The following is a 72,089-nucleotide window of genomic DNA, read 5'->3' on the forward strand; positions in this document are numbered from 1 at the left end:
TCAGTGAATAGACAAATAAATAGAGAATAGACAGATATACAATGATATAAGTGAGAACAGAACGGAATAGACAGATCCATAAAGACTAGACAGACATGAGACAGAACCAACTGATGCATAGAGAATGGACAGATCCATAAAGACTAGACAGACATGAGACAGAACCAACTGATGCATAGAGAATGGACAGATCCATAAAGACTAGACAGACATGAGACAGAACCGACTGATGCATAGAAAATAGACAGATACATACAGAATTTAGTCAAAATGAATTAAATTGCCCTGACAAGGACATATAACTTACCATCGGTCTCCACCTCTGATCCAATAGAGTTGTCACATTTGTTTGATAGGAAACCCCAATTCTGAAGGCCCATTGGTCAGGTGGTGAACCTGAAGACCAAAGAGCATTCTACAGATGTTAGAGCTACATTAGCTACGATGTGAAATATGTTTTTGGGGAAAATGTTTGAGACTAAGATATGTTCAGTTGTTTTTCCAAAATGTTTCAAAAACCTTACATGACAAAGTAAATAAAAAATAAACTTAACCATGCTGAGAGGACGAATCTCATCTGCAGGTACTGGGAATATTATTTAAATTAAAGGATAATTAGATGGAGCATAATATATGGAATTACAGGGAACAACTTGCTTCAGTCCCCTAAAATAAATAATGCTTTGAAGGAAATTCAGCTTTGAAGGCAATTCAGCTTTGAAAGCAAAGGCAACAATTCATGAGTGGCTCAAGAACAAAAAGGTGAATTTCCTACTGTGGCAAAGTCGAAGATCTGATCTCAGTCTCAATGAGATCAATCAATCAATCTGTGGAATTGTTTATTAATGGTGATCCAACAGCGTTGTCCAGACAACCTGAACAACCTGGAGCAAATCTGCACAGAACAATGGGCCAAAATCTCTCTGACACTGTCTGCAAAGGTGATACATGCTTTGGGTGTTAATGTGTAGGTATCAAATACATATGCATGCAGCATATTTAAAACATTTTCAGTGTTTAAGATAAAAATATGAAATAGAATAAAAATTCTATGTACCATGTGCAATGCTGTAAAATGAAATAATTGGTCAGGGACCTGCACACTTTTGCAAGGCACTTCATAGAGAATAGACAGAGAAGAGACTTATATATATGGAAATGACAGATCAGTAGAGAATATACCTCTTCATAGAGAATTGTGAGATCAAAAGCGAATATATCTAATAGGTAAAGTGCACACAATGCATGACAAAGTAAATAAAAAATTAACTTAACTATGCTAATAAGCTTTGGTCTAGATCAACTTGCAATTACATACATTGTCTTATGGGTCCCTTGAGGGAATAACCAAAAACGTTAGCAAACATTGTGTTCTACCAACTGAGCTGAGCACAGGACAATTCTGTAGACTGCCTTGGTTACTTCCTACAAACTTTTATTGAATATCTTAATATTTTCGTGTGTCTTGCTGAGGCAGTCAATTTTCTTTATTATTGTCGCGAGGAACATCTGTCTCCCCTAAGCACTCTATAAAAATAATCGAGAACAAAGCGTGTCACTTTTATTTCTCACAATTCAGTTGAATTGATAACCAATGAATCCAATGAATACTACAAAAGTCAATATTTTCACTATCAAGGTTACACATATAGAGTCAAGTATTCCCACCCTTCATGAATTTGAGCAAAAGTAATTACAAAAATCAAACAACCAAAAACAAACGAGTCATATTTTGGGCTCAAAGATAACAGGGAGCCATCTACTTCTATTTTAAACACAATCATTTTTCAAACACAAAACATTTAAAATTATATATTTTTCAGAACATTTTTTATAAATAACCTACAATCAGTATTTTGTGAATCCTCCCCTCGAGGGAATAACTGCAGATAGATTAAATGTTGTATTATAGTTTGATTTCGGTCACAATACCTAATCATTCAGGAAACTTTTTAACTCAACATTAGCTAAATATGATTAAATAATTCTACATGAAATGTCATAGGAGGTGATTTCAAATCTGCATGAGACATACAATATAGAATTTACCTACTTGGTGAATTCAAACATTATTTGAACAATAATCTCAATACAATAGTATTACTAGCGCCCTCGTACGGATAATAAAATCAGATAAAATCAGGATTCTTTGACCAGATTATTTTCCCCCCCACTGCTGCAGCAAAGATGTGTTAGGTCAAAGTGTAAATTAATACAAAACATACAGGTATACAGAAAATCATAATCATTAAATAATACCCTTAGTGATGTGACATGCAGATTAGCATAGACTAAAACTTAAGTTAGAGAAATCTAAAGTTAGTGAAAAAATACACAAGTCATAGGTTAAATAAATATATTTTTAATCAAATAAATAAATACAAACAAAACAATTAAATCGCAACAATATTCTCAAAAATATAACAAAATAAAATCCAAAGCCACTTCTGGGTCCCAATGTTCACATTGACAGTGGAACCCCTTTCCACAGATATCAACGGTGTCTTGTCTTCTTTCTCCTCTGCTTCAGCCCTCTCCTTCTCACACTCTCCTGCCCCTGGCATGTGTAATCCTCCCCAGTGAGGCATGTGGCAACCACAGGGAGTCCCCAGTATCTTCTCCAGATTGTCTCCCCTGGGTGCCAAAATCTACAATAGAATATAAATCAACTATCCAAGATAGAGCTTCCTGCATTAAAACACAGATCCCCATCTACCGGTGTATTATAGCATCACAGGACATCAGCCTTCATCTGGTGAAAGGGAACCTATTGCTGGCACAGTAGCGACAGCACTGCACCAGAGAATGTTCATCCACTGGTCTAAGTACTGTCAGGGGTCCACTGCGACCAGCATGGGTCACCCGGCCACTCAGCCTGTCCGCCAAGCTCTGCCTAGGTAGATAAGAAAAACAAATATTAGCAGAGGAAATTTGCATGGACAGGTTAATCTCCTCAAAACAAAAGATAACTAACCTTAGCAGCTCGGCGGACAGCCATCCCTGCCACACAGTCCTCCATGGCCTGAAACATGTCCTCCTCATTCCACTTTCTTCTGACTTGTTCCATTCGGTGGTGTAAAATATATTTTTAATAACTTGGCATAAAAACAAAATGGTTTGTAACGGTGAAGATGAAAGATGACCAATGAAAGATGACTGAATTCTTCTTCTTTTTTAATGACAAGTGTAGTCAGGTTCTTGTTTTATGCTATCTGCAATGAAACATTGTAACAATCGGTCTGGTATTGTGGCACATAATGTAACATTTAGATACTAACTGCCACTATGTTGCTAGATGCTGTAACATCAGGTTTAACTAAATGTATGCATGGGTATCAAAAAATTAGCGAACATTACTGGTTAAAGTGAATGCTTGCAGGTTTCTCAAAACGCTTGCCTCACATGATTCTAATTCATGACTAAAGCCCGACAACATTCGGGTGTTTTAGTGTTATGTATAATTTAACTACTGTAATTCATATATTTATTGACTACTACAGTTAGATGAACATGAAGACAACTAAGCTAGCAACATTAGTGAAACCGTTAGCTTTGTTTCGAAGGATGTAATTTGGATAAACATTTCTATTCCATCACGCAAGGCTAATTTTACATTGCAACTTTTCAGACACAACCGCCAATTTTTTATGAAACTCTCAAAAGTAAACTTAACTTAAATTTGTTAAAATGAAAAATGATGGTACAGTTGTGCTCAACAGTTTGCATACCCTTGGAGAATTGGTAATACACACTCACCTAAAGGATTATTAGGAACACCATACTAATACTGTGTTTGACCCCCTTTCGCCTTCAGAACTGCCTTAATTCTACGTGGCATTGATTCAACAAGGTGCTGAAAGCATTCTTTAGAAATGTTGGCCCATATTGATAGGATAGCATCTTGCTGTTGATGGAGATTTGTGGGATGCACATCCAGGGCACGAAGCTCCCATTCCACCACATCCCAAAGATGCTCTATTGGATTGAGATCTGGTGACTGTGGGGGCCATTTCAGTACAGTGAACTCATTGTCATGTTCAAGAAACCAATTTGAAATGATTCGAGCTTTGTGACATGGTGCATTATCCTGCTGGAAGTAGCCATCAGAGGATGGGTACATGGTGGTCATAAAGGGATGGACATGGTCAGAAACAATGCTCAGGTAGGCCGTGGCATTTAAACGATGCCCAATTGGCACTAAGGGGCCTAAAGTGTGCCAAGAAAACATCCCCCACACCATTACACTACCACCACCAGCCTGCACAGTGGTAACAAGGCATGATGGATCCATGTTCTCATTCTGTTTACGCCAAATTCTGACTCTACCATCTGAATGTCTCAACAGAAATCGAGACTCATCAGACCAGGCAACATTCTTCCAGTCTTCAACTGTCCAATTTTGGTGAGCTTGTGCAAATTGTAGCCTCTTTTTCCTATTTGTAGTGAAGATGAGTGGTACCCGGTGGGGTCTTCTGCTGTTTTAGCCCATCCGCCTCAAGGTTGTGCGTGTTGTGGCTTCACAACTGCTTTGCTGCGTACCTCGGTTGTAACGAGTGGTTATTTCAGTCAAAGTTGCTCTTCTATCAGCTTGAATCAGTCGGCCCATTCTCCTCTGACCTCTAGCATCAACAAGGCATTTTCACCCACAGGACTGCTGCATACTGGATGTTTTTCCCTTTTCACACCATTCTTTGTAAACCCTAGAAATGGTTGTGCGTGAAAATCCCAGTAACTGAGCAGATTGTGAAATACTCAGACCGGCCCATCTGGCACCAACAACCATGCCACGCTCAAAATTGCTTAAATCACCTTTCTTTCCCATTCTGACATTCAGTTTGGAGTTCAGGAGATTGTCTTGACCAAGACCACACCCCTAAATGCATTGAAGCAACTGCCATGTGATTGGTTGATTAGATAATTGCATTCATGAGAAATTGAACAGGTGTTCCTAATAATCCTTTAGATGAGTGTACATGCACCATTTGTAAAGAAAACATGAGTGTGCAGACAAAACACATCTCATATTTCTTATGGGATTCACATTAAACTGTAGGTCATAACAGAATGACCCAATCATAAAACAAAACATGGCAACAAAGAAAAAAAAATGAACTGACCCCTATTCAGAAGCATGCAAACCCTTAGTTCTTAATACTGTGTATTGCCCCCTTTAGCATCAATGACAGCGTGAAGTCTTTTCCAATTGTTGTCTATGAGGCCCCGAATTCTTGCAGGTGGTAAAGCTGCCCATTTGTCTTGGCAAAATGCTTCCAGGTCATACAAAGTCTTTGGTCGTCTTGCATGAACCACTTGTTTGAGATATCCCCAGAGTGGCTTGATGATATTAAGTTCAGGAAACTGTGATGGCCACTCCAGAACCTTCACCTTTTTTTGCTGTAACCACTGGAAGGTCAACTTATCCTCGTGCTTAGGGTCATTTTCATGCTGGAAAGTCCAAGAGCGTTGGAGCTTTCGAGCAGAATAATGAAAATTGTCTTTCAGTATTTTCTGACAACATGCAGCATTAATCCTGCCATCAAAGATTTCCCATGCCATTAGAGCTCACACACCCCCAAAACATCAGTGAGCCACTGCCATGCTTCACAGTGGGGATGGTAGGCTATTCTGTTCACTATAGGCTTTGTTGACCCCTCTACAAACATAGCGCTTATGGCTGTGACCATAAAGCTCTATTTTGGTCTCATAATTTCAAATAACAGAAGCTGTGAGGCGTGTTGTTATATTGTAACCAGGCTTTTTTGTGGCATTGGCGCAGTTAAGGTTTCTTTCTGGCAACTCAACCATGCAGCTAATTTTTGTTCAATTATCATCATATTGTGCTCCTTGAAACAACCACACCATCTTTTTCCAGAGCAGCCTGTTATTTCTCCTGAGGTTATCTGTAGGTTTTTCTTTGTATCCCAAACAATTATTCTGGCAGTTTTGGCTGAAATCTTTCTTGTTCTACCTGAGCTTGGCTTGGCGTCAAGAGATCCCCTGAATTTTCCACTTCTTAATAAGCGATTGAACAGTACTGACTGGCATTTGCAAGGCTTTGGAGATCTTTTTATATACTTTTCCATCTTTATAAAAATGTATTATCTTGTTACCAAGGTCTTTTGACAGTTCTTTTCTGTACCCCATGGCTCAGTATCTAGTGTGCTCAGTGAATCCATGTGAGGGCTAACAAATTAATTGACTATTTATACAGACACTAACTGCAATTTTGAAAAGCCACAGGTGTGGGAACTTCGCCTTTAATTGCCATTTTCAACTGTGTGTGTCACCTTGCGTGTCTGTAACAAGGGCAAACATTCAAGGTATGTAAACTTTTGATCAGGGCCATGCATTTGGGTGATCTCTGTTATCATAATGATTTTAAAAGGAGCCAAACAACTGTAATAATAAATGACTATCCTAAAATAAAAGACAGTTTCCATATTTTCTAAATAAATGCCAAAATATAACAATTTCTGCCAAGGTATGCAAACTTACGAGCACAACTGTATGATAGGAACCACTGTACATTCAGTTGTAAAAATTACCCGCTCTGCTCCTAATGGTTTATCCTTGCTGCACTAGTGGCAGCCGCCCTGAGAATTTGAATGTATGCACACGGCGTCAGCCAGTGAGAGAGCAGCAGCGTAAATATTAGGCTAGCAACCCCACAGGTCATCCTCCCTTTGACTTCAGATGACTCGGTTTTTGAAGACTCGAGACAAGGCTCTCATTGCCGATGCGACCACCTGGCGTTAGATGGCAAGCCTCATGACCGCTGTGTTGCGTGTCAGGGTTCCCGCCACGCTAGCGAAGCAAAGTGTGTGTTGTCACGTCCAGTGTACTCAATCTCGTCTGAGCCTGGCGTGTGTTCGGCCTCTGCGTTTACTTGGCTGTGGCGGGAGGTTTGCTCATCACGTGAGTTTTGGGTCTGGTACCGCGACCATGTCATCGCCACAGCCTTGCTCCCGGTGCCTGAGGTTTCCAGTGCTAGAGTGGCTGATATAATAACTATTGTAATAATACTGTAATGTTTCCAAATACGAGACGGAGCCAAACAAACAACGTGCATGAACGTGTGGTGCACTTAAGAGTCCCTGTTTGGGGGTTTGGCATTGGAGTCACCCTATGTTAGCTATTCAAATGATTATTTTAAGGTCAACGTTGGGGTGACGTGGCAGAGGTGGCATATTCAAGGGTGGCAGATGCCACCCCATTTCAGCACACTCCTGGACTGGACAAATAGAAAAGGAATGTAGCATTTTCTATAGCATTTCAACCATGGTTTACAGTGAGACTTCATACAGTATGTCAACCATGGTTTACAGTGAGACTTCATACAGTATGTCAACTATGGTTCATAGTGAGACTTCATACAGTATGTCAACCATGGTTCATAGTGAGACTTCATACAGTATGTCAACCATGGTTTACAGTGAGACTTCATACAGCTATAATTTAGCAAACATAAAACATTTTATGAATAAGGCAACAAAGTTACATGAATGACAAAAAAGCAGACAAAGACCACGTAACAGTTTTGTTCAGAGTTTAATCACTTAAACAGACAATGACAGCCGCCTCCTCCTTCAGCTGTCCTTAAATGTCCTCTGGGTGGTGCCATTTCTCGCCAACCACCTGATACAGAAGCCTTGGTGGTGTGACCATTCAAACATGTGCAATTTCTGTTCTTCTACCCCCATCTGCTCTGGCTCAGGGTTAAAAAATAGACTATCTGCAGCAGACCAGAGGATATTGACTTTTTGTGTTTGTTTACCAAGCAGCTAAATCAGCCCCAAGGTGATGCACTATCAATGTGCCATTACTATGCAATAGATCAGCCGTGAGCTGTCGTCTGATTTCATGAGTGAAGACATTTCTACCACACATTTCCTTTTTTTTTCTCTTTACATACAGACAATTAGGAATATTCAAACATAAAATACCCCACAACACGGTGGTGTTCTCTTTTTTAACGTTTTTTTTTTTAAACATTTTTTCCAACTTCAGAATTCAGACAGCATATTGATTGAGATAGAGCACTGTGTTCCTGCACTGCAGACAACATACCACAAGCCACACCGAGACATGTTCATCAGGGCTCGCGACAGACCAGTTTTTTTTAGCCACCGACGATGCATAGGCGTTTCTCATGGGACAAGCCTGAATAGTCCCTCCCTGTAAGAGTCGGCTTTGCTTCCGTTTGGCGCCTGATGAACACAACCCCAGTCTGACTGAACAAGCAGTGTTGCTGTTGCCATGGATATTAAGTTAACACTGATTCAAAAGCAGCGAGGGCGCCGTGTGTACGTGCAACCTTCTGCATCGCCACCTTTTCCTCCCACCCCCCACCCCCAACACCAGTACAGTACAAACACCAATGGAGCGTCTCGGAATAGAGAGGAGCTGTACGAGATGAGGTATTATTGCCCAAAGGGACTTAAAGAATGAGCGCCGTGTGTCCAAAATGGCAGAATAAACCCCGGCCAGCGTGGAGAACATCCGGGCAGAACCTAAAGCAGTGCACGGTCTGGGGGAAACAGCGAGCCGCTGCGGTTCTGCCCAAGACCCGTGTTGCAGTGGGCTTTGGTTAGCACGCAGCTTTTCATGTCAACCGACTCCCTGTCCGTGCAGGAGACGGCACATCACGCAGAGCACCGCACGTGTCTCAGCAATACACGGGGAACAGCTTGTCGGGTCCACACCCTACTGGGTGGCAAAGGGTTTCGTGCACAGATTTAGAGTTGTTGCGTTCAGTACTCCGCCTCCACTTCATAATGCCACAGGAAAAGTACAGCTCATCCCCAACAGACATGCTGCAACAGCAGAAGTGAGCCAATTTCAAATCACCCCCATCATTATTGTTATACCCAACACTTTTCACATAATAAAGGATACCAGGCCCAAAGCATGTACCGTAACAGCAGAGAAGGGACATGACCGCACCTCAACAGAACAGAAACCATGAGACAAACGCAGACACTGGAAGAAAATGAACAGTAAACAAAGGATTTAAATGAATGAATTAAAAAATATATGATATTCCCTGCCCTAAACCGAAACATTTCAAAATAAAAGCTTTATCCAGTTTATTCCAAGTCAGTTTTTCCCATTGGTTTCCAAGGCTGCGCTTCTAAAGAAAACTAGCATGGATGGCGTCTCGTGCCAGAGATGTTAGGTCCCTCACTTCCACACTTGTAAAAAAATGTATGTACTAGGCATCATACCATATTCCTGAAATTATTTAACAAATAATAACAATCATAAATTTTTTTTGAGAAAACATTTCTGCAAGCTTTTTTAATAATACCATACTTTTGTTTGAGGATGCAGTATATATATACACTACATCCACAAACAAAATATATATATATATGTTTTTTTGCATTCAGTTCTGTATGCATATGAAGACATCGACAGTCTCTTCCCTAGTGATTCTGTCTGGTAAATGCTTGGTCAGTTGAAACGAGAGCACCATGGGGAAAATAAACAGGCAATAGAATACTGTAGTTTGTAGGCCAGAGGTGCCGTTTGTTCCTCCTCATAACTGTCTATCATTCTCACTCAGGTTCCACCTGTTTAACAGAGAAGGGAAAGGGGTGAATAGAGGAGGGTTCTTTCTCCCCAGGAACCACCCCTTTGTCAGAAAAGGGGTGGGGCGAGCAAGGGGAGGGCTCTGCCCTCCATCTCCAGGCCTGCTTTGGCCAAGATTCCAGTCTTTCTGCTCCCTTCAGTTGTGTCAAGTAGTAGCTCAGTGATGTTGTTTTTGAAGAAAAGTTTTGCATGATTTCACGATTCACTATAGTCATTGTCCAAGGGGCTGGGTGAGTGGTTGGTAGTGACGGGTGTATTCAGAGTTTCAGGTAGGTTTGTGTGTTTGTGGTTGTCCTCTATTCCCCAGTCATTGGTTGGTTCCTCATCTCTTTGAGCATTGGGTTGGTTGGTTCTCCGCAGGTCAGCGGTTACCTAGGTAAGGCTACTCGTATTCAAGGAACTGCTTGTGATAGAATAACAGATACCTAAGGGGTGAAAGGAACACTTTTAGACTTATGGTTTCATTTGTGGGGGTTGATTGTTGTTAATCTGATTTGAAAGGTGTGATTTGAAAGGTGTCAGTTACAGTTCTGTCAATTCGGTCTAAACGTCTTGGAAGAAACAACACTTGTAACGTGAAAATATTTGTAAACTGACTGAAACAGAAGTACAACCTGAACTTCAGTAATACCAACCATTTTGTTTTCCCATTTAAAATCGTTTCTCCTAAAAGTGCTTCATGAACACAACCCACAGTCGTATTCAAAAGGCCAAAAGTAGCAAAACCTAGTAGCGAAACATTTTCCTAATGAACATCAACCTGGTATCTTATGACCAACTACCCACCCTTCACTGTCCAGCACGTCCTTGATGCTGGCCTTGGTGATGATGGCGTCGTCACATTTGAACCACTGGTCCTTGTGCTGGCGTATGAAGCTGGTGTAGTGGCCACTCTCTAGGGTGCCCTGGTGGTTCACCACGGCAAACAGGGCATACCTGACGAGCACATACAGACCCGGTGGTAAATAGTTACTTTGCCTGACAGTTAACCTATTGGAACTTGTGATGAACGGCATCAACATCAATCCAATTAATCAACAGTCAGGGACCAATTGCATTAAGTGTTTGGGAAATGTATGCTATTGTAATTAGCACGGATGAGAAGATGTTTGCTACTTAGTGTTTAAATAATAAAATTATGAAATGTTAAATAATTTGTTTTGTGCATCTGTCGACAAATAAAGAGTCTACATGGGAAACCCAGCCAAAATGTACCTTGGTTCTATTCAGATCTAGGTTCAGATTATAAAACTCAACTAGTTTTAATTTGCTTTTGCCTTCCTGGAGTGCTTACTAGATGTTCCTATTACTGGTTTCATTGGGCAAACAAGCTCAGGTAATAATATTTGAATCTGAAGTATACATTGAGTTGTGAAAACATACACCCCCTGGAAAGTGGTATTTTGTCCCATATATTTGGACATATGGATATGTAAAGCACAGCACTGGTCTAGAATTGAGATAAGACTTTGACCATTCCATAACCCCCCATGTATTCTTGTTAATCAATGCTGTTGTAGATTTAATTGGATGTCTAGGCACATTGTGCAGTTGCAAGATCCATTTGCACTTCAGCTTCAACGTTTTTGACAGATGGCTTCACATTCTCCTAAAGAATTTCCTGGTACAATAGGGAATTCCTAGATTAACTCAACGATGGGCCAGTTGACCATGACTTGATGCAGAAAAGCAGACCATGCAGAAAAGCAGACCCAGACCATAATGCCAGTAGTTTGGAGTTATTTCCAACAGTGGAACGATGTAGTTTGAATTGAAAAACACAATTTTACGCTTCAGTTTCTTTGTGAGATTTGTTAAATTGGGTTAACTTTATCAATGAATGTGACTGGAATTTTGTTCAAATATCCCCGTGTCAAAACAGGTAAAACAATTTGGACAACTTTCCAGTGTGTGTACATGTTTTTTTGCATGGCTGTATTTGATCCCTGTTCTGAACCTTTCTACTTGAGTTATGTTGTTCTTGTTGTTTTTGTAACCATACGAAACACAGACATACTCACTTATTGTCGTTGTTTAATACATCTACCGTCTGTTGATACTGGCCGTTCATTCTGCTCTCTTTACTGCAGAGGGAAGACACACCCATTAGTCACATACTTTCTCCTATCAAATAGCCACAATTTACACAAGTGGATGATAACTCAACACAGAAAGACACAGACACTTGACTTGCAATTTTAGGGCTAAATAAAACATCACAACTCTGCACAAGCGTGTCTAGGCAACCGTGAAACCGGGAAGACTTCGCAAAAAGTGAGTGCCACGCACCACATGTTCACTAGAGGGCATAGCAGTGCTGTGTAACAGCCAGGCAAATAAATCACTGCCGCTTCCACTCACCCTCTGGACATTGATCTGACGCTATACACATTAATAGCTACTGCCGTTACAGGCAGAGCCAGGGGTGTGGCATTAACATTAGGAGCTGCTTCTGTTACAGGCAGAGCCAGGGGTGTGGCATTAACATTAGGAGCTGCTTCTGTTACAGGCAGAGCCAGGGTTGTGGCTTTAGCATTAGGAGCTGCTTCTGTTACAGGCAGAGCCAGGGGTGTGGCATTAACATTAGGAGCTGCTTCTGTTACAGGCAGAGCCAGGGGTGTGGCTTTAGCATTAGGAGCTGCTTCTGTTACAGGCAGAGCCAGGGGTGTGGCATTAGCATTAGGAGCTGCTTCTGTTACAGGCAGAGCCAGGGGTGTGGCTTTAGCATTAGGAGCTGCTGCTCTTACAGGCAGAGCCAGAGGTGTGGCATTAGCATTAGGAACTGCTTCTGTTACAGGCAGAGCCAGGGGTGTGGCATTAGCATTAGGAGCTGCTTCTGTTACAGGCAGAGCCAGGGTTTGGCATTAACATTAGGAGCTGCTTCTGTTACAGGCAGAGCCAGGGGTGTGGCTTTAGCATTAGGAGCTGCTTCTGTTACAGGCAGAGCCAGGGGTGTGGCTTTAGCATTAGGAGCTGCTGCTCTTACAGGCAGAGCCAGAGGTGTGGCATTAGCATTAGGAACTGCTTCTGTTACAGGCAGAGCCAGGGGTGTGGCATTAGCATTAGGAGCTGCTTCTGTTACAGGCAGAGCCAGAGGTGTGGCATTAGCATTAGGAGATGCTTCTGTTAGAGCCCACATACTGACTCACTTAGTTTAACAACAACTCGCTGCAAACTCTCCTTGATCACAGCTGCTATGAGCTTTTTCAGTAAGCCACGGTCCAGTGCCAGTGAAGTATATTAATGGACTGGTAAACAGGTCTGCCTCTCCAGTGTACCTGCTATTGTGTGTGTGTGTGTGTGTATGTATGTATGTATGTATGTATGTACTTCTATATACACTCACACAGAATGTTGTGTGTGTTTATTGACACATTCTTTTTACCACTGCAGAATAGATTGCGGAGTAGGAAGAGTGAGAGTTATTGTGCTGCCTCTCTGCGTGCTGGCCCACCTGGATGCCATGAAAGGCGTCATGTCCAGCTCCAGGGGGAAGGAGACGTACGTGGTGATCTTCCTCCTCAGCTTGGCCGAATGTTCAAACCGCTGCGTCCCAGGAGAGGACATAACCGAGGGAGGGAGGGGAAAGAGGAGAGGGGATGAAAGAAGAGAGGGAAGGAGGGGGCCAGAGAAGAGGAGAGGGGGATGGGGAGGCCGGAGGAGAGGTAAGAAAGGGAAACATATTCCTCATCCCCAAACTTCTTGTCCTTTCCAAGGAAGGGATTACTTGTGAGAAACGGGGAGCAGTATTAGAGGTGACCTCTGATGGTAATTACTGCATTACACTGCATTCAGATGAAGCAGAACAGAAACGCAGCGGCCATGATCGGCCTGATGAGGAGAGAATCCCATGTTCAGCTTCATGCTATGAATATCATAAATAGCTTATGTACAGCCCCCATGCGCCATAAATAAATCATGTAGGTTAGAGGACTGACAGAGAAAAACAAATCATGTGTGCGCCACATCATAGCAGCGACAGTAAAAGCGGGCAAATCTTTCCACGCAAACACAACCATACGTGTTCCAAACATTTTACTAACAGGGCCAATGAAAAGGCATCACACAACAAAGATGAGAAAACGCCATAACAGCTGAAAGGAGCACAGACTGGGGTCTCATACAGTGGGATAGGACTCGGCCAGGGTGTGGACTCCCAATCTTAGGGCAGGCACTTCAAACCCAAGACGACACAGTTGTGTTTGTTTCTTCCTTTACTTCTGCTGTATAATACATTGACGCGAATGGGTCACCGCTGTTGTCCTGTCATTGGCCGGGAGCAGAGAGAGAGAGAGAGAGAGACTCACTTTGAGATGGAAACACGCCACGATGGGGAGCTTCTTCATCGTCAGCTGTTTGGTGGACTCCTGGTAACTATGGCAACCGCCGCATTTGATTTTGGCACTGCTTCCTAGATGCTCGGGCCGAGTGAACCTGTGGAGGGAGTGGAATGATGAGAGGAGGAATGGAGCGAGAGGGATGGAGGGGGGAAAGGCCAGGAGGGAGGAGAGAGAGAAAAGGTTAAAGGAGGTAAGGAAAAAGGGAGGAAAGCAACGCTCGAGAATAGAAATGAGAAGGAGAGGGGGGAGGGGAGAGACAAAAAAGACAGTGATACACAGATACAGATTAAGTCCAAATGAGGAGAAATCTAAAGACGATAAGTCATTTGTTTGTGCAGGATTAATAGACGTGTTCCGTCTTCATGCATGTTCCCAGGCTTCAATATAGCGCAAAGCACCATCCAGACCAAACACTTCTATGGGGCAGTAAAGCTCACTTTATCAAACCTTTATTTAACCAGGTAGGCCATTGGAAACCAATGATCCTTTACAACATGACCCGATAGAGGCAGGCAGTCATAACCTAACAGCGCACACTACGGTCGGAGAGGCCAATCGCGGCAGGTTCAACCGTGACTAAGGACCGACACAGCGCATCAGTAGGACAGGAGAACTGAACACAGGTTCCCGAGGTTACGATCTGAAATCACCAGACCATTCCGCCAGCTCATTCCCGGCGGTCGGTTAACCTTGGAAGTTTAGAACCGTGTTTAATATGAGCATGTTTCAACTGATGCAGCCCAACCCAGTCACTTCCCCGCTGCTACTGTAGTGGCAACACAGACCACACGACACCTCCCCCATCGCCCTGCCTCCCTCTCTCCCTCCGCCGTCACCACGGCAACAGCACCAACCGGCAGCCGGATCGAGCCGGCGCGTGCCTTTAAGAATCACGCCGTGGCGACCAGGGGTGTAAAAGGGGCCGCAGTACCAGGGGGAGGGAAGTAATGAGGAGGAGGAAGTGAGGTCACAGAGCAGGTCGGGGGGAGGGGAGAAGCGAGTCGGCATAGCAGAAGTGAAAAGGATGTGAGGTCACAGCACCGGCGGCGAGATTCTGCTTCATAGCGGTTTCGCACGTGCGGTGTGAGAATGGAGGAGAAGATAGAAAAGCGACACGGCTGATATGTTCGGTGACGCGGACAGAGTGAATAACAGCGGTCCGCGACATTATCACATGTATCACGCCGCACTCTCGCACGCGGGTACCAAGGCCCCCGTCCGCAGGCGCCTTCGCTCTGAGCGCCGACGGTCCCTCCTACCTGCGTAGACAGTCTGTGAGCGTGGTGGCCCCTGAGAGGTGGCTCTCCCCGTTGACGGTGCCCCCGTCTCCCCCGGGACTGAGGGGCCAGAAGGGAGTGGACGAGCCCGGCAGATCCAAACTGATGTCCCAGAACGGGTCTATGGTGGTGGACACGCCGCTACGGGGAGGGGAGAGGGTTAATGAGACATGGTGTGAGTGGAGGTCGTTTTACATTGCAGGGGTTTGGAAGGCTTTGCTGTGTGCATTCAGTTTAGGATCAGAGGAAATGGGTGAAAGGCTCTGAACTAGATCAACTGATTCACCCATTTAAGGGCTTCACCTTTAGGTAAAGAACAGACACTCATGGAAAACAGTCACATTTCTCAGCAAAGAGGCCCGTGACACTACGCAGCCCTCAATGCACCAATACCTCCATCCATAGCAGAAGACTGAAATTCCAGTTAGCCATCCCTGTGATCAGGTACGCTAACTAGGACCAACGGGTAAGGGAAACTATCTGGTAATGTCGGAGAAATGTCTTGGTAAGGCCTTTAAAACAGAGTCAACTTTCTGATAGAGAAAGCAGAATCAGACGGGCCATCGCCGTAATAGATGATATACACGGAACAGCTGGCGGTCCCAGAGGCCACGTTTGAGAACCACTGGATTGGATGAGTCATCACGCTGCTTTGCTGTCACTCTCCAGTAGGGGGCTATGGAGGCCACAGGCTAGGGGGGAACAGTTGAAGCCATCCTAGATGTGCAGTAACTCCAGTCATTTAGCCCTAGGAAAGCAAGCCCTGGTTTAATGTTTTATGACGGTTTGATTGCGTCACCAGTGGCTCCGTGGAATTGGGTAATTTCCCTTTATTTAGCCATGGCGGCTAATCCGTTCCGGATTAGCACTGGAGGGAGATTGAAGGAGCTACATCAGGCATTGTGGCTAAGCTAAGGACCAGAGCACACTGTGCATGGGGACACTGGTGAAGTTATTTACAGCCAAAGAGCCAGGCTAACTCTGTGTCGCGTGTGCAAAGGTGTGGCTGAGGCTGGCTAGCCGCCGCACAGCGCTGTGCAGTAGGGTGCAGATCGCTCTGCGCTAATGTGACAGGACAGCTCTTCAGGGCAGCGTGGCCCAGAGTCTAGACAGCCGCATCCCAGCAGCAGCTCCACGCCTTCAATAAGAGATGAGGTCCATAGAGGAACATGCCCTAAATAAGTCGGAGAGCTGGGGGAGGGGTGACGCGGCACTAGGACTGGGCAGAATTGGGTGATGAGGGGGAAAGGTGAGCGCGAGGTTGAAGGGGGAGGAGGAGATCCAGGATGATGAACCAGGAGGGAGTAACGTAGCTTCAGACCAGAGAGAAGGGAGGGAGGAGATAGTCGGGGAAGGATAGGGAGTGGCCAAAAAAAAAAAAAGGGACACTGTTCTACTGGGAGGACATCAAAATGTCAAAACGTGGGTCTTTTAGCAGTCTTGACACATTCAACCTTTTCATTCCTTTTTTCCCCACTCTCTCCCACACACACACACAGTTAGAGATTTGGAACGTGGGGGATGTTGGCTTGTGGCAAAAGAAGATAAGATAGGACAGACACACACACACACACACACACACACACACACACTTACTGGCAGACTTGACAGGTGACGTCTGATTGGAGGCCGCCGGTGAATATTTGGTCTATGATGCAGTTACAGTGGTTCGGATTGTTGGCCTTCTTCCCATTGTCGTCTCCTAGGTAACAAAAGGAATACAGAAAGGAACAGCAGCAGAGATCTTAATGTATCGGCGTGAAAAAGAACCGTGGCATATAGCAAGATTGCAATACATGCGTTTTGCCCAACCTTCATTCTTGCTGATGTTCACAACAAATGTTAATTTCATTGGTATAATTATATTCCAGTTTATTAATTGTCTAGTTTCTTTCAACATAGTTTACTCAAACCAGTGAATAATATCGATGATAACCAGGGCATATACCTTTTTAAACGGTCCTTTGTTTGTAAAACAGCAAAACCCAGAATTTATTTATATAAAAATGAAAAGGAGATCAGAATAATAACAGAAATGCTTACAGAATCATCCAGGGTAATGTCTTCATGGAGATTTTGATTTGAAAATAGGATTGAAAGCAAACTACAAAAAAACAGAAGGAAACCATGATGCATACATGGCCCAACAACAGAGTCAAATGAACAAGTGTTGGGGACGACATGTAACCTAGCATTTTGACCATCTGACCATTACCTGACTGGTTGCTAGATCAAATGACCCCCCCCCCCCCCCCAAAAAAAAAACGGGGTCATGTGTGCACCTCTGTCAAGACTCAACCAGGTGACGCTTAACAGTTAAACTAGAGGGGCTCTTTAGTGGTGATTATGCCATGATTGACATGGACACCTCCTCCATTAGCACATTCACTGTTAGACCACAGACAGTGCTCCAATCGCAGTCAGACCAATAAGTTTAACAACGTAACTGGGATTCCTAATAACAGAAAAAGCCCAATAAGCTGTACAACCTCAACTACGCACATAGACGAGCTTCAAGTCAAATTGTCATCACTAAAGTACACCGCCAACACTTAGTCCAATGTGATATGTATTGAAATAAGTGTTAGCTAGTTTACAAACTAGAATGGCATGGTTGCTAGTTAGCAATACAGTAAAGACTTAGATATCCCTCTCCCCATAAAATCCAATGCCAAGAATAGGACGTTACAATCTGCGCTCATTCCCCTATACACAGGTAGTTGACAAGCACTGACACGCCATAATGAAAATAGAGGCACAGTAGTCTTTTTACACCAAAAGTTTAACAAACACAGCATCAAAAGAAAGCTGATCCTCTCTCTCGTCATTCTCCCATACCATTGCCCAACTGTTCGCACATACACCTTTCACACATACTTCTACACCTGCCAAATAAGAAACAGCTGTGAAGCCCACTATCCAAATCTTTTCTTTACATCTCTCTTTAAAATCTGGGACAAACATCTAATTGAAGCCACACATATGGATTCCTTCGCAGAAAATCATCAATTATACATGTAAGGTACCTCTTTCGATTTGTATTGAAAATAAACAGACAGTTAATAATAATAAAATCTGGTCTCTAATTCAAAGCACAGAAATAAGACCCCTCAGATAATTTGAGCTGAACCTTAGAAACCAGTTTGACATCAGCACTGCTTCAAATTGAAAGAAAATAAATCATGACTCAAAGTACTCATTAACAAACCTGGAAAAATGTAGCTAACTTTAAGCCGCCTAAATATCAATCGGTCCCCTAGAAAAACTTGAATCGGCTGATTAGCCTTCCAGAGATATGACGCAGATACCAATCCTTAATAAGTACAGGCAGACAGACAGACCAGGTCTGCTTAAACTTGATTTCTGCATCGTCATGCTGATGGCAGGGTCCGAATTTGTCACAAACCACCATCCATCCTGCCATGGGTCAACAGTACAGGCTGGTGGCGGTGTAATGGTGTGGGGGGAGTGCCTTCTGGAAACACATTAGGCCCCTAAATACCGCTTGAGAATCCTTTGAACGTCAGTGTACATAAGCATTGTTGCTGAGCACGTGCATCCTTTTATGGACGCAGTGTACCTGTTCTAATAGGGATACTCCCAACAGGACACTGGACCACGTGAGAAAGCACGCTACAGCAAGCTGCTTCCACCAACATGAGTGACTTTCCTTTACTCAGAAGGAGTAAACCAAAAAAGAGCACCACTGGGATTAAGTGGAACGGGAGGATTGCAGTATAAATGTGGAGAGACTTTGAGATGATATCGAGTCAGCCAGCAGAACATCCGTAAAACAGTCAGGCCAGCAGAACATCCCTGGTACATGTTTCTAGTCCCTTGGTAAATCCTTAATGTGGAGAACTCAGAATGTTCTGTGGGAAACTGGATCCAACCTGATACTAGAGAGTGTACTTCCAATACCCTGAAATACCCTGAACAAAACAACCATTTTTATGTTGAATTCTATGAATAGATGTTCTACATAAATGATCAATCAATTAATTATTCAAAATTTCTTTTAAAAGGCACAGTCCACACACACTGCAACGGGGGGAAAACGAGATGTGTTAACCCTCAACTGGAGCTACATTTGGGTAATATTTTTACACAGTAGGCAGAGAATTCTCTGCTTTTTTTTGGCATTGAAAAAAAACATTTAATCTGAATACACACAAGCACTTTTTGGCACCTTCATCCCTCTAGTCCCTGACCATCTCTCCTCTCACTCCCACCATCTCAGAAGAAAAGTGACAAAAATAAGTTTTACTTAACATTCTTTTTCATAAATAACAAAAAGATATGATAAACATAGCTGTGGGTGCCATAAATCTACTTCTGGATCAGGTTGAGTTCACTTGCCACATGTTCCATAAAAATTACTTCGTTTTCCCAAGAAATGTCATTTATTTTCAAACGTTTAATGTCACACCATAGGACAACAGAAAAGAAGCGGTCTTATTTTTTGCTTTAAGAAGGTACACTCACCTAAAGGATTATTAGGAACACCATACGAATACTGTGTTTGACCCCCTTTCGCCTTTAGAACTGCCTTAATTCTATGTGGCATTGATTCAACAAGGTGCTGAAAGCATTCTTTAGAAATGTTGGCCCATATTGATAGGATAGCATCTTGCAGTTGATGGAGATTTGTGAGATGCACATCCAGGGCACGAAGCTCCCGTTCCACCACATCCCAAAGATGCTCTATTGGGTTGAGATCTGGTGACTGTGGGGGCCATTTCAGTACAGTGAACTCATTGTCATGTTCAAGAAACCAATTTGAAATGATTCAAGCTTTGTGACATGGTGCATTATCCTGCTGGAAGTAGCCATCAGAGGATGGGTACATGGTGGTCATAAAGGGATGGACATGGTCAGAAACAATGCTCAGGTAGGCTGTGGCATTTAAACAATGCCCAATTGGCACTAAGGGGCCTAAAGTGTGCCAAGAAAACATCCCCCACACCATTACACCACCACCACCAGCCTGCACAGGGGTAACAAGGCATGATGGATCCATGTTCTCATTCTGTTTACGCCAAATTCTGACTCTACCATCTGAATGTCTCAACAGAAATGTCTTCAACTGTCCAATTTTGGTGAGCTCATGCAAATTGTAGCCTCTTTTTCCTATTTGTATTGGAGATGAGTGGTACCCGGTGGGGTCTTCTGCTGTTGTGGCGCATCCGCCTCAAGGTTGTGCGTGTTGTGGCTTCACAAATGCTTTGCTGCATACCTCGGTTGTAACGAGTGGTTATTTCAATCAAAGTTGCTCTTCTATCAGCTTGAATCAGTCGGCCCATTCTCCTCTGACCTCCAGCATTAACAAGGCATTTTCGTCCACAGGACTGCCGCATACTGGATGTTTTTCCCTTTTCACACCATTCTTTGTAAACCCTAGAAATGGTTGTGCGTGAAAATCCCAGTATATGAGCAGGCCCGTCTGGCACCAACAACCATGCCACGCTCAAAATTGCTTGAATCACCTTTCTTTCCCATTCTGACATTCAGTTTGGAGTTCAGGAGATTGTCTTGAAGCAACTGCCATGTGATCGGTTGATTAGATAATTGCATTAATGAGAAATTGAACAGGTGTTCCTAATAATCCTTTAGGTGAGTGTATGTAAAACTACAAAGAACACAACTAAACAACATTAAATACTTAAAGTAAAAAGCACTTCAACAAGAACACTGGTCCATCAACCAATGTGCTGCATTATGTTATGTATTAAGAAGACAGCACTAGTGAATAACATTCTGGTGTAAATATAATCATCCAATAAAAAACCTTTTAAATCATTTGCATGTTTATTGCTCATTAGGGGGGAAAAACACTTGAATTAACTAAAAAAAAAAAAAGGTATTTAATGGAGCATGAATGAGCTCAACAACTTTAAACTCTTATCTAGACCTCAATTTCTCTTTGTCTCCCAAAGCTTTTCAATGTGAAATAGTCACAAATACTTCACTATAAATCTTCCCCCAGCTTTCTTTTGTTGATGAACTTCATGATCAACACTATGTGGACAACTGCTTTTCAAATGTCTCCTTCCAAAACCATGGGTATTAAAATGGAGTTGGTCTTCCACAGCTATAACGCCCTACACTCTTCTGGGAAGGATTTCCACTAGATCTAGGAACATTGCTGCAAGGATTTTTCTTCCATTCAGCCACAAGAGCATTAGTGAGGTCGGGCACTAATGTTTGGCGATTAGGCATCGCTTGCAGTCTGTATTCCAATTCATCCCAAAGGTGTTTGATGGGGTTGAGGGCAGGGCTCTGTGCAGGCCAGTCAGGTTCCTCCACACCAATCTCAAAATAAAAAAACATTTCTGAATGAACCTCTTTGTGCACGGGGGCATTGTTATGTTTAAACAGGAAAGGGCCTAGCCCAAACTGTCACCACAAAGTAGAAAGCATAGAAGCGTTAAGATTACCCTTAATTGGAACTAAGGGGTTTAGTCCGAACCATGAAACCACAGCCCCAAGTTATTATTCCTTCACCAAACTTTACAGTTGGCATTAAGTATTCGAGCAGTTAGCTTTGTCCTGGCATCCAAACCCAGATTTGCCTGTCGGATTGCAAGATGGTGAAGCTTAAATTTATAACTCCAGAGAATTTATTTTCATTACTCCAGATTCCAATGGCGCCAAACTTGTACACTTCTCCAATCGACGCTTGGCATTGCACATGGTGATCTTAGGCTTGAGTGTGGCTAATCAGCCTTGGAAACCCATTCCATGAAGCTCTCAACAGCAAGTTACTGTGCTTTCTACACTCACTATTGTAACTGAGGGCAGACTCCTTTTTACTAGTAACTCACTGCAGCACTCTGCGCTCCTGTTCTGCGAGCTCGTGTGGCCTACCACTTCACGGCTGAGCTGCTGTTGCTCCTAGACATTGCCACTTTACAATAAGAGCACTTAAATTTGACCAGGGCAGCTCTAGCAGGACAGACATTTGACGAACAGACTTGTAGGAAGGGTGGCAGACAATGATAGTGTCATGTTGAAAGTCACAGAGTACTTAGGTATGGCCATTCCACTTCCAATGTTTGTCCATGGAGATTGTATGGCTGTGTGCTCGGTTTTATACCCGCTAAGGGTGTGGCTGAAAAGGCCAGATCCACTCATTTGAATAGGCAAATGTACCTGGGGGAGGGAAATTAAAACAAAATAGAAGCCAAGAAGTAATTATTATTCATTTAAATTATTATTCATTTAGAAAAAAAATCAAGTGATCTGATTCCGATAATTAATTATTCTATGAGGACAGAACATGTCAGAAAAGTAGGGATGCACCGATACCAATATCATTATCGGGTCAATACTGGGCTTGTGTACTTGGCGATACCAAGAGCCGATACGAAGTCATGGAAACATTAAGTGAAACTCGATGGTTGTGTCACCACTGGAGGCATAAGTACAGAATATACAACTTGGATTGTTAGAGCGGGATGATGGACATGTCAGAATTGACAAGTAAAAGTGTAAGTTCTGCCCTGAAAAATTGTCAAGAGGGATGGAAAAACACTAATTTAACACAAGCAATTTGATCAAACATTATTAGACAACACAGCACAGAGTTCAAGAAGTATGCTAATGCTAGCAGCAAAGAACGATAACTCCAACAATGGAGAAGCAAAATGAAATGTCCAGAGACAGCCCGTGGGCAGAAAAAAAGAGCAGAGCATGAAAAGATTGATTGAATCGCACACAGTTTACTATTGCTCGAGCACCAGAGCAGAGAACAAACACCCTGGACGTTCAGAGTATCAAACTAACTAGCGAGGTAAGAGAAAGGTAACTGGCTGTGTGTATGTATGGGCACATTTGTGTTGGAACTGTCAGTAAGTGGATGTCACATTCATATAAAGGTAGCCATCGTCTGAGCGACAAATCAAGGTAACAAGCTAGTTAGCTCACTTGCACAACTCGATAGCTACTATGGATTAGCGTGATGCAGGCAACGTTAGAGATTCACCAGCAACAATAAGACTTAAGATTTTCGTATTTTGCTTTCAAAATAAAAGCCTGCGATGGGTTCCGTATAATGTTTATATTTTCTAAGGTAAAATATAAATTAAACAAATTACTACTTAAAAAATACATTATATAAGGTAAAGAATATTGTAAGTTATTGTTGCTGATTTACTTTTGCTCAGTAGGTTTGGAGAAGGACTGTGTTATAAATCAGGGAGCAATTAGGTTAGTAGGGAATTGCATTAAATAATTATTGTCAAATAATGTTAAGTTGACAAGGAAGAGAGACTGATTTAAAGGGATGACATTGCAAAACATAAAAAAACATGTTTGTAGCATCACAGAAAAATATCATTTTGTTAGAATTGGAGTTTTGCAGAGAATTTAAAGAGGCTGCTACAGTATGATGCTGACACTCTGGTGACTAGTTGTTTTGTGTGTGGCCAGTATGCTAAAGATAAATAGTGCAGCTTTGAGTACTTGGTATTGGTACCAGCAAGTACCCAAATATATGTACTCGTACTGAAATAGTGATATCAGTGCATCCCTACAGAAAAGTAAAGTATGTCCAGTGGTGTGATGACAGGAGTGCCCTCACAACGTTTTATGCAGTTGGGAAAAGTTGGGCTTTGTGATAATTAGCTAGCATTCCATCTGAAATGGGTCCATACTACCTCATAGAGAATAATGATTTAATGCATTTTATTTAAAAGGTGTTAAAAGAAAAAACAGGTACTAATGTATGATGGTCTAAAAAGTCCAATATTTTGATGAATTCATCATCAAAACCTCACCCTATGATCATACCATGTGCTCAAGAGATGTCTTCTGCACCTTTTGGTTAAGGACCCACCAACCACAGCGGTGTCCATATAACAGCCCGTTCAAATATAACAATAATGCATCACACTAGTGGACATCACATTCTCTTAAAATGAACCCAATTACTTTGAAAAATTAATTTATGGCTGGACTTGGGAAATATAACATACAAATCAATAATCTCAAAACACTACAAGAGGGGATTCAAAATTTCGTTTAAATGTAGGCCTATGTTTGAAATTTGGGAAAATTGCCTGGAATAGTCAAATAGTAAGATATGAGAGTCTGGAGACAATCCAAACAAAGCAGTCTCATGTTAAGCAAATAAAGAAGAGTTATCCCAAGTTAAACCAATTAACACATGTTGTTAACACATCAGAGGGAAAAAAATGTTTGTCTCATTAACCAACATCTACCAAACTGTATAGCCTATCCTGCCTGTGGTTTAACTAACCAAGCGACCAAAGGCTTTTTGTAAATGTCTCCTACATTAGTGGCACAGGGCGGAAAGCTTCCAAGGTTTCAGAATTCACAAGATATATTTTTATATACACTACCTTGTCTGGACAGTGGACCGCTGATATGGGCTAGTCAAGTTACTGAACGCGCATAACCCTTGATTCAGGCCCAAAGCCCTCTCGACTCAAAGGCAATGTAAACTAAAATGTTTTGCAAATGAATCAACAAAGAATGTAATACTTTCTGTTGTAGCCCAAAAAGGCTCTGAATCTGAGTCTGATTTTATCTGGCTGTCATTGCAGTGCATTGGGGCAAATTGTCATTCCCCCCACAATGCTCCCTGTCCCTTTGGTGTGCGGCGTTCTCACTCCCCCTTCATTCTCTAACATTCAGTACATTTCCACTGGTGCCGAGTGCAGACAACACACCACATTATGGGTACATTTGAGACACCTACTCAGTTTAAGTGGACTTAATTGTTACACAATTACCATCAAATAACTCTGCGATACTTCCGGTTCTAGTATTCCCATTTTGGGTTTTGATTCAGTTTGACAACTGAAATTCCGTGACATGGCAGAGGATTCCGTGACATGCTATTCAAGCAAATAGAATGACAGTTCTGTCTTGCAAATGTAACCGTAAGCTAGCGTTAGTCAGATTTTAACCATCACATATTTCATATATTTGTTCTCTTTTCCATGAAAAGAATCATAACATCTTAAGTTGGATTACAAATCACTATGCCGACAATGAGCGCTTTTACACTGAAAAGACTGAGACCATACCAGCCACTTACTGCAGGCTTACTTCGCTGAATACAATTAATTACAGTAAGTAGCCTTTACTAAGGTAATGTGACGCTGCAAACTAAACATTGCTGCTAATGTGTGGTGGCATTGGGAAAATCAAATTTTCTATTTATTGCATCAATTCAGGCAATTACAAAATCCATTAGTCCACATTACCAAGGTATCCCTCTAGTACGAACCATCAATAGATAATCAGATCTAGGACAGTGCTGCATTTAATTTATTTTCCTGGACAGTAACTAGTTGTTGGGATGTTTATTTAATATTGGATACATTAGAACAGTCATATACTGTATTTTAAGAAGGTAGTATTGACAGTATAGTGATTAAAAGCAAGAGGGCTGTGCTTACTGGTTGTGTCCCCTTTGCAGTGCCTGTGTAGCACATCCAACGCTGCGATGAGGAACTCGTGGGCGTCCTGCTGCTCGTAGCCCGCTAGGTGGCGCGCGTGAGTCCACACCAGGTGCAGCAGCCGGAAGGGAATGTGGGGTGAACGGTGGCCCGAGTAGAACTGGGAAGAGAAACGAAACAGGTGGAACTGGTGTAATGTAGGGAGGAGGACGGTGAGGTAAACAGAGACCGCGAGAGTGATGGAAAGCAGTTATTAAAGGCAGAATACTCTTCAACCTGGCAGCCATGTTGGTAAAAAATCTGGTCAAAGCTCCTCTACACACATCTTTTACGGTTATCTTAACTGAAATGAAAGGGTATATGGTATTTTCCTTAGAACGACATCTACTCACTAACACCTATATATAAAAAACGTTGCAACCTTGAATCTAATAGCTAAAATGCTAGTGACTGTTAGAAAACACTGGTTGCTTTTAGCGACTCCAAGTACATGTAGCTATTAGCGAATGCAAGTAGTGAGGTACAAGTGACATTTGTTGTCACCAGAGTGTCACATTTGATGTATTGTCTTGGTATTCCAGGATCCATAACTATGTTGACCTTGCAAATGCTAGAAACATTAAAATGTGAAAACCAGCTATCACATGCAACTGTACGTTAGGCCAAGGGCTACCAACCTAGAGGGCTTGCCCTTAGAATTGCGCCTGTGATTTCTGAGGGGGCCCTGGGCCCGATTTTGGGGTAAAGAAAACTAAAAATGAACAAACAATGATTATTTATTTTTTGTATTCACTTTAAAGGGGTATCAGTGTCATGAGTGATTACACAACATTTTTATGTTATTAATTGCTCCTTATGGAAGCTGAATTACCACCCAAGCTCATTCAAATAAACTCACTCTTTATCTCACTAGCTATGCTCATTTTAACTTTGGATTGACCAGCTTACAAATGAAATTACTTACTGTAGAAATATATAAAATAATATTTTAGAGGAAGATGGCACGACAATTACCTACACTTTTCAGAAGTTGTTTTCTCACCTGAACAGAAATTAAGTGAACTGAAAGTTAACAAGCAGAAAATCACAAATCGATTTCGCTAGCCCCAGGCTGACATTCATTTGGGTGATTATTTTGTGTCTTAATGATGCAAACAGAACAGTTGGTGCCATAGCTGTCCAAACACCACAACTAACTGAATGAAACAGTCAGTTAGCAGTCGCTTGCAAGCCAGCTAACCGTTACATAACGAGAACAACAGAGTGACGAGTGCTCTGCAATACAGCAAGACCAAGCCCTACCAATTGCTGAGATCTACACTCACAATTGTCCTTCTGAAGCCTGACTGTGAGGTGCACACATTTTGCAACAATCTTATAAACTCTTCTCTGACAAAGAAAACTCTGTAAAAAAAAATATAAAAGGTACACAGGAAGCGAAGTGAGGAAGGGGCTACTCGAAAAACATTACCTCACTGGCTGAGAGGAGCAATAGAACTAAACAATAGAGCTAATAGAACCTTAGTTCAAATGGAGGACAGTGTGGGGTGGGAATGAAAAGGATGAGCAGAGAGAAGGGTGTGTAAAACCCAAATCATAGTCCACATACAGTACATCCAACATCCCATTGCGACAAGGCTCCAGACCCCTGTCCACAGTGCAAATATCCAAAATGCAGCTCTGGTACGAGCACTTAAAGGCATGTCTACAAAGGGAATAGCCGTTGCAATGTACTTAGGTATGACTCTAGATAGCCATAGTAGCTAACGAGATAAGTTAGCTAGAATGACATTCAAGCTAACTTTATATAACGTGGGGTTTGGAAGTCCTATTTTCATAGCCTAGGCTTGTGGCGCTGGACAGTGATGTATTGGTAGCACTTACAGTAAGTTAGCCACAATAGTGAAATTCTATTGTCGTCTTCAAAATAAGTCACCCATACTACTTGGATGTGTATCTGACATGTCAATATAAGATATGGCCAACAGCTAGCTTTTCACGTTCATGTCAGCCCTGTATTCTTATTTATTCGAGCTCAACACCATTTTGTTGTAAGAAGAGCAAATCTACGTATCGTGACAAGAAACTATTTGTAATATACTGCATTAGAAATAAAATCTTTCCTCAATAAAGTTTACAGCAGTTACTTCACAGTTTTCCACTGGCACCAATAAAGTTGTGTGCGGAGACCAAAAGTGTGAAAGCCATGGTCCTAAATTCCAGATCAATGTAATGCATGATAATATATGCGTATATTCTTATGCACTAAGGGAAAGGACAAAGCAAGAGGAGTAAGACTTCTGTCTCTATAGTTGCATTTCAGCTTAAATGGAAGCAAAGATCTGTTTTCAGACATTTTAGGTTAATTTTCAGTGGTAGCTTAAGCATTTTCCAGAGGTACGCTTTTAAGCTTTCTCCTTGGTCTACTCCAGTTGAATCACCCTTCAGTGTCACATCAGAAGACTAAATGGTTTCTCCCCCATGCGATCAACTTGAATGTTTGCCCTGTCCCTTACTTCCAGCTGTAAGGTCCAGTCCACTTAGGCCTTGCAGGGGTGCTCACTTATTAAAGCAGGTATGGCTTAACCCTCTTTTGTTTTAAAGACAATAGTTGCTTAGAGTTTGGTGAATATAATGATACAACTAGCTATGTAACTTTTAAAAAGAGCTGTTTTTCTTCCATCTTTACAACAGTGAGACAGTGATTCAGCATCTCTGCAGTTTCTCAGTGAGAACATTGTTTTGTTGTGGTTAGTCATTTGATTTTTATGGCTAAGACAGAGGGACCTACTGTATTTTCACCCCAAGACTCCTCCAGTGGAACAAAACCCTTATAAAGACTCCATTTGACCCCTCTAAACTTGCTCAATTCCAGACTTCCTGATCATCCAGTCTACATTCCAGGAACTGGGATTCTCCAACAAGAACATTGGCAAAGACTAGGAATTAGGAGAAGATGACTGAAATGTTGTTAATTGCAACCCTATCCCACCAGCCCTGACCTTACCTCCTGAAAGAGCTGGGACATCTCACACACCAGACAGGAGTTGGACTGCATCTCGCACTTGTGTCTGTCCGACAGGAAGAAGTCTCGCAGCAGGGGCGTGTGTGTGAGGGCCTGGACGATGCAGTTCATGAAGCACGTGTTGCCCAGGTTAATCAACCCCCGTAAACCTGACCGGGGGACAAAGGGTATAGAGAGTTCGGAGCGAGAAGGGAACGTGAACAGGTCTCTTCTGAAAAGCCAATGTCCTTTACACAGCGCCAGCTGCATACATTTGCACCAGAGACAGTACTTCATGAAGGTCTGACACCGCCATCGCCTTTGAAGAAAGCTTTGATGTATTTCTTTTTTTTATTTGACTGGGACAAAGATAAAATCAATAGCGCCGTTAATGTCAGCGCTAGATTTCATCTCCCAGGAAGCCAAGGGAACCGCTAGGTAGTCTTAGGCCTGTGCCAAACAGCTCATTAGAGCACCATTCTGGGAGACAGAGAGAACCAACAGAATGAGTCAGAATCCTGCAGGCCTGCCGGAGATCCTGCTGGGTAGGTCATTCTCAAAGACATTAGCCTGGACTGACTGGAATGGCACTAACACTCGGCTTACACGTCAACCTTTGGTTTATGAAGCTTATAACTGTGTAGAGCCAACCTAGAAAGGGTACGTTTGGACAAGCTAGCATGGGGATGGTTGGGGCCGAGTTCACACATGGTTCTGTGTGAAAAGAACAGGCGAGGCCCAGTGTGAAGCCTGGGTGCGGTCCAGGCCGTTTGGCCCAGGAACAGAGCTCTCGGCAGAGAGTTAAACGCTCCAGGCTGGACCAACTATACCCAAAAGCCCCAGGCAACAACGCTGCAGATAGGCCTCTCAATCAGTAAACTAGCGGATTGAAGGAGGGGCAGACATTACAGCGCGTTTACTACACTCAAAAGGAGGACGACTGAAAGAACAAACAGGCTTAAGTCAGACCACTACCAAGTGATAGACTAAGAGTAAAGATGGAAAGAATCCAAGGGGAGATGGAAATAGACCGCCCTGGCATGCCTACCTGTCGTCTTCATTGACACAGTGCATTATATCACCCTGCAACTGCCTGCCACCCTGTTCATCGCCAGTTGACCTTCTTTGCCCTACTTAAACAGAAGAGTAACTCCAGCTTCCACCAGACCCCACCATGAGCCCTGACTGCCCCTCTTTCGTACACGCACACACATCTGTCTGGGTGAGGAAATCAACAGTGCTACCATGCTGGCAGTTCACTGGGGCGTGCAGAGAGAGAGAGCGGACCAGCGTATATCCCACCTATGGTGCAGTTTGTAGTCATTTTTCTCCGCTTTGGATTGTGCCGTAGTAAGTCCAGCTCTCGCTTCGTAGGTTCCCACGTTGAGTATTTCTCACCGACACCTAGTCACAAAGACAGTCACATCGTTGAGACGCTGTGGACAAGGTTTTCAAGCAGAACCGTGACGAATGTAGCCCCCGACTCCCAGAAGAGGCTGTCCTGTCCCACAGACCCTAACAGCGATTAGCGTGACAGTAAATTGGAGAGGGTATGGCTATGGTGAACATCTCCTGAGAACGGAACTTTGGTACAAAGGTCCATTAACACTGGAGTTTTCAAACCAAAACCTCAGGAAATGTGTCTAGTGGCATGCTGCAGTGATTCAATTTAATACCAAACAAATAAAACCAAAAATAACAGACATTTATTTCCGTTAGAACAGAGATGGAAAGGGAAAACGTATAAAGATAAGGTCTGTTGTCTGAGCTGCCAAAACATACCTTGCAGTTTCCAGGCTTTCCTCTGTTCTTCTTTGGCAATCTGTTCCATGTCTTTGTCGTATATATAGTCTTGACACACAAAACAATATATTCCACCATATAATAAGTCTATAGCTAAAAGGGAGACAGGGACAAAAAAGGAACACACAATAATTAGAAATGGATTTCTTCTGCAGAAGCATTTATTTCATATGTAACCTTATTGGTGTGGCAACCCTGAAAACTAGCACATTCTCTCTGTTTCTGAACATAAACTGCTAGCCCATGTATACTAAATACTTACTGCTCATCTTATTATATATGTGCAACAGCCGTTTGTACATAATTGGATGTATGTATTGTTCAGTCTCAAATTGTTTTCTACCGATTGCAGCATTATATACACTAAGAAGATTCACCGATTGCAGCATTATATCACTAAGAAGATTCAGAGTATGTGTAGACATTAGCAAATGGAGATTCTGTTTGTCTGTTATCCAATACTACCTAACACAACTGATTTTAGATTTGTATCTAACCAAGTAAGTGTCTCTGCACTGGAGAATCTGGGAAGATGTGGGTGTGTGTAGGTGTGTGTGTGTGTGTGTCGGCAATTTGGGAATCCCACTTGAATTTGATTTGTACATTTAAATGAAGCATTTCAAAATGTAAGAATGTGTGAGTGTGTGTAAATCTACCCCATGCTCTTTCCATCAGCTTTTTCTCCAACACCAAGGCAACAATACCTGAGTTCCTCAGTTGCCGTGACAACCTATTTATAGCCAAATAGGACCCTTTGCATATTTTGATCCCAAAAGGTATGCCTTGTCATTGGAAAAGGGATCCAGGAAAAGAATGAGTGTCAAACTTCAAATTAACCATGCAGGCTTACAAATCTACCCCGAAAATGTGAATGGCACACAAGTGTGCATATGCACCTGTGTATGTATGCATCATCCATAACATGAGAAGAAGTAGCTAAAAGAAGCGTATCACTCGTGTCCAATGGCAACAGGCATGCACTCAGAACGACCTTGGACAGAGCCAGTAACCATGGAATCAAGGATGAGCGGAAAATCTTGGAAAGATCAAGAAAAGAACCTGAGAGAACCAGAGACACAGGAGAAAGAAAAAAGGAGAGACACACAGCGAGACAGACACACAGCGAGACAGACACACAGCGAGACAGACACACAGCGAGACAGACACACAGCGAGACAGACACACAGCGAGACAGACACACAGCGAGACAGACACACAGCGAGACAGACACACAGCGAGACAGACACACAGCGAGACAGACACACAGCGAGACAGACACACAGCGAGACAGACACACAGCGAGACAGACACACAGCGAGACAGACACACAGCGAGACAGACACACAGCGAGACAGACACACAGCGAGACAGACACACAGCGAGACAGACACACAGCGAGACAGACACACAGCGAGACAGACACACAGCGAGACAGACACACAGCGAGACAGACACACAGCGAGACAGACACACAGCGAGACAGACACACAGCGAGACAGACACACAGCGAGACAGACACACAGCGAGACAGACACACAGCGAGACAGACACACAGCGAGACAGACACACAGCGAGACAGACACACAGCGAGACAGACACACAGCGAGACAGACACACAGCGAGACAGACACACAGCGAGACAGACACACAGCGAGACAGACACACAGCGAGACAGACACACAGCGAGACAGACACACAGCGAGACAGACACACAGCGAGACAGACACACAGCGAGACAGACACACAGCGAGACAGACACACAGCGAGACAGACACACAGCGAGACAGACACACAGCGAAGAGTCGCAAAGAGAAAGTGGCAAAGAAACAGACAGGCAAAGATACGGAGGCAAACAGGGAACTGACAGTGACAGAGTCACAACGAGAGAAAGACAGTCAGACAGAAAGGAAGAGAGACCGACGGAAAATAAAAGTAATTAATCTGGAGAACTAGCTGGGAGTTAGGATTTATCTGACACTGCTGTCCGGGTGCAGTGACACAGCGCATCAGTGTGTGAAAGAGCACCAGAGAGTGTGTGCCTCAAAACCTTACCGATTCCCACCAACAGATCACCACATTATCCACCATCCTACTAATTTCCCAGTTCTGCTCAGACCAGATCACAACCACAGCAATTAACTGTGTACGTATTCCTAATTATATAGGGCCATAATCAAAGGTACCAAAGAAATAATTAAAGAGGATGAGAATTTCCAATGGATCGGTGAACGGGGATATGTCTATACCAGCTTTACCCTATCAACACGCACTACTAGCATACGGGCACTCGTGAAAAGGAGTGCACTAAACAGGGAGCCATTTGGGGCACTGATTTACAATTACCTATGATGATGACCACATACCGTTCACTGTGATGATGACCACATACCGTTCACTGTGATGACCACATACCGTTCACTGTGATGATGACCACATACCGTTCACTGTGATGACCACATACCGTTCACTGTGATGACCACATACCGTTCACTGTGATGATGACCACATACCGTTCACTGTGATGATGACCACATACCGTTCACTGTGATGATGACCACACACCGTTCACTGTGATGACCACATACCGTTCACTGTGATGACCACATACCGTTCACTGTGATGACCACATACCGTTCACTGTGATGACCACATACCGTTCACTGTGATGATGACCACATACCGTTCACTGTGATGACCACATACCGTTCACTGTGATGACCACATACCGTTCACTGTGATGACCACATACCGTTCACTGTGATGACCACATACCGTTCACTGTGATGACCACATACTGTTCACTATGATGATTACCCCATGGTTTAATCTCTTGACTGACAAGGTCTGACTACCACCCCCGATTGAGCTCTGTGGTCACACTGGTTGAAAAGACAAGATTAGAGGATAACATTTGACTAGTTGAGGCCTAGCACTTCCAGTGGAATGTTCAATATGACGATTAGAGGCCTCAGGCAGTAAGATTCAGAGTGAATTATATTACATTCAGACATATCTCTGGAGGACAGATTAGACCATGAGAATCCGTAAAGGCCTGTGTTACAAAATTCTAAATGTATCTGCGAGCAGCTACTTCCTGGTTTGGTGTTTGTCATTGGTTAGACTAATAAAAATCATTCAAAGGCCAGGCTTAAACTGGGGCCTGTGTGCAGTTGCAGCTGGCGAAATTAGCAAAAGGGAGGAATGTGGCTTCAAGTTTCTCCTTTCGAGAGGGTGGGGAAATCGCAAACGTAAACACAGGAAGTGAGAAACTCTCGTGAGAGTACTTCTGCGTATGTGAGATTCGGCCGAGCTGAACGGGTCCCGCGCGGGGCAGCGCAGTCAGCGGGGGCCGCTCGTCTTACCCAGGTTGTGCCGCTTGTTTTTGGCGTGCTCGTGGATGTGTTTCTTGGTGAAGCAGCCGAAGAACACGCAGTACAGGCAGGAATGGAGCCGGTTCAGATGGGCGCCACACATGTGACAGATACACGACTTGGCCTGCAGGGGGCGAGAGAGAGAGAGGGGGAGAGACAGAGTGGGTATGAAATGGGTACTATAACCCAATGTCTGCTGGGCATTGAGAGAGGCAGATCGAAACCAATGGGGAGGAGCGGGGCAGGTGTGAAGGGATCGCCCTGCTTGTTGAGATGAACACAGGTACACACACAAACACAAACAAGCACACACACAGGAATACTTGGAACGCGCACATGGTTAACCGCATGTTAAACACACAGTGCACTACTCCCCAGCAGGGCCCATTACAAAGTAGTGCACTACTCCCCAGCAGGGCCCATTACAAAGTAGTGCACTACTCCCCAGCAGGGCCCATTACAAAGTAGTGCACAACTCCCCAGCAGGGCCCATTACAAAGTAGTGCACTACTCCCCAGCAGGGCCCATTACAAAGTAGTGCACTACTCCCCAGCAGGGCCCATTACAAAGTAGTGCACTACTCCCCAGCAGGGCCCATTACAAAGTAGTGCACTACTCCCCAGCAGGGCCCATTACAAAGTTGTGCACTACTCCCCAGCAGGGCCCATTACAAAGTAGTGCACTACTCCCCAGCAGGGCCCATTACAAAGTAGTGCACTACTCCCCAGCAGGGCCCATTACAAAGTAGTGCACTATATAGGGAAAAGGGTGCCATCGGAAACATGTCTCCGAAGAGTATTGAGATGGATGCGGACAGGGTTAGTGAGGGCTGGGCCATTTGAAAAAGCCCATGCGTTGGGAAAAAGCTGCACATTGGGCTTTGACCGGCCACGCACCACATGCTTGTGATTGGATTTCATGCATGGTGGGAGAGAGCTTCTTTGACACTGACGGTGTCTGGTGTGTGTGTGTGTGTGTGTGTGTGTGTCGCAGAACCTCCGAGGTGACGGAGGGATTTACAGAGCCATTACAACACCTCTCGTCTCTAGCAGAGCGGCCAGGTTGACCTCCACAGGGCCTGAGGCCACGGAGACAGGGAGGAGACATGAGGACAGAGAGGTCAGGATGGAGGTTTGCCTGGCAGTCACGAGGACAGGGCGAAAGACGGAGAAAAGACAGAGACACCAGGCAAGCAAAGGGGAGACGTCTGAAAAAGGGTCAAGCGAAAACGTCCTCCAAGAGCAATGCAATACGCCGGTTACGTCAGTCCGTCTAGACCCCGGCAAGATTCTCCGGCACGAAGTCGCCGGACACCCACTTTCCAGGTGGAGAGAGGGAAACCAAATGGCAGAGCTCCCGACAGTCAGCTGATGAATTCAGAAAAGCATCCAGACGTGGAGACGAGCCTTGTAATGACAGCCAGCAGGCTGCCTGGCGGTCCCACTGTAGCCCGGACGCTGCTCCAATGACTGAAGACAGAGACAGACCCTGAAGCTGACGGCACTGACAGTTACCACTGCACTGTCGGCCATGAAGCCCGGAGTCAAACAGGTGACAGAGATGAGGGGGAGAAACGGAGGGGACGTGGAACGGAGAAATGACTGGGACACTCGTTTTGCTTTCTAGATACCAGAGTAAGAAGAGAAGTGAGAATAGGGCAGAGGGTTCAGGTGTTAATGGTTACTTTAGGACTGAGTCACCCCCCCCCCACCCCATCCACACACACAGAAATTGAGACAGACAAAGAGAGACAGACATTGACACGGGGATTTAAGTTTCTAGCCTAACAGCAATGAACGCCTCCACGACAGGTAGGAAGAGCACGTCCAAACAGCCACCACAGAACCATCTGAAACCATTATTACAGCGCTGAGAAACGTGGCTGGAAGGAATCCCCAAGCCGGTGTCAGATTCACTTCCTCCTCATGATATCCCTATGAAACGCAGTGCCACCGGTTAGGACAGGACACAAGGAAACACTCCCCGGACACCGTCTCTGCCCATATCATACACCAGTCATCTGGTGGGGACCACGGCCACTGGGTGTGGCTTCCACAAGCTTTGCTGCCCCACAAGAAATCAACTCATCAGGAAATCACTGGATGGATAGGAAATCTAGAGACAGGCAGACACACGCAGGCAGACAGGCAGACACAGAGGCAGACAGGCAGACACAAAGGCAGACAGGCAGACACAAAGGCAGACACAGAGGCAGACACAGAGGCAGACGCGCACACAGAGGCAGACGCGCACACAGAGGCAGACGCGCACACAGAGGCAGACGCGCACACAGAGGCAGACGCGCACACAGAGGCAGACGCGCACACAGAGGCAGACGCGCACACAGAGGCAGACACAGAGGCAGACACAGAGGCAGACGCGCACACAGAGGCAGACACAGAGGCAGACGCGCACACAGAGGCAGACACAGAGGCAGACGCGCACACAGAGGCAGACACAGAGGCAGACGCGCACACAGAGGCAGACACAGAGGCAGACGCGCACACAGAGGCAGACACAGAGGCAGACGCGCACACAGAGGCAGACACAGAGGCAGACGCGCACACAGAGGCAGACACATAGGCAGACACAGAGGCAGACGCGCACAGAGGCAGACGCGCACAGAGGCAGACGCGCACAGAGGCAGACGCGCACAGAGGCAGACGCGCACACAGGCAGACGCGCACACAGAGGCAGACGCGCACACAGAGGCAGACGCACACAGAGGCAGACGCACACCGGCAGAGGCAGACGCACACCGGCAGAGGCAGACGCACACCGGCAGAGGCAGACGCACACCGGCAGAGGCAGACACACACCGGCAGAGGCAGACACACACCGGCAGAGGCAGACACACACCGGCAGAGGCAGACACACACCGGCAGAGGCAGACACACACCGGCAGAGGCAGACACACACAGGCAGAAATAAAGACATACTAAGCTGTACTTCACCTACAATGCTAAAACCTTTAGGGGTGAAATGCATTACTTGAACATAAGCTTAATTCTTCCCACTGGGAGCAAAATGGCTCTATTGATCGTCAGTTGACAGGGTGCGTACCGGCCAGCTACTGGCAGGGGGTAGCTTACATCTGATAGTCTGTATGGCCGGAACACTAATGAGAATCCACAGTGCTGTGTAAAAATGTCCCTTCACTGCATCATACAACACCGTTTTGCGCAACATCTTTGGGGTCATCAACCTTTTCTGTGGCTTGACCTTTCAGACAAGCAAAGAATCTGTCCTACTTCTCTGAAGGACGAGTGGCTACAAAAGTGAAAGTCAGGTCCGGTAGATAGTTACACAGAGTCTCAGAAGACTCCACACACACACGGTTGTTTTCTTCTATCCTTGTGGGGACCTATAACCCAGAAAATGTTCCGTATCCTCTAGCCCTTATCCTAACCCAGTTCTCAATCCCGATATCCTAACCCTAATCACGCCCAAGTCTACCCGCAATGCCTGAACCTAAAAATAACTCCAGTTCTAACACCGTGCCCATTGTTTTTGGGGACTTCGGGTTCTCTCTCTCACTCACACACACACTTAGAGGCCTGGTTAGGATTGTGATGACTATGCAGTAAGCAGGACATTCATAGCCACAGACACTAAGCTGTGTTTTCATTCACCGGGGCGGGGCTCATCACATCGGGAATGGGATCTGACGGCAGGGGCATGGGCCTGTCGCCTGACGGACAGTCATGCCTGGCGACACAAAGGCGAGAGAGAAAGAAAAACAGACAGAAAGCCAGAGAAACAGACAGAAAGACAGGAGACAGACAAAGAGAAAGGCAGATGCAAGAGAACAAGCGAGGACAGACGCATGAAGTGTTATCAACAGTTCACAGGGCTGGGCAAGGCTGGCTATTGCTCTAAAGACACAATTATCATTACAGATTTACCCCAGTCTCTTCCCTCACAACTCCTCTTCAAGGGAGCGATGCTGCTGTTGATTCCTTCCAGCACACCACCTAGTCTTCTGCATTGCACCAGGGCTCCAGTCAAAAACACACTGCTACCCCTGCCAAAGCTGCATCCTCCCCCACCCTCAAGGCCCTCTTCGCTGGGAATAAAAATCCATTGCCCCACCCAACTCCCCCCCATCCACTCTGGTTCCCAGGCAGCCTCCCAGCAAGGGCCTATACTATTCCTCAGTGTCAGCAGTAACCCTTGCTCGCCTCCCCCTTTCCAGGGCTTTTAATGTCCTATTAGATCGCCTATTGATCAGGCCGCTGGCTCATATGACTGGAACAAGTGTTTTAGAGGTGCTAGCAGAGATAGCATCTGTTTCAGGTCATGGGATTGGAAGGGTGCAGACAAACCCACCTCTGAAGAGAAGACAAGCTGTGCCAACGAAATTAGGTGGAAACTGAGCTGCACTTCCTAACCTCGAGCCAAATGTATGACTAAATTAGAGGCACACTACTGAGGTTTATAACATGCTGTATATTTTCCACTTGCTTTGGCAATGTAAACAATTGTTTCCAATGCCAATAAAGCCCTGCAATTTGAAACTGAACTGACAGGCTCCCCTGATTCATCGCAGTCTACGGAGGTCAGTGCCCATATCCAAAAAAACATGTAAGACTGCTGATCTAGGATCAGTTCTTTTAGATCCTAATATTTAAGGTCAGGACGGGGTGACTGCAGCTCAGTGAAACATAGAAGGGATTGAACCGGAGATCAGTCGGATTACAGAGCCCGTTGCGGTCCAAAATGAGGATGTGAAAGTATTACAAGGCTTGTCGGCCAAACTCACTGACTGTAATGCACACGCAGGCAGCCATGTTAAACTCAAACATCCACATCTCCTTAATTCTCCACACAGTACGTCACTGGGATTATGGGCCAGCATCCATACGTTCAGAGGATACTTCTGGGACCGGGTGGGATGACAGCGCTGGGGGGGGGGGGGGTGGAGAGAAGAGGCAAAACATGTAAGGAGAGAGAAAATAGAAGCACAACGCAAAGAAGCGAGGCGAGATAAAGATGGGGAGAAAGAAAGATGGGAAAGGATAAAGATGAGGACTGTGTCCTGGTAATGTGGACAGGCCGGGTTCTAAATCCAGATGCACAGCCGGAGAAGAGAGAAGTAGATCGCTCTGTTACACGACTATGGGACGGACGGACGGGCGAGCACACACACACACACTTTCTGCAGGATACACACGGACACAACAAACGGACTCTTGCCTCACTGACACACACACACACACCCTCTCATAAAACATTCCCACACACTCACAGGCTTGTTCTACTCTCCACTGTTTATATTTAGCGAGGCTAGGCACGGCTAGGGGAGGAGGTGGGGAGGACGGGAGGGGGCTGAGCCGAGGCACGGATAGGGGAGGAGGTGGGGAGGACGGGAGGGGGCTGAGCCTAGGCACGGATAGGGGAGGAGGTGGGGAGGGGGCTGAGGCTAGGCACGGCTAGGGGAGGAGGTGGGGAGGACGGGAGGGGGCTGAGCCGAGGCACGGATAGGGGAGGAGGTGGGGAGGACGGGAGGGGGATGAGGCTAGGCACGGCTAGGGGAGGAGGGGGCTGAGGCTAGGCACGGCTAGGGGAGGAGGGGGCTGAGGCTAGGCACGGCTAGGGGAGGAGGGGGCTGAGGCTAGGGACGGCTAGGGGAGGAGGGGGCTGAGGCTAGGCACGGCTGGTGGGTTTGGGGGCTGAGGCTAGGCACGGCTGGTGGGTTTGGGGGCTGAGGCTAGGCACGGCTGGTGGGTTTGGGGGCTGAGGCTAGGCACGGCTGGTGGGTTTGGGGGCTGAGGCTAGGCACGGCTGGTGGGTTTGGGGGCTGAGGCTAGGCACGGCTGGTGGGTTTGGGGGCTGAGGCTAGGCACGGCTGGTGGGTTTGGGGGCTGATGCTCGGCACGGCTGGTGGGTTTGGGGGCTGATGCTCCAGAGCTGTTCTGACTAAACCCTGGTTCCACACTCAGGACGATGAGCTGAAGAGAAACATCAACCAGAATAGAGCAGCAGCGGAATGCAGAGCCGCTAACGGAGAGGAACAGTTCCGATGCTGTGACTATGATCAAACGGTGCTTGGTGACGCTGTGGTGGCGTTTGGATACGTGACGTGTGTGCGAGTGTGTGAAAGAGATGTGCGCATCACACACTGTTGTGTAACTGCACCTTAGAGAGCTGTGGATTTCTCTCCTTAAGGAGAGTTACTGTGTTGTGTTGATCTGTGGACCAGATCAACAATGCAGAGGCAGCCAGCAGAACCGATCATTAGTACACACAGACCGATCCACAGACCAAACCACAGACACGGACAGACCGATCCACAGACCAAACCACAGACACGGACAGACCGATCCACAGACCAAACCACAGACACGGACAGACCGATCCACAGACCAAACCACAGACACGGACAGACCGATCCACAGACCAAACCACAGACACGGACAGACCGATCCACAGACCAAACCACAGACACGGACAGACCGATCCACAGACCAAACCACAGACACGGACAGATCGATCCAAAGACCAAACCACAGACACGGACAGACAGAGACACGGACAGACAGAGACACGGACAGACAGAGACACGGACAGACAGAGACACGGACAGACAGAGACACGGACAGACAGAGACACGGACAGACAGAGACACGGACAGGAGTAGAGTCTGGGCTCTGGTGTTATGGGCTTACCCACAAGACAGTGTTTGTGAGCTACAGATGGTGAACAGCCCAGTGTAAACGAACAAAAGCATGGTCATCTGTCAAGCCTCTGAGCCAACAGATGCCCCTCCCTAAACCAGCCAATCAGAGCACAGAGCCTCCTCTGGAGAATCCCCAGGGCACCAATCAGAAGGCTGGAAGACCAGAAGGAAAAGCACCAACCAATTGTCTCTAAAACCTATAAAAAAAAATCTAGCATCCATAAACTAGATGATTAGAGGAATGACACCAGGACACCAAACGGCTTTTAAAGCAATAAATTACTGAAACCACATGGAACTGCGTTTGTGCACATGTGCAATAGAACAATAGGGAGTAGCCTAATCGTGTGCTCGATAGAAGTGATGGATGGTATAGGAAGCCTGGTTTCTGTGCCTGTCCCCGCCCCCCCCAGCCAGTGACAGACAAGTCATTAGCCAGATGGCGTAGGCCGCTGGGGTGCTCAGAGCCAGCCAACTGACTTGTTTGGTGGGATGCTTGCTTTGCGGGGTCACGGGCAGATATGACGGCAGTAAGGGCAGTGGTTCCGACGGGCTTCCGGCAGCTGTTTCACAGGAGACAAAAGGCGCCAGTGAACCTTGTCCATGAGCCTTTCATGAGGTACAAGGCTCTCCGCTACCGTCCCGATAAGCCCACCGATCCCACCACACTGAAGTCGGACGGAGGGGCGGGCTGGTTAACAGAGCTGGGCCACAGGGGAGGGGGTCCGCGATCTGCGTGGGGTCTCGGGAAGGAGTCGGGGTTGGCAGGGCAGCCGAAACAGCGCAGAAAGACGGCTAAATCCCACCCGACAGCCCCGCGCCTGGGCATGAGAGGGGACAGTGGAAGGACGGGGCGACAGGGGGGGGGCTGGGCTTGGCTAGCGTCTTGTCAGATTGCAACCACTCACGCGGCCAATCTGCCCGGACTCAGCTGGGGGTGGAGCAGGAGGGGAGGATATGACAGGGGAGGGGCGTGATGGTGAAGGGGGGGGGGGGTGAGAATGAGTTAAAGAGGCAGAAAGGAAGGGACGACACGAGGGCAAAGAAGTGGAAAGGACAGATTCTGAAGAAGGCAGGACAGTGAGAGTGGCAGGGGAGGTGAGGGGGGGTATTTATATATACAGGGGGTATATATAGAGAAACAGAGGCAGAAAGAGCAAAAGGGTATTAGGGAGATAGAGAGACAGAGCCATAGAGGAATTAAGACAAAGAGAGATTGTGTTCAAGAGGAACAGCTAAACACATCAAGGGAAGGGGCAAAGAGGGAGACGGAGAGAAAAGGCGAGAGAGACGAGGGGGGGGGGGGGGGCAGAAAAACAGACACTGATGTCGCGGGGAGAGATGGAACGAATGAGAGAAATAAACACGGCAGACGAGAGGAAATTAATGTGTCATCCTTGACAGAAATGCATTCACTCCCTCTCCTCCGCAGTCGAGAGTAGCTTTCCCTCCTCTCTTCCCCTCTTCCTCCTTCAAAGAGTGAGACGAGGAAGGGTTGTGTGGGCGAGGGGGAAGCCGTTCTGGAGATCACGCTTATCGAATCAAAAAACAGTCAGGCTCAGTCACCTTGCACTCGACGGTCACGACCCGTCCTCTTTTTTTAATACCGCACGATTTTGAGCACAGTGTCACCCAACCCGTTTCCTCTCGGTGACTGGCACTCATCTCAGGGCTGTGGGTTAATGTTTCAGGAAGATTCCTGAAGTGGATGTGTCTCTTGGCCCATCAGCCGGAATGACGCGTTCTTTAGCAATGGATCCAACCAGAACAGAGGACTAACTGGACGTGGTCCAGTATGAGACAATGGGAACACAACAATGAAAATGACCTTGATAACAGGACCTAGTGAGTTGAGGGACACCACGTTAAAAGGTTTGTTTTTCCGACCGTTGGCATTGGACGAACACAACCCCCACCCCCCCCCCACCTCACGCGTGAGCAAAATGGCTGCAGAGAGTAGAGTCCTGCCCTGGCAAATGACACCAGAGTGGGCCTCGTTTTTAGAGACTATCCGTCTGGATCTAGAGAGATGGGGAAGCAAAACAAGCATAAATAACCATGACCTTCATGAATATTGAGTCCCATCTCCACCTCGCCAAATCATAAAGTATCAAATATAGATGGGTGGGGTGAGGAACAGCACTCGGCCAGCGAGACAACCTCCGGGGCAACAAGGGACAGGCTCTCCCTCCTCCAGGTACGCACCTCAACTGGAAATGTTTAAGTGATGGACTTCCAGAATGAGAGCTGGCTGTCTCTGTCTGCTGGAAGACAGTCTTCAAATAACAGAGAAAACCTCAATGTCAACGTTCCAATGCACTCGTGTTATATTTAAGGTGATTTCGTAGGGGTAAAAATGTTTTTACATTAATTACACACACGTCACGTCAGTCATTTCGTCTGTCATTAGTTTTAGTTATCAGACGAAAACTCAGGCTATTAATGAGTCTCATTTCAGGGGTTCAAAACCCCTTAATGAAGAATACAATTTTGAGTACCGTGACGTCGCCCGGTATGGCGCAGCCGGGGCCCCACCCCGGAGCCAGGCCCGGGGTTGGGGCTCGAATGCGAGCGCCTGGTGGCCGGGCCTTCCCCCATGGGGCCCGGCCGGGCTCAGCCCGAACGGGTGACGTGGGGCCGCCCTCCCGTGGGCTCACCACCCACAGGAGGGACCATAAGGGGCCGGTGCAAAGAGGATCGGGCGGCAGTCGAAGGCAGGGGCCTAGACAACCCGATCTCTGGACACGGAAACTGGCTTTAGGGACGTGGAATGTCACCTCGCTGGCGGGGAAGGAGCCTGAGAGGTTCCGATTAGAGATAGTCGGGATCACCTCTACGCACGGCTTGGGCTCTGGAACCACACTCCTTGAGAGAGGATGGACTCTTCACCACTCTGGAGTTGCCCATGGTGAGAGGCGGCGGGATGGTGTGGGTTTGCTCATAGCTCCCCAGCTCTGCCGCCATGTGTTGGAGTTTACCCCGGTGAACGAGAGGGTCGTTTTCCTGCGCCTACGGGTCGGGGATAGGTCTCTCACTGTTGTTTGTGCCTACGGGCCGAACGGCAGTGCAGAGTACCCGACCTTCTTGGAGTCTCTGGGAGGGGTGCTGGAAAGTGCTCCGACTGGGGACTCTATTGTTCTACTGGGGGACTTCAACGCCCACGTGGGCAACGACAGTGACACCTGGAGGGGCGTGATTGGGATGAACGGCCCCCCTGATCTGAACCCGAGTGGTGTTCAGTTATTGGACTTCTGTGCTAGTCACAGTTTGTCCATAACGAACACCATGTTCAAGCATAAGGGTGTCCATCAGTGCATGTGGCACCAGGACACCCTAGGCCGCAGGTCGATGATCGACTTTGTTGTCGTCTCATCTGACCTGCGGCCGTATGTCTTGGACACTCGGGTGAAGAGAGGGGCGGAGCTGTCAACTGATAACCACCTGGTGGTGAGTTGGATCCGATGGCGGGGGAGGAAGCTGGACAGACTCGGCAGGCCCAAGCGTACTGTAAGGGTCTGCTGGGAACGTCTGGCCGAGTCTCCTGTCAGAGAGATCTTTAACTCCCACCTCCGGCAGAGCTTCGACTGGATCCCGAGGGAGGTTGGAGATATTGAGTCCGAGTGGACCATGTTCTCCACCGCCATTGTCGAAGCGGCCGCTCGGAGCTGTGGCCGTAAGGTCTCCGGTGCCTGTCGAGGCGGCAATCCCCGAACCCGGTGGTGGACACCGGAAGTAAGGGATGCCGTCAAGCTGAAGAAGGAGTCCTATCAGGCCTGGTTGGCTTGTGGGACTCCTGAGGCAGCTGACGGGTACCGACAGGCCAAGCGGGCTGCAGCCCGGGTGGTTGTGGAGGCAAAAACTCGGGCCTGGGAGGAGTTCGGTGAGGCCATGGAGAAGGACTATCGGCTGGCCTCGAAGAGATTCTGGCAAACCATCCGGCGCCTCAGGAGAGGGAAACAGTGCCCTACCAACGCTGTTTACAGTAGAGGTGGGCAGCTGTTGACCTCAACTGAGGATGTCGTCGGGCGGTGGAAGGAGTACTTCGAGGATCTCCTCAATCCCGCTGACATGTCTTCCATTGAGGAAGCAGAGGATGAGGGCTCAGAGGTGGACTCATCCATCACCCGGGCTGAAGTCACAGAGGTGGTCAAGAAACTCCTCGGTGGCAAGGCACCGGGGGTGGATGAGATCCGCCCTGAGTACCTCAAGTCTCTGGATGTTGTGGGGCTGTCTTGGTTGACACGCCTGTGCAACATCGCGTGGCGGTCGGGGACAGTGCCTCTGGGATGGCAGACCGGGGTGGTGGTCCCTCTTTTTAAGAAGGGGGACCTGAGGGTGTGTTCCAACTATAGGGGGATCACACTTCTCAGCCTGCCCAGGAAAGTCTATGCCAGGGTTCTGGAGAGGAGAATACGGCCGATAGTAGAACCTCGGATTCAGGAGGAACAGTGTGGTTTTCGTCCGGGCCGTGGAACACTGGACCAGCTCTATACCCTCTACGGGGTGTTGGAGGGTTCATGGGAGTTTGCCCAACCAATCCACATGTGTTTTGTGGATTTGGAGAAGGCATTCGACTGTGTCCCTCGCAGCATCTTGTGGAGGGTGCTTGGGGAATATGGGGTCCTGGGTCCTTTGCTAAGGGCTGTCAGGTCCCTATACAACCGAAGCAGGAGCTTGGTCCGCATTGCCGGCAGTAAGTCAGACTTGTTCCCAGTGCATGTTGGACTCCGGCAGGGCTGCCCTTTGTCACCGGTTCTGTTTGTAATTTTTATGGACAGAATTTCTAGGCGCAGCCAGGGGCCGGAGGGTGTCAGGTTTGGGGACCACACGATTTCGTCTCTGCTCTTTGCAGATGATGTTGTCGTGTTGGCCCCTTCTAACCAGGACCTTCAGCATGCACTGGGACGGTTTGCAGCCGAGTGTGAAGCGGTGGGGATGAAAATCAGTACCTCCAAATCCGAGGCCATGGTCCTCAGTCGGAAAAGGGTGGCTTGCCCACTTCAGGTTGGTGGAGAGTGCCTGCCTCAAGTGGAGGAGTTTAAGTATCTAGGGGTCTTGCTCACGAGTGAGGGAAGGATGGAACGGGAGATTGACAGACGGATCGGTGCAGCTTCTGCAGTAATGCAGTCGATGTATCGGTCTGTCGTGGTGAAGAAAGAGCTGAGCCGCAAGGCGGAGCTCTCGATTTACCAGTCAATCTACGTTCCTACTCTCACCTATGGTCATGAGCTTTGGGTCATGACCGAAAGGACAAGATCCCGGATACAGGCGGCCGAAATGAGTTTTCTCCGCAGGGTGGCTGGGCGATCCCTTAGAGATAGGGTGAGAAGCTCGGTCACCCGGGAGGAGCTCAGAGTAGAGCCACTGCTCCTCCACATCGAGAGGGGTCAGCTGAGGTGGCTTGGGCATCTTTTTCGGATGCCTCCGGAACGCCTTCCTGGGAAGGTGTTCCGGTCCCGTCCCACCGGGAGGAGACCCCGGGGAAGACCTAGGACACGCTGGAGGGACTATGTCTCCCGGCTGGCCTGGGAACGCCTCGGTGTCCCCCCGGAAGAGCTAGAGGAAGTGTCTGGGGAGAGGGAAGTCTGGGCATCCCTGCTTAGACTGCTGCCCCCGCGACCCGGCCCGGGATAAGCGGAAGAAGATGGATGGATGGCATTTCAGCTGTGCCAGTCCGTAACTCTTTGAATAAATAGTTATTTCCCTTCAATTGCCATTGATGGAAAATAGATAAGTTTTGCCAATCTGCACAATGATAGATAAATCCCACAGAAGAGGGTGAAAGTTGAACAGCGACTCTAAACAATTCTTCACCAGAAAGACTTGGACAAACTTAAAAAAAAAAGAGATTCTGTGCCAGATGTTAAGAGTACAAACCATTGCTGAATAATGCATGACTGACACGTAATTCAACTAGGCCTAGGCTACTGAATAAGATCTGGGATTAGGATTGTAATTAAATGCTTTCCTTGGTTTGCCGGGTTCGATGCAGGTACACCCGATAGATCCCATTTCAGAAAGCCTAAAGGCACGACTTAAGCCTAATGACTCAAATAGAACAGAATACCTGTAATTAATAAGTCAATCAGGATCGTAGCAAAGCAATTTCAAGGAAAGAACGTACATGCGTGTGAGTGCGCGTGTAGCCCTGAGGATGCTCTCCCAATTTCCATCACTGCATATCATTTTTAAATTGGACATTAACTAAATATGCCTCACCAACCGTCAGTGGGCTATTTGTTTTAAACCATCGGTCTAATAACTGACTGATGCCGTCAATGCATTCTAATAAGAGCTGATCTGCAACAGCTGTAAAGTGGCGTCTCGTAATCACACTCGATAACGTCCAATTTCATTACCGACACACGTCCATTAGTAATTGCATTAAAACAAAAGGGCAGCCAACTACATCCTATTTACAACCTAACCTTTTGCCAGCTCCAGCGTGGCTACCCAAACTAATTCGCCAAAGAACATATATCTTCATGAAATCGAAGGCTATAGAAGCCTACAATGCCACGTAAATGATATACGATGGCCAACACACGCAACGCTATCAGTCTTCACATTAAATGGGAGTTTCATAGCAAACTTTTCCAAATAAGAAGCACGAGAAGGAGTTCCGTAACTTCCATCTCAAATTCCGAGCCATGCAACAACACTCCAGGCCCGACAACTGAGCATGCCTGCAACCCTTAAAACCCCTCGAGATGCTTTCCAATTAGCAAATTCGTCATTAGAATGGAGCTAACCACCTCTTTCAAGCTAAAGTATTTAATCCACTCTAAAGTCAATATAAAAAATGTTTTGGGGCGCTAGTAGCCATAATTTCTTGATGCCCATCAATTCAACAAGCGCATTCACATTTTGGGGTTAAAAAGGGCTGACACGCAGTGAGAATTAGAAACAAGAGCATGGAACTGAAGACGACAGGGGGAAGTAGAAAGAAACTGGAGAGCAGCATAGTTCCCTCGTCAGCCGGCTCTAAAAGCAGACGTGCTTTGAGCTTGAACAATTGAGTAACAAGGGAATAGTGCACGGTTATTACAGAACAAAACCATCCAACCACAGTAGAATTCTGCCTGCCGGCACAAACTCTTTGGCCGACCCAAACCGGTCTGCTAACGGACAGCCATTTAAATCTAACACCTCGCCTAAAAGGGGGATGGGGAGAAGAGATAAAGAAAGAGACAGGTAGTGAAATGGAGGAACGAGTTAGGCAATATAGAGGCACAGGGACAGAATGAGACTGAAACAGAGGAAGAAATAATGTAGACTCATTAAGCAGTCGTTAGCAAAGCCATTGAGGGAAGTGATGCATTTATTTGCCCCCCCCCCACATGCTTCTTTCCCCTAACAGCCTAATATTTTATTCGTCGCTCAATTGGCTTTAATTGTTGTGTTCCTAGGGAATCTACAAGACCACGTCCTTCCTGTGCCACCATATCAGATGACGCTGTGGTCTAAAGACTGGGCTTGGTACGCTGTATACTAAGAGGATGCCAAAGATTGGTGCGCGCACAGACACACGCACGCAAAGTGGCCATTCACGCTCACGGGCTGAGTACGACGCCGTTTGAACCCGCCATTTAAATCCAATCACTCTGAAACGCGCCCATTATGCCTGGAGAAGAGAGCGGCCTGCCCTGCATTCAGAAAACAATGTAAACTCAGACCGTTACGTAACCGGCAGTTGGGAGAAACGTGTTGTCATAGCGACTCCATTAATACGCTGTAAGCCATGGCTATTCTGGTGGCATTTCGTTGGAGAGGGGGGGGGGGGTGGTGTGTCCCGAAGCACACACTACCTACGGTGCACACGTTACGAGCCTGGTGAGTGGAGCGCACTGCGAATAGGGTGCCATTTCGGGGCCGCGTCTCGCGAGCAGGTGACTGACGTTGTACAGATTGCTCCCGGTGCGCGCAGACCGCGGGCGGCTCTCTGCTGTAGGCACCGGGAGGACGACCGGGACGAGGGGGGCAGTGGGGTGAGAAAAGAGAAGCAGAGGAAGGACAGTGAGAGCACAGAGCTAGAGAAATGGAGCGTGGAGCCGGGTTGGGGTCAACTGAATAGCCGCCCCCAGACTCCAGAAACCCCACAGTGCTCTGGACGACAACGTCCCCATCCGGCCGCCCGTGGCGTCTCAGAGAGCAGTCGACACACGACACACGGGCGCATGCCAACGCCCCCGAGCCTGAATCACCTCTCTGGTGACGAAGAACAGACTGTGGTCACCACTGAACCCGTGCGCTCGCCGGTGGCTCTCGTCACATCTGCCTGTGCTAACATTGACACGCAGAGACACAAGCAAAAACCCAGAGACGCGCGCTTCCACAAACACCGGGAGTCGCTCCTCCCAAGCGGCCCGGGGCTAAGGTCGCCACCGAAACGGGCGGGGCTTTCTGGGATCTACGGGGCGCAACATAGGTGGTGTGTTTGCGTGGCGCGTGTGTCAAGGGGGCAGAGGTGGGAAAGTGAATCCACGGATCGGGGCCCTCTCGCTCACTCGTTCACATTAACAGCCGTCTCAGACTGCCAAAGACGCGCCCCACAGTAGACAGGAGGGTGGTTAATCCTGCCTCCACAGCCTCTACCCCTCCCTCCCGCCACACTTCCTTTCATCTTTCAGTCATTCTGCATCAGTTATCCCGGCTTGTACGTGTGCACGCGTGCACGTGTGTGTGTGTGTGTGTGTGTGTGTGTGTGTGTGTGTGTGTGTGTGTGTGTGTGTGTGTGTGTGTGTGTGTGAGAGAATGCGCTTGTGTGTTTTGATAAGCACCCAGTCGTGCACAGCGGGCAAGGAAGACATGCCGCGGAACAGGTGTTGGACAGCTGTTTAACAGGGAAACGGCTTGTCTCAGTCCAAATCCCTGTCGTGCACGCACGTGCCCACACACTAAAACGCCGACACCTGTGGTGGATATGGCCAATAAATAGCGCCCGTCACCTGCCATTTTGTTGTGGTGGAGTTCGGACAGTGGAGATGGGAGAACAGTAGCCATATGCAATAGCTGGAAAATTAAATACTATTTAAAAGCAGCAGAAAAACAACACCTTCACTACATGCCTTTTAAAGAGCCCCTTTACCCATACCCAGGGTAGAAAAGTAGAACTAGATGGATTATATATTGACTACGGCACGGTGCAGTGTACTCAGACGATATATAGCCTTGGGGAAGGGGGCGAGGAACATTACCACTCTCCTGTTTGCCCGGTAAAACCAGGACTACCGTAAGTGGAAAAGCCCGGTCAGATGTTAAACCACATGCGTGCGTAATGACATTACAGCTGCTGGGTCCACACAGCGCAAAGCTGTTCCAGTAAACAGTGGAGATGGAAAGGAGGAAATGGGGCTTTTAGCTCACAAAAGGAGCAGCATTACCTTGCCGTGATGCTATCGGATAGAGCTTTGATACAGAAAAGCAACACAGCCGTTGAGCTACTAAGTAGGCCCACGCCCTTCCTCGAGGATTCATTTCCCACGTACTACGGCTCAGGACTCGTGAACTGACTTGGACTCGCCTCTACCCCCTTATTAGCGACTCTGACCGATTCACAGTTAGTTCTTAATTAGCGTGGGTAAGCTAAGATAAGGAGATATATTAGTGGCACTAGCTGCTCAGATCAGTTCTGTTTTACAGTGGGAGCTGGAGAGCTGCAAGGCTCCTGGTTCGATCATACACAGTGCCCAACAAAACCCCAGCCCCCAAGCTCATCTAAGAAAAAACAAGCTAAACTACAAAATTCAAACCAGTAGGGTTGAATTTAACTGTAAAACAGTCTACCCATGTTTGCCTCTTCAAATAGAAAAGTAGTCAGTTTTTAATTTAGTCATCTCGCTAAGCCATCCTACATTCCACCTTGACAAACTGCCAAGTTCTTCTCACAAGTCTCTGTTTCAGTCATGAAAACAGCTTGATTGTTATGGAGATAGAAATCTATCAAAATGTTGAAAATGTATAAGTAGCGAGTCACAAATATATACAACGAGTCACAAATACATCATCCAGTTGTCTAATAAGAATCGCGGTCAAGAAATATGCAGTTTCACAAACTTACCAAAATCCAAAAACAAATGAATCGTTAACAAAAACAAAGGACAATTTGAAAATAAATGTTAGACTGTTTTTTATGTTGAATCCCGTTTTGTGAATGTTACAGCATTTGTCACCTGCATTTTACAGATTTATGATTCATTACATTTGAGAGTTGCTCCACATATTTGTCAGACAGGGCCGCTACATATTTGTGAGTAATGTTGCATATTTGTGAGTCATATTTTATAGATCAGTTGCATATGGAATACAGATTAGGACATCCTAAGGTCGGGGTTATGCTTAGTCTAAAAAAGTACTTTTTATAACCGAGCACATCATTACTTGTAGGCTATAAATAAAGTTTGGGGTAATAAGTATGATTTATGTTTACATATTTTAAAATTCAGCATAATTTTAGGCTGTATGTTGATTACTACAGCTCAACAGCAGTGTGTGGACTTTAATTTTGAAATGATCAAGACAAACATTGACTTTGAACATGTCATATGTCGTCGCAGGTGACTATATACATCCTCAGGTAGATACATTTGATAATCTACCTGAGGATGAGATTACAAGATAATGTACTGTTACAGTTGGCCAGAGGCAGTTAAAAAAGCAACAAGTTAGCTACACATTGAGCAAAGCTGACTACTGTAACAACCAAATGTCCTTTTACAGAAGCTAATTGTGTTAATACTTTTATTCATCTGAATATCTTCCTTGGTGCTTCTGAAGTAACATTAAAATAATGTTACTTCAGACCACACCTTTCTCAATTATTTTATCATTAAGATTAAATATACGGCCTGAAACATTTTCTCAAATGTTTGTCATCAATTTTTGAGTAATCATATAGAGTGGGGCAGATTAACAACGGGAAAGACTGTTGAGAAAAAGCCATCGTCTGGGATAAGGCCACACAAAGAAATAATAGGATAATGTGGTCAAGATACACGACAAGTAGGCTGTGTGCTTGTTAAGATGTAACTTTACATATTTACTTTCTTGACTGTCTTTGCCCTGGGACTTGTATTCACCTCGAAACCAAAGATGGGTAAAGGCTTAAGGTACGTGCACACTGTCCGCTCAGTGGAGCTACAAAGAGCGACTCTCTCATTAATTTCCAACAAGAGACAGCGAATCACAGAGACGGCAGGCGGAGCAGTTGAGAAATGTTCAACTTTATGCTAATTTCCAGCAAAAGGGGCAGTGACGGAGTTCAGCGACTACCAGTGGCAGGCCAGATGTTCTCCCCATCTTAAAGTCCTGTTTCCTACTTGCTAGCTAAAAACTCACTTGCTAAAAAAAAAAAAATGACGAGAGACTTATAATTGCGGTGTAACCCCATTATGTATGATGCTTCTCTGGCTTCATACATATTTTACCATTTCCCCCGTTACACTTAAAGGTGTAGAAAAACTGGCAATACTCAATTAGCTAAATGGATGAGGGAAAAACACCCTTTTTGCTCTAGTAAACAGTGATGATGTATTTTGTGGGTGGGGCCAAACTGGTGTCAGAAAGTGACAGTAACCTCTAAAACAAAAAGGAATATGGATCATCCAGACGCCTTCTCCGATTATTTTGTAAAATGTCAGATATAATATTACCATATATCCCATTCAGTCATTAAATGCTTGCATAAATATTGAGTGACGTAAGCACAACGGTCTGTATGAGCAATTTGGTTTGCATGCTAATTCTGCTTACACACTAGCTTATGTTGCTAAAGTTGGTCAATGGTGTTGACCATTATGAAATAGCCTACTGAGAATGGCAGCTTTGTGGTTGCTGCTGTTACTAATTTATCGTTATTAATATAACTACATCATTGATTTTGCCTGTGTGTGATAAACAGTGCTCAAAACGTTGAGCCCTGCAGAGACGAGTATGCCGGATGATTTCATCAGTACAGTCTGTCTGTTTAAAGCAATGGCTTACAAACAAACATCTGCATTTAGTTTCAAAGGGCGTCTTCGACTACAGTATTCTATAAAAATGAAGGCGATCTCAATTTGCATTCCTATTCTGACATCCAACAGCACAAGTCAGTTTTTTCCTTTAGTCCAAGGATCTTGCCCATATCCTTACACTTGTTCCTGCCACCACCAAACATCAGTGACGTAACCATGACGTCCACTCGAAATTGGTCTATTTGAAACTCGTCTGCGACAAACTTCCATCTGCCAATGCTCAGTCACACTGCTGCAAGTGGCAAAAACAAACAGCCTAAAAGTATGCTGAATTCTAAAATGTGTAAACATAAATCATATTCACTACCCAACACTTTATTTAGGCTATACAAGTAATGATGTGCTGTGCTATTTTTAAAGTATGTATCAAACATATAGGGGTTCTGGAAGACTAAGCATAACCAGATTTAAAGAGGTCCTAATCTGGATTCCATATGCATGATACGTAACATGCAACTCACAAATAAGCGACGCCATTCACAAATATGTAGCAGTCCTCACAAACATGTAAGGCCACTCACAAATGTAAAAGGTTTGTGACAAATGCTGTAACATTCACAAAAACATGTTCGAACATTGAAAACGGTCTTTCATTTATTAGCTAATCATCCTTTGTTTTTGTTAGCGATTCATCATGTTTTGGGATTTTGACATATGTTTGTGAAACTTCCGCATACATTGCTTGAACAATGATTTTGTCTTAATGTGGCCCGTGAATCGACTAGAGCACACGGGGGACTTAAGTCTCCATCTATGCTATAGCCATTCGAAAGAAATAAACATCTTGGACGAAATCCAGGAGGTTAGCACTCTGCCGGGGCAAAACAATTAAGAAAATGTGAGAATGGTTGTTTTCGCAAATAATTATGTTATGGCCGAATCTAGGGCACGGAATAACAATAGCAGTCAATTATTTTCTCTTGATGTTAAAATCTCTCATTATTTGCCCACACACATGATACTCTTGCCTAATAGCCTAATGCATATCCAACAGACACATAATGGAGAGCAATAAAAAAAATTGTAGTGAATGCCTATTTCAGGCATATAGAATGAGGTACCTTGAAATAGCTTACCGATAGCTTACTGAACAGTTCCGCAATATTAAGAGCCAAAAACAGATTATGCCACCATAACCATTAAAAACTGCAACACTGGTTGTCAAGGAGACAATACCCAACATCTTATGTGGACACTCAAGGCCAAAGTAGAATTTGACAGGCTTAAACAGTACAGGTGCTTTTGTTGCTTTGCTTCTTGTTTTAAATTGTCTGAAAGGTTATCAAGGTTTGCCAGCAACACTTCACTGCAGCGCTGTTCAATCTCAAAAGGTGTTAAGAATTATAGGATTCGTCATCTGCTGGTCTGATAGCATCTTAAGAATTAGGTAGTACATTTCTTCGCCATCTAAAGGCTAGGAACATGATGTGAAAGAAACCTTTGCTCAGTTATTTCACTAATCCATGTCATCATTTCTGACTGGCAGCATCATATTGCCTACACAAAAACCCACATGGGGGAAGTGAAACAGGTCCCTCTCAACTACAAACTGGTCAGGAAATAGGTATACATCAGGAAATATCCTCCCCATACACAGGAGGTAAGCTAACTTTCCTGACTGACCTGCCTGCAGAACAAACAGCTGGTGAAGGTTTGAGAGTTCCACAATGATAAGTAGGCTAAAGAATATACAAAGTAACTGGCCAACTATACAGGTAGAAAAGAATCCTTATGTTAATAGCACTAAAAAAACAGATTTACTACAAAACCGCTGTCCTTAAAACAATTGTCCTAATTAAGGTTTAACCTAAAGAGCCTTCAACTCCAAATGGCTGATGAAACAGACAAAGTTCTCTCTCCGTTGTTGCTATGTTCTGTTGGCACAACAGGCGGCTATTTACATCCATGGATCATGATGATGAAACAGAAACCGTCAGTAGTGTTTGTTTGAGGCAAAGCAGTGCTGAGAAATGGGGAACAGAGTCACATTAAATGCTGGGCGCAACAATACAGGGATCAAGGAATCTTCTAAATTAATTAAAATCTATTGTCTCTGCTTGACTGAGCTTCACCGAGCTTCACCAACAGAACAGCCCTTGAAATGTTGAAGGTTAAAACATTGTTCCCGATCCACCGGTCACTCAAGCCTTTAAAATATCAAATACTATTTGAACCCAGGCATGCAAAGAGTGGACGCCATTCTGACAATGAACCTGAATTCCTGTAACTGGCCATGCACAATAACACACAGACTGAGAGGAGCTGTGTGGCATGACTGATGCTCAGTGCAAACTCAGTAGCGACTGGGAGCAAGTGCCAGAAGCTAATGGCCTCTTACATACCCAGAGAGGACAGAAGTATGTCGCTAGTGGTCATTGTTACAGACAATGAGACCCCATCAAATGTCCACACCAAGGCTGCTAATCAGGGCTATGTCCAGCAGAGGCACAAAACAGTGCAAAACAGGGAGGTCACCTCACACATTCAATAACAAAGTGTTGTTATACGTTTTCCATTACAAAATGCTGCACTGTGGCGCACCATAAATCCCGGAACCATCTATTGACATTGCCGAGAGAAAGAACTTCGACATGTTCTAGCCCCTAGGCTTGGAACCCACACAGAGACTCATACGTAATGCATCTTGGAAGCAGCGTGGGGTCCAAATCTCCCAGGCGTGCTAGACGCTTGCCATCCCATTTGACGTGCAACTCCTGGGGCTTTAGCTCTGGCCCAGTGGATACCTCTGGGAGTGTAGCTACCTTAGTGGCACGCAGTGGGCACCCGGCAAAGCTTCTAAAGAAGCCGTTTTGTTAATTACATTCGAAAGAGTGAACTCCTAGACTGGGGGGAGGCTATGTTAATCACAATGATGTAGTACTGTACCAGAGAGGGAGAGAATATACATGGAGCGCATTAACAATGAGCAAGACCTAATGTACTGGTGTACAAACAAAGGGTCATCGACCATCTGGCAAGTGATGTTTGTTCTAGCGACAGCCCTGTGTCTGCTTGTCATGGGACAGTACTGCGTGTAACCCAAAGCGGTTGGAACTGCAAGTGTTGCTGAATTATGAGCAAAGTTTTCCATGCAGTAGTCCAGGCTAGCAAGTCCTGTCGTAAATGCTAGCTAAAAAAACCTTTGGGCAACCAGTGATGATCAGAACATTGAATGGCCATGGCACTAGTGTGAAGGACATGTGGGAGAGTAAAAAGGGTAGTAAGCAAGTAAGCGTTTTGGTTTACTCTTATGATCTGCCTCAGTCTCTCTAATGTCAGTACAAGGAGGAAGGTGTATGTCAACTCACCAATGCCGTCCATCCCGCATCATTCTGTAGCACCTAGTTCATCAACAACAAAATAAAAAAAATGTATGACACATGTAAGATGTGCTGTGATTGCCAGTGAAAAACAAGATAGAAAAACAATCAATGCAACTACACATTCAGTAGAAATGTTTTCAATCTTTGCTAAGGACTCCAACTTACAACATGAAAGCTTTGTGAGAAAGGCCAGAAAAGCAAAAAAAGTTCACGTCTTAGTCTAGCCAGCTTGATATTTGCTGAAGATTTTGAGATCCTTGCTATTAGTCATGTGTCAAAATAGTTTGATTTAGGACAGAGTGACGGAACTGAAATGGTAACTACGTCATTTGGATAGGAATACTTGGCTGCTTATGGGTGGTATGAGTGTTGGGTGGGGGGGGTGCAGATGGTCGAACAAAATAGTGAAGTGTGCGGAGCTTGCGCCTGAATGAAGGGTGGGGAGGGGGTACGTCTCATTGAACAATGCAGGAGTGGGAAGTTGCTAGCGACAATGGTTGGATTTGGTCAAAACAGCCAACCATTCACATAAATAAATAATGTGTCTCAAATCGAAAAGCCACATCAGTCACATTTAGGCCTGCAAATAGTATCGTGTAACACTGCATCATTGTAACAAAGGGGTTCACTCGATAATTTAGATGGCTAACTAGAATAAAATAAATCCTTGGTTAGACGCTGACTAGCGATCTAACTAGATGGTACAGCATCTAACCTCACTAACTAGCTAAGTTACTACAACCTAAGCTAAACAAAATCAGTTCTGATCTGGAGGTGAGCATGGTTTTCTTCCTATCGTATCGTGGGTGTTTTCCTGCAGCAGCAGTCAGCAGCTATCTAGTAGTAGCTACCTAATTTGACAGAGAGATGATCGAATAACGTTATAATTTCCATACGTATCCTAGCAGATATGAACTCACTGCTGGGAATCAACATCTACTTAGTTAGCTATAAAGTAACGTTAGCGTCTGCGTTTAGATATTGATGTGGCTTGAATGGTCTCAGCTAATCTTCGGTTGCTAGCAAGCTAACGTTAGCTAGCAACAAACCCCACCATGGTAAGTCAGTGGGGTAACGTTAACTTTAATGTGTTTCTAAACAGAGGCGAGCGGGATGTGTGGTGTGTTAACTTAGCTAGCTATCGTAGTTAGCAGAATATACACCATGCACAACGCACTGAACCACAACCACCAGACTCCAGCACAAGTGTGTAACGTGACATGGGTGTACAGTCATGTGTGCTTCAAACTGTGTGGGGCGTAATATGCATAACGTTAGCCATTCTGTCTGTGTGCAGTTACTGTACATTCCGTTTTTGCTTCCGTTTCTGTCAATGGCATTCCTGTCTTTTTACCTTTCGTCTCCTGGTTTCAGCACTCCCGCTCCAAACAAAGCATTGGTATATGACTCGTAGGTTTGGCCTCCAATTGTCCACCTTATAAGCGTTCACATGTGAGCACCCGGCCGGACTCATGACAGAAACAACATTCAGTTTTGTATTTTAAATGATGAAATGTGTCCTAGAGAATTAGCTAGCAAAGCAAGTTAGGAGCGCGATCTTGTTATGCAGAAGCTAGTACACAGTACAGTAGCTGTGGTTTCCGTTTAGAAATGAGAACAGCGACTAAATCCAAAGTCAGATTCGGACAGCTGACAAATACGTCCTTTGTTGACTTTGTTCAGTTAACTGTCTTCATGAATATGTTCCCGTCTCAGACTGACAGTTGCCTTCATCTCTTGTTCAACCAGTTCCACTCACGATTATTTTTCTAATGGTAGGTTGTGCTGATTTCAACACCACGAACCACACCGCGAACTTCTCCTAGCCCGCCCAAAGCAAAACATGATTTGCGGATACAAAGACATGACGTAATATGTTGGCTGAAGAGTGTGCTGTTTCCGTTGAAGCCACGCCCCATTGCAAAATATATAATGTTTTTATTGGTGAAAAGACATGCTCCTTCGTTAAGTAGGCGGGTTCACTGGTCTAAAATATCGTATAGGCTGAGAAAGATTAAAAACCGTGTTGCCTACTGGTTAACCTAAGGTAGCAGGCGTTCAAAAGTAATGGTTGTGAGGCTGTTTGATTAATCTTGCCCGGGTATGGGCGTTTTGCACCGGGTGAAAGTTAACTGCATTTGTTTGGGAGCCAGACTGCCTGCTTCTTCCCATTGACATGGGAAATCCTGAACAACTGAATCATTCGGTTTGGTTCTTTTAAACGATTCAGATTTTTTTTTTCGTTTATGCTTCTGTATCATTTCATCTCTATCTCATGATGGGATCATATTATTGACTGGCATTGCAGTCGGTTTCCTCTGACGTTGGCTCCGTTTTCTACAAAGAACACAAGAAAATAGCAGTATTAACAAATTAACCTTATTATCTTCAACAGCAATCACATTAACATGATTAGATATAATTTTAACATAAAGAGGTCAATAACTTGAAGAAGAATGAATAATTAATAAATACTAATAAACATTGTATAAAACAGGGGATCCCAACCAGTGTTATTAAGACCCCTGGGGAAAGATGGTCTATCAACAGGAGCAGGGGCGACTGGTCATTAGGGGCTGTCAACAGAAAGAACTGCAACAAAATTATTTTATTTTTATTTCTCTAAGATTACTTTCTATAATTTATTTTCTATGAATATAGCATCTTCATGAATTGCATATAATTTGTGTTAGGATTTAATTTCATGTTCATTGGTCCCTGCCTTGCTGCTTCAGACTGCATTCTGCCGATTCGAGTTTGCAGTAGTAGGCCATAGGCTAAGTGTGAATGTGGGGCTAGCCCCTCTCTCACAATGCAATGTACATTGTACATGTGACAATATGAATACGCATGCTCAGAATGTTAGTGTGATCAATGTAGATCACACAAATTTGATGCCAAGTGGGGCTGACAGCCGGTAGCCCCACTACAGGGTCATTTCGTATTTCAGACCTGATTGGCTGTCTGTCTGTCTGGCACCAACATTAGTCGGTAAGAAGAGAAAGGAGGGTAGATTGTCTTAGCTAGCTTGTTAGCTTCACAAACACCAGATAATTTAGAAAATGAATAAAGTGGATTTCGTACTCGAGCAACGGTTTGAAACCCTTAATTTGGAGGAGAAACTGCTGGTAAAAGTAACCACAGGTTCAACATGGAGTGGTTTTTGAAGAAAAAGTGGCTAATGGTTAGCATACAAAAGAAGGCACTCTTCTGTTTTCCATGTCTGCTATTTGGTGGAGATGGTACTTGGTCGAGGATGGGTTACAAAGATTTGAAACATCTTTCTGAGAGGATTGCAAAACATGAGAGCAACGGGAGTCATCTGGACAATGCAGTGAAATTGGGCTTACTTGGAAGGGTAAATGTTGCAGCCCAAGTTGACAGTGCATACAGGCACTCCATTGAGCAGCATAACAAACAGGTGGAGGAAAACAGGTACGTTCTCAGTCAGATCATTACATGTATTTTCGAGACTATGTGTGAGGGCGAGACTTCAGAGGCACTATGACGCTCAGCCCATCTTCAAAGGGACATCTAGCACTGTACAAAACTAACTGTTAGACTGTATGTATGAAGTGTATTGGGAGGAGAAAGCCAAGCGAGTGGACAAGACATCATTTGTTGCCACACAGGCAGATGAGACAACTGATGTCTTCTGTAAATCACAAATGGTGGTTGTGTTGCAATACATGTTGTCTGACAATACAGTGACAAAGAGGTTTTTGGAGTTTGTGGAAGTCAAAGATAAAACTGGACTCGGCCTCTCTAATAGCATCAAGGGTGTGCTGGAACCACTGAAGTGGGAAGAAAAGCTGATTGCTCAGATTTAGGATGGTGAAATGAAAGAGACATACCCACATGCCCAGTTTGTTCACTGCTATGCTCACCAGCTGAACCTGACCTTGCAGCAACTTTGTTCAGCAAGGATGAACATCCTGAAGGTGTTTTTTGCAGATTTAACTGCTTTTGCCACCTTTTTCTCTGATGCTCCAAAACGTGTTGAGGCACTTGCTGATGCAACACAGAGACGCATTCCAAGCCCACTCGCTGTACAATGGAACTTTAAGAGTATAACTGTCAATGCAGTTTGGGAAAACCGCACTGCGCTGCTCCTGTGTATGGAGGACATACGCAAACAACCAGGATGGGATGAGGCCACCTTAGTGAGGCATACGGCCTGTCAAAAAAACTCTGGGACCAAGGCTTACTGCAGCTTCCTTATGCCAGAAGTTGATGTTTTATACAACACTCTGCAAAAACTGAGCATCGATGCATCTGGGATTAGCAGTGCACTCACCTGTTTCAAGGAGAATTTCCAGAATATGCAGAAGCAAACGGATGAATGGGCTGCCACCGTTCACAATGGAATAGACGAGCCAGGCCGACGAGTAACCAACACAGCGCCGGTGATGAAGGAGGCATGCGACACAGTCATCTCCCAGGTGGAGCAGAGGTTTTCTCAAAGTGACCACCTGATCGGTGCCAAGCTGGTTGACAGCTCGCTCTTCCCACAATTTGTCCTGTCATTCCCTACATCTGAGCTTGACTGTGCGGTGAAACTATGGCCTCTAGGAAACGAAGATAGAGCTGAGTCTGAGCTGACCACTCTGTACTGCCACACTGAGCTTCACACTGGTAAGACGGCCCTGTCTCTGTTAAGATCCATCCATGAGAACAACCTAGGGAAGGCTTTTGCTGAGACGTCACTGAAAATTATCATAACAACACTTATGACGACATCAGAGTCAGAGAGGGACTTTTCCACCTTGAAGAGGGTAAAAACCTTCACTTGCAATACCATGGGACAGCCGCAACTCAACACATTGGCCATGTTGTCCATCAAAGCCAGCTGTTTCAGCAGCTAAATGACTTCATTCCCAAAGTCATCGAAAAGTTTGCCCAGAGGAAGAAACGCCATGCCACCTTTCTCTTCAAGTGAGCCCTCAGCCTTGGTGAATGAAAGCATATTTTATCATCCCGCTTTGTGGTGCTGGTCCATGCATTGGTCATATTTTTGTGCTGGATCGATTGATATAGATGTTGACGAGTGTCAGTGTGTCCATACTTATCTATTAAGGTTGTTGTCATAGAATGGATCTGTATCCCTAAAAAGTTGTCTTTCCGCTTCGTTGTGGCCTTCAGTGGTGATGAGCTCATTGCTGTTCGCGTATGGCCCTGTAGGCACATTGGTGCTGAACTTGGTTGCATTCCTAATTTAGGTTTGTAAATGTGACAGTGGTAATTTTACATGTGTGTGTAAGAGAAGGAGAGCAATTACACAATAAGGTCTCTCTCTCTCTCTCTCTCCAGTTGTGTACTACAACACCTGGTAGAAGCACGCCACTCTGTTTGTTGATGTGTTAAATAAACACATCAGTAGCAAGAGGGAGTTTTGTAGCTTTACTGGTATGTGTCCTATATTTTGAAATGGTTTGTGCCCCACCAATTTTTTACATATAAAAACGCCACTGAACAGGAGGTACTTGAGAAGACTCATGAGACCGTAAGCTTACACATGCACGTGTGGGAACATCAGGTAATCCATGACAAAACAAATGTAGGTTGTACAACAGCCGCAATAGATTAGAAAACACTGTTTTAAGGGAGTTCCGGACTACAGTAGATGTCCTTTAGCCGGACTGAAGCTATTTAATCTAGATTCATAGTTTGTAAAAGGAAAGTAAAAAATAAAAATAAATTATGTAATATATTTTCTTCCACGGTTTTGTATTTATGATTTGAATAATTCAAAGAATCGTTATTGTATTCCAACTTGAACGGCAGCCTAACTTAGCTTTGATGTTTCTTGAACGCAAGCTTTCTGGTTCGAAACATTTATGAACTTGAACAGTGATGCAATAGACTACATTCACGGAAAAAGTAGGAACTGTTTGCTAAATCATCCCGGGGTGTACCGGGCTATGTACCGTCACGTAATCGGGCTGAGACTATCTGAGGGAGGAGCACCCTTCTCATATTGAATGCGCTGCAGTATCATACCATCAACAAGGCAGCATGGTGCATCATCGAGAAACGTAAACCATCTCTTTTCCATGTAATGTTTAAATTAGCAAATTAGTTGATTCGGAACGCAGATAAAACGTATTTTTAAAATCACAATAATCACGGTGACATCACGTTGATGTAATAAAAAAGGATCCTGTCATTTACGTGTTATATGTCACTTTGGATTTTAACACAGAATTATATTACACAATTCCGGGGCGTTACTGTGGGGCTTTCTTGATGTCATGCTACTCCTATTTTATCGACGAAGAGCAGCAGTCAGAATACATTTCGGTGACCAAAAATCATTTTGACAAATTCTTCCAATCATACTCTAAGTAAACTCTTTGATATTTCTCAACCGGTTATTTCCAATTTAACTAATTTGTTATTTATTTAAAAAACAGCCTACATAATCTGATAGCTAGTTTGATGGTATGAAGGTAGAAAGTGACATTTCCAAAGATTACAGCTAGAATTTCAATAAATCAGTCAGGTGACATAGCAATTTTTTTTGGCCGGTTTTAACTGCAGCTATAAGTACTGTAGCTAGATTAACTTTTCAGCGTTTCAATAAAATAAAAATAATATAATACTAAGGCAATTGATGCATAATTCTGAAAATTATTTGGATATGGTTAAGGTACTAAACTCAGGTACAGATCTCTAGTGTATCACTGAATCACTCGAGTACAGCTGCTCCTCTTGTGTTCAGAAATATGACAGGAAACTTTCAAACTATGTGTATATCGTCACAATGAAAGAATTCACATTTAATATGTAGGCTTTTTGAAGAATATAACTAATGGTTCCTTAGCTTACTTTCTTAACCCCATCATAAGAACCCCAAATAACCAATTTTTCTGATGCCCTGTTTAACCTTATGAGGACATGAGCCTATGGACCACACCTCAGGACAACCTGGGCCAAATGACTACTAGCTGTCCCTGTCCAAGGTCCTCCTGATTGTATTGCAAATCAAGTTGCTGCCTAATGATTCCTTTCACTGACCACCAGATTGCCCCTGTTCCTGTCTGCCTGGTTCTGCAGTTGATCTGGATTCTGTTGAAGCACTCTGGACACAGCCCATGCATTTATAGACCTGCTGGTCATCTGAACAGGCAAAAACATTAACGTGTTCCAAAAGATCAGGTACTCTTATAATCTTTGTTCAAAAGGTTTTGTACTCTTATAGTCTTTGTCCAAAAGGCCAGGTACTCTTATAATCGTCACCTGGCACAACCAGAAGAGGACTGGCCACCACTCAGAGTATGGCTCCTCTCTAGGTTTTTTCCCTACTAGAATTTTCCTAGCCAATGCGCATCAGTTATTGTTATCATTTAAATCACCTTGTGAAAACTGATGATGTAAACAGGGCTTTATAAACTTAATGTGTGTGAATTTTGAAATAATGGTAACAGTAAAATAATTATAATGAATTCGTTCTATATAGCTAACCCATGGTACAGCGGCCTATGGCCTGTCCCATCATGGGATGAAAGTGAGGAAAGAGGAGCACACTACTCAAATCAAACAGGAATGAATAGGGCAGCATGGTGCATTATCCACAAACATATCTCATATCTCTTTTCCATCAAATATGTTTGAAATGTCAAACTACATGCAATTTGGAACATGTTTTTATCAGAAGCAATCACATTGACTAGTAAAATCAAAGAATCCTACTCATTACTCCACATGCTAATTCTGTCCCTTTTGTTGAGAGAATTAGAATTGCTTCGGGCACCTGGCTTGGTTGGCCTTTCGGTTCCAAAATGAACGTAATCATCCGCTGCAAAACACATCGATGACAGGCACAGACCTTTGAGTCTTTCAACATGGTTGCTCTGTGGAAGTGCAATGTATCTTAATCTGTGAAAACAAGAAGTTTGGGCGTCTGTAGAGACATCCCCACACCTCCCCTTTTATCAGTTTTTCTCCTCCTCCCATACTCTGTTGTGTTGTTTCTTCACCCATCTGCTTGTGTGGATAATCTCAATCTCCCTCACCCCCTCTTCACTATGTTAGCATGTCTAGACATTGTGTGTAGTTCAGCGCTGAGCTTTAACACTATACTCCTTTCCAGTACTCTGTGTCTTAACCAAGGGCTGGAGTTTGCTAATCAGACATCAGTTCCAATAGATGCAGGAAGTACACACTACGAATGCTTCAGGAATGTGTGCAGTCCAACAACAACCTGGATTCTGTGGAGCCAATCAAGGCAAACACACACACATGCTCTCATAAACCAGTACAAATATGAATACACTCTCCCTCCTTTCTTTGGTCAACTCTCCCATCAAAAGATAGGTAAATCTGGTATCTGGAAGGTCATTGAAAATGCTGCCAAATTTGTGACCTATTATCCTAAAACACCATCAGATGGGCTCTCCATCATCTTTGTCAATTAGTCCTGTTCAGAGGTATGCGAGACCGAACCCTTGGGTCAAACTAAAGCCCCCCCCCCCCCCCCACACACCTAGACCTTACTACAGCAACCCCACTCCCCTGGTCCTCTAGACACCAACTCCTGGGTCAAACTACAGTCTGGTATTTAGTCACACAAACAAACCCCCAGTATAGCTACCTTTGATTCAACATATCAACATATCACAATTACAATAATAAACATCATTCAAGTTGTTTCCTAATAATCCCCCCAACCCAAATGGAAACAAAATGGAATCTATATGAACCTGGACCATTTTAAAATTCTAAATTATATTCATCCTTGTAATCAGTGCATGCACACCACCATTTGCTCATGTGCCAGTTTTAGTGCATGTTGCTTGTATTAGCTCCCCATCTAGTGTTTTTAGGATGTACTGCACACACACACAAGTTAGTTTGCCAAGCTGAAGTTTTCATACAAAAAAATTCTAAGCAATAGATTATAGCTGATATGTGTAGATCTGGTAAAAAATAAATAAAAACTAGGTGTGTAAACTGTGATTGTAGTTGTAAAAAAGAAAAACATGGATAAACTGTGATGGTACATCTAGGTGAAAAAAATGATGCTCCATATACTTTCAAATGCAATACATTGCTAACGTATGGAATTTTTAACAGTTCAGCTGGACCTATGTACTGTGGCACTCCAAAGTATTCACCCCCTTGGACTTCTCAAAATGTTATTGGGTTGCAACACAAAATGTTTACTAAAATGAAAATAGTTTTTGCCACTTATCAATACTTAAAAAGTTAATGTCAAAGTGAAAAATTAAATCAGCAAATGATTTTGAATTCATCAGAAATATAAAAACAAAATAATAGATTGCATAAGTATTCGCTCCCTTTAGTCAACATGTGGTAGAGGCACATTTGGCAATTACAGCCCTGAGATGATTTGGATGTTTCTACCGGATTTGCAAACCTGCACACATACATTTTTGTCCTTTTTTAGCAAAATATTGCACAACCCATAACCAGAGTTGGATATGGATCTTTTGTGAACAGCACTTTTCAAAATTTCCTACATACCCTCAATTGGATTGAAGACTGCATATGCTGGCTCTCATATGAACATGACTACCTAACCATACCCAGCTTTCCTATTGGCTAATACATCCCTTGTACTTCCCTGCTTGTACCAGTCATTCTGTTCCCCCGGTAAGCGATATGAAGGAATTTATGGTCTGAATCATAAAATGCTGCTTTCAAAAGATGAGTGAACGTATGTCTGTATAGGGTTTAATAGACAAAGCCATATAAATACAATATGCATAAAGGACAGGCAATGAAATATACAGGTCAAAGCAATTTGCTCTTTCAGCAGACAAGAATTCAGTAATCTCCCAGTCCTTTTACAGTTGTTAGGCCTTGAACGGAACAGAGTGTAACAGCAACATTGAGGTTTACTTAGTGAGTTTTAATAAGTTTTCCCAAAGTACTCGTGACATCTGCCCATACCGGAGATGTGCGAGGACTCTGAAAATGTGGTAGCAGTTTTGGCATACTTACCTAGTAAACACTAATGAAGAAAGTAATTAAAAAAATACAATTAAGCAGGTCGGTCAACTCACATAGTAGAATAAATGTAAAATAAAGAAATGAAAACATAGCTAAGTCATACATTAAACTAGCACAATAATACGTTATTTATGAAGCATGTGACTACACCCTCTGGCCTTAAAAAATATCAAACATCTTGGAACACATTTGTTGTTTCTGCACTTTGCCTTTGTTGGGCAGTATCGCACTGCTGTCCCCTACGCGACATCTCTGGTTTATTTGTCAAGGAACAGAGTGAAAATGGGCAAGGATAAACAGGATGAGGAATCTTTGGTGTGTTATATAATCCATTAATGAATTACTACACTGACACGGTTGCTCAGCTGAAGATTGCAAACCCAAGCCCCCCTGAACTAGCATAGGGTTGAACATGATTACCACCGCAAACACCACCAACAAAGGATTCACTCAGATTTCTTCTGCATTTCCCTCAGTTAACAGAACACAACTTCCACGTGTCCTTTCTTCCTTTGAACAGCATACCACCACCATACCACCTGTCTAGGATGTCTGCAAAAGGCTTTAAACAATCAAGGTCTGAAAAGTACCGTGCCCAAAACTAATCCCAAAGCGGCAATGGAAAATGTTGCCCTGTGAGGTCAGTACTCCCCAGGTTATGTTCTTAACTTTTCTTTTCAGGAAGACCTAATTCCTAAGTAGTGTACATAAATAATAGTCATCTCCAAATACCAACATTCCCATGTAGAACAGCTTCGAATAGGTACCAATGACATGTTTCTTAATGAGAAGAAATGTAGAAGTGATTCCCACCCTTTGGACTACAGCCTGTCTTCGCCAACTGTATCCACCTTTCAGTGATGTCAAAGGTCAGTGTGCTGGTCCAATAGGATATGCGCTGGATTAATATTGTCATAGTCCATGTTTAAAATAAAGAGGGTGGGATATATTTTGGATCAAGGTCGGCAAGAGGAAAGGATCCAAATTACTTTGAAAGAGGGTTTATTACTCGGGCACGGACAGCAGGAGCATCAAAAAGGAACTGTGACTAAAGTTAAATTGGCATTTAGATCTATGGGACAGACTGTAAATAGGATGAGACCGTAAATAGGATCAGAAACTGTGGTTGACATTGTACATTCAGTGCCCGTGATGCTCGTGCATTACTGTGATACGTAAGGAAAAACAGAAGAGCAGTTTCACATCATTGCATTCGGTTTTTATTTGCATTTTATGCAGCATCCCAACTGTTTTGGAAACCGGGTTGTGTGATGGATCAGATATTTATAACGTTATCCCCACGCCCATTTGGTTCAGGTTGTGTTTTGAGGAGAGATTCTGCATTTAGCAAAAGTTGTTTTTGACATACTTATTGACAAGCAAACACTTAAGAGCTTAATGGTTATTTGATAGTTAATTGAACTCATAGTTCATTGAATTCAAGGGAAACTACGAGGGTTGTGCATATACTTTAAGAAATGTAGGTTGGGATAGGCTAAAATGTTAAATAAAGTTAGTTTAGATTTATTTAGAACAGTTCAGCAGATACAGTTTTAGGATGTAATGATTCTAATTATGCAAATTTGACTAATTAATGTAGTCATAGTCAATACACATTTAGTTAATTCAGATTGGGATAAATCATGTGAAACAGTGTTGGTTGGGACTCTAGCTTAAATGGTTTAAGAGATAATGTTTTGGAGTTAATAAACACTTATTATGTAGATACATCTAATTAATATATGGTCAAAGTTAAAAGAAACATTTTAATTCTAAGTGGGGTGACTGCAAAAATGTGAAACAAAATTGGTTTGGTCTCTAGCTTGAATGGATCAAGAGTAACATTGTGGGTTAACAGTAACTATGCACATTAGGCCCATTAATAGTAATAGTGGAAACGCGTTTAATCGTATTAATTTCAGACAGTCTAAGTTGGTTTTGTTCCTCTTGCTTAAACAGTTCAAGAGATAATAAAAAAAAAACATAATATCGACAATCCAAATAGAAGCAACTGAAGATGGACCAGTCTGAACATATTGTGGCACCTCCGGCCGGGATGCTGAATCAGGAGGCGGAGTCAGAGGTAGAGAGCACTGGGTAGAATGTATTAACCTAAACACAGACAGCTGTTGCCCACTGTCTACGCCAGACCTGGGCAAGATAAAGCCACAGGGCCGGATCCGGCCCGTTGAGTCATTCTATACGGCCCGCGATACATCTTAAACTTTAATTAGAAAATAAAAAAATAAATATGCAACAGTAAATAATACAAAATAAAAAATACCTGACGAGGTACGCAGATTATATTACTTAATTTTTGCATACTGTTATGTATTTATTTTCAAATTAAAAGTCCCGTGGCACTCCCAGTAATAAGTACAGCAGTATCATGCTGTCTGTTTAAAATACATTTTAGTTGAAACAAGGTATTTGCGTTGCTATGATACGTAGGGACCAGCACCTCAATCCACGCGCGGAAGTTATCATTTGTACGTACTATACGCAATTGATGGCTAGCGATCTCTGGCAATGAGCCTAAAAAAAGTTGATAACGAAAGCAGGGTATTTAAAAAACTATTGACAGGAAAATATTTATTTGCAGATGTCACAGGAAAAGCAACTTGCTTACGTCACAGTTTTTAAAGAGTACAATTTGCAGAGGCACTTCCAGAGCAAGCATGCAGCGAAATACAAAAACTGTCAACCCATGCTACAATTAAACAAGTCTAAGAGCAGATGCAGCCTCACTGATGAACATCTTGCAGCAGTACCGCACACTGCTTCAATAGAACCGCACACTGCTTCAACAGTCTGCTTCAACCTGACTTCACCTCACTTGTCAACGCCCATTAGTGGCTCTCCTGTTCATATTGAGTGAGTAGCCCTAAAAGTTGATTTCTTGGGTCTGGGCTGCTGGAATCGCTGTCGTTAAAAGAACGTAGTACAAAAAAGATATTGTATGAAGTTAGATGACGGCAATTATACCAACATTTGCTTTGAGTGAAAGTCTTCAGAAGTGATTTCATATGTCTGCCCTAATAACTATTATACCTATATAACTGTTATAAACTATACCTTATGTAATGTAGCTTACTCTGTTGAGTTGAAATTTAAGTTTTAAGCCAAATATATGTTGCAACATTTCTGTTGAGTAATAACCCTAAAAAGGGATTTTTTAGGTCTTTGCCTGCCATAATAGCAGTTGTTAAAAGAAAATAATAATAATTAAAAAAAAATTGTTAAAGTAAATTAAGTTCAATTATGAAAACGGTGTTGCATGGAAAATAAATATGCATAAATATAATACGCAAGTTAACAGAGTTAGCTATGTTGTGTGTTTTTTAGGCATGTTAGTTAAAAAAGTAATCTGGCCCACGATGCTCTCTGGCATTTTCAGTGTGGCCGCCCAGTGAAAAATATTGCCCACCCCCTGGTCTACGCCCTAAACCTAACAGCAGACATATAATAGACACACCAACTCGCTCTAAGAATGGTAGGACCATAACTAACTCGCAGGTTATCTCACAGGTACACGGTTCTCCGTCACACCCATAGAGCCCTATGCCCACAAAACCCCCACCCACACTGCTCAGAAAACATGTACGTAATCATCACAATAAAACACCAAGTCAATTAAAATTCAGGGATATCAATATATTCAGATCAGAAGCATAAGCAATTGTGAGTCAATTTCACCTGTTTTTGTGCAAATGAAAGTGACAACGTGCCCTGGAGAGGCAACAGCAAGACAACTCTCAAAAGGTGAATGGTTTTGCAGGTGGTGGCCACAGAAAATTGCTCTGTCCTTATCCATCCTGACTGATTCTTCTCTAGTTTTGCATTTTCCTAGTGTCCTTTTCACTACTGGTAGCATGATGCAGTACCTGCAGCCCATTCAGGTTGCACAGGTAGTCCAGCTCCTCCAGGATGGCAAGAAGGTGCCGTCGTAAGTAGGTTTGTCGTCGCAAGAAGGTTTGCTGTGTCTCCCAGTACAAGTCTCAAGACCCTGGAGGAGATACCAGGAGATGAGCCAATACACGAGAAAAGCTGGACAGGACCATAGAAGGGCATCAACCCAGCAGCAGGACCGGTATCTGCTCCTTTGTGTAAGGAGGAACAGGAGGAGCACTGCCAGAGCCCTACACAATAACCTACAGTGGGCTACTGGTGTGCATGTTTCTGACCAAACTGTAAGAAACAGACTCCATGAGGCTAGCATAATGGCCCGACGTCCTGTAGCGGGACCTGTGCTCACAATCGAACCTTTTGTTGACAGAACCTCTGGGTTGTTATGTATCGGTGCACCCGATGCCGCCAAGTTGTGCCACAGACTGTCCAGGAGCTCACTGATGCCCTGATCCAGGTCTGGGAGGAGATCCCCCAGGACACCCTCCACCGTCTCATCAGGAATATGCCCAGACATAGTCGGGAGTGCATACAGGCACGTGGGGGCCATACACATGAGCTGCCGTGAGAAAATTCACAAAATTTAGAATAGCCTGTGCTTTCAATTGTTTACTTAGATTTTCGGTGTGAGTTTGAATCCAGCCCTCAATCGGAAGGTGATTTTGGATTTGATTGACCATTGTTACGTCCTTTTCTTCTCAACATATTACACAATGTACAGTAAAGATTTTGATCTTTAATATATTTCCTTCATCAAGTCCCGATGTGTGATTTGAGTGTTTTAAATGGCCCGGGGAACCCTAGACACACCCCTGCTGTCCCAACAAGCCCCTAGAGCTGCCACCTCACCATGGGACGTCCCACCCAGATAAACAGCTTTGACAAACTGGAAGACCACACCCTGTTAATGAGGACAGCACTTAAAAGAATGTGCTTTACAAAAATACATGAACACCTGAGAACAGCATTTAGGAAGGCTCTGTATAAAAATACAGGGTCGCCACAATATCAACACTCGTTAGGAGCTTGAAAAGTATAGGAGGGGATATTTCTAGAATGTTCAGCCATGTCGCTAATCAAGGCTAAGGTACCTTTTTACAGATTAGATAGCTAAACATATGCACAGCATTATTTCAGGTGTCTCACAAAGTTAGATGTTGTGGCCTTCGCATCAGTAATTTTAGTATTTGCATGTTTTGCATACTACTCTCATTTTCCTCCCCATCAACATATTCCTTGAATCCAAATGAAACGACTTTCATGACCGATCCAGATGCAATGATATCTAGTTCTCATTCATGCCTGAATTGACAACCTAACATTGCCAGCTGAACGCTAGATCCTAGAGTTTGAATGACACTGAGAAAGTCCAGTTAGAATATTGTTGTGTTGTCCCACCCCCAGCCACTGGATGCGTGTTGAGAACATAGACCACTTGGTCTATGATTGTGGGGGGCTTCGCAAACAGACTGAGGTGAGAGAGGAGAGGAAAGTGCTGGAAAAATCTAGACAAATCCCTCAAGTCATACAGCTCAAGTCCAGGTTAAGACATAAGTAATAGATGGGTATGGGCTGAAATATGTGCCACCAGAAACTGAATTTGAATTATTTATATTTGAATTTGAATTGCTAAACTTGAATAATTGCATTGAAAAACTGAATTTAATCTGTGTATCATTCGTTCTTTTCATATTCAATTGAGATTTCAAAATCGGAAAATGAAAAAATGGTTCCTTATTTCGTTATTCGTTTACGAATCTGATACCAAAAAACGAATAACGAGTAATTTCTCGTACTTTCGATTTAATGCTCAGATCAAAAATAGGAAATTAGGAAACGGGCCACAGACCGATTTTGATTTTGATATTTAATTTGTTCGATTTGTGTGAACCGGAAGTTACGGTCTTCTTCGTGTGTTGCACTTGGAAGTTTCCAAGTTTTTTTTATATACTGTCTATGGACGTTTCCCGCAATTTGGAAAACAGTTAGACGAGGCCTGGAAAACATCAATTATGCAGTGATTGTAAGTTAATGACTCAGTATTTCTTAAGTAATTTCGTATTGACACCATGGCCGCACTGGAACCATATGCTGATTTAATTAAAGATTTATTTGAAACTGGCAAGACACATGTAGAGATTTCCACAACGCTGCAGCAGATGGGTGTCCAGCGATGTTCTGAAATAAGTGTGAGAAGATTCTGTGTTCAGCACAACCTTAAGCGAAAAAGACATGTATCGGACACAGAACTGGAGAGGGCTGTGGTTGGATCAATATATGAAGTAAGTTTTTTTTTTTAGGTTTTCACATTTTATATCCTGCCCGTCTTTCAAATGTTGTAGCGAATAACTGTATTTTTCTTAACAGACGGGCCCATCT

General features: G+C 44.6%; 2 protein-coding genes across 4 annotated transcripts in view; one reads left to right on the forward strand and one right to left on the reverse strand.

Annotated features, from left to right (window-relative positions):
• Positions 1 to 7,532: 7,532 nt before the first annotated feature.
• LOC105012866 (ubiquitin carboxyl-terminal hydrolase 22) lies at positions 7,533 to 57,673 on the reverse strand. Of its 2 annotated transcripts, XM_010873975.4 has the most exons (14): positions 57,184 to 57,673; positions 55,815 to 55,847; positions 33,805 to 33,937; positions 30,422 to 30,535; positions 29,942 to 30,043; positions 28,643 to 28,809; positions 25,636 to 25,795; positions 16,805 to 16,910; positions 15,191 to 15,349; positions 13,899 to 14,025; positions 13,046 to 13,137; positions 11,613 to 11,675; positions 10,378 to 10,527; positions 7,533 to 10,016 (listed from the first exon to the last, which is right to left on the reverse strand). In XM_010873975.4, exons 1-14 carry the CDS (start codon positions 57,301 to 57,303, stop codon positions 9,974 to 9,976), a joined length of 1,569 nt encoding a protein of 522 aa, XP_010872277.1. In that variant the 5' UTR covers positions 57,304 to 57,673; the 3' UTR covers positions 7,533 to 9,973. The 2 variants fall into 2 exon arrangements, with proteins under 2 accessions (XP_010872277.1, XP_010872278.1); XM_010873976.3 differs by lacking the exon at positions 55,815 to 55,847 and having other exon boundaries at positions 57,184 to 57,672.
• Positions 57,674 to 71,505: 13,832 nt separating this feature from the next.
• The window catches only part of LOC117595272, a 2,138-nt gene continuing 1,554 nt past the window's right edge, over positions 71,506 to 72,089 (forward strand). Inside the window, exons 1-3 of one of the 2 annotated variants that reach the window (XM_034295360.1) lie at positions 71,506 to 71,733; positions 71,837 to 71,992; positions 72,078 to 72,089. The exon at positions 72,078 to 72,089 is cut by the window's right edge and continues 434 nt beyond it. The gene's annotated coding sequence lies outside the window, so the exon portion shown is untranslated. Of the gene's footprint in view, positions 71,993 to 72,077 lie in introns of both variants that reach the window. The other variant, XM_034295359.1, reaches the window with a different exon arrangement.

Source organism: Esox lucius, chromosome 11 (assembly GCF_011004845.1).
Source record: "Esox lucius isolate fEsoLuc1 chromosome 11, fEsoLuc1.pri, whole genome shotgun sequence".
Lineage (NCBI taxonomy): Eukaryota > Metazoa > Chordata > Actinopteri > Esociformes > Esocidae > Esox > Esox lucius.

Coding starts and splice junctions, on each gene's coding strand:
- LOC105012866 (XM_010873975.4), bottom strand. CDS start 57,303: ATGAGTCCGGCCGGGTGCTCACATGTGAACGCTTATAAGGTGGACAAT. Junction 30,536..33,804: donor AAACAAGCGGCACAACCTGG/GTAAGACGAGCG, acceptor TCTCCCTTTTAG/CTATAGACTTATTATATGGT. Junction 11,676..13,045: donor ACGCCTTTCATGGCATCCAG/GTGGGCCAGCAC, acceptor TTCCCTCTGCAG/TAAAGAGAGCAGAATGAACG.